The sequence below is a fragment of the Hoplias malabaricus genome, chromosome 2 (assembly GCF_029633855.1).
Source record: "Hoplias malabaricus isolate fHopMal1 chromosome 2, fHopMal1.hap1, whole genome shotgun sequence".
Taxonomy (NCBI): Eukaryota; Metazoa; Chordata; class Actinopteri; order Characiformes; family Erythrinidae; genus Hoplias; species Hoplias malabaricus.
The window spans coordinates 73911728-73980705 of record NC_089801.1 but is presented as its reverse complement, the minus strand read 5'-3'; the positions used below and the strand labels follow the sequence as shown (position 1 = coordinate 73980705).

Here is a 68978-nt window from a genome sequence, read left to right as displayed (position 1 = left end):
ACACACACACACATTCACTCACACCTATGGACACTTTTGAGGCACCAATCCACCTACCAACGTGTTTTCAGACCATGGGAGGAAACTGGGGCACACGGAGGGAACCCATGCGAACACAGGGAAAACACACCAACTCCTCACAGACCGTCACCTGGAGGGGGATTGAACCCACAGCCTCCAGGTCTCTGGAGCTGTGTGACCGTGACACTGACTGTGCTGCTCCACCTCTCACAGCAGAGGTGCTGCACCGATGGATCTGTGTCTCCTGCTGCCCCGTCTCTGGGATCAGAGGGTCCACGTAGGGAGAGCAGTGTCTTCCACAGCTACATCCCTGAAGCATAGGACCTGCTTAGAGAGAGATTTCTCTCTCACAGCTCCATTTCTGGGAGCAGAATAACCGCGTTCAACATCTCCCTGAGTAGCTTCACTGTCCCAAACATGCCTCAAGACCAACACCATTGTTCCTGTGCCATAGAAGTCAGCAATGTTCAGCCCTAATGACTACTCACCCGTTGCACTCACTCCCATCATCATGAAGTGCTTTGAAAGGCTAGTCATGAGGAACCCTGCAATTTGCATTTCACCCAACCGCTCCACAGATGATGTTATCACCATAAACCTTTAACTCTCTCTCACTCACCTGAAGAAGAAAGACACATACATCAGAACGCTGTTCATAGATTTCAGCTGAGCATTCAACACCATTGTCCCACAGAACTTTATTGGAAAGCTAAGCATGCTGGGTCTTAACATCTCCATCTGCACCTGGATCTTGGGCTTGCTGAGTGGGAAGCCACAGTCAGTCTGTATTGGGATAATTACCCCAGGGCTATGATCTGAGTCTTCTGCTGTTCACCCAACTGACTCATGACTGTGCAGTAAAACACAGTTTGAATAACATTATAAAGTTCCCCCATGCCGTACTGGAGTCTTATCAGCACTGTCAGGTGAGTCAGCATACAGAGAGGAGGTGCACTGGCTGACAGAATTGCGCAAAGTCAACAACCTTCCCCTGAATGTGAACAAGACCAAAGAAATGGTTGTTGACTTCAGGAGAGCACAAAAAAAACACTCTCCGCTCAATATCGAAGGGTTCTCAATGAAGATCATCAAGATCCACTTAGCAGAGTACCTCACCTGGACCCTGAACACCAGCTCTACAGCCAGAAGTGTCTCTACTTCCTCTACAAACTGAGAAAAGCCCATCTATTTCCACCCATCCTCGCAATCTTCTAGACGCACCATAGGGAGAATCCTTAGCATCTGCATCACAGTCTAGTTCGGAACTGCACCATCTCTGACCGCAAGACCCTTCAGTGTATACTGAGGACAGCTGAGAGGATCAATTGGAGTCTCTCTCCCCTCCATCACGGACCGCTGCATCTGCAAAATGACAAGCATTGTGGACGACCCCACCCCACCCCTCACACAAGCTGATCTGTCACGAAAATGGTACACTGCAACAGCTACATCCCACAAGCCATTAGACTCCTCAACTCTAAAATCTGAAATGACAGAGTACTTCATACACACACGCACACACATTCATCAACCACTTACCTCAGATAACTTGATAAGCTCATTTGCGCTTACCTACTACCTCACACTTTGACCATGGACTCTTGCACATATAACTTGCGTATTAGTTGCACATTACCTCATGTACTCTATTACTGTTCTCTGGCTGTTACCATGAAGACTGATCTTCTACAGATTATATAGAATGCACACTTTGTCTGTACTGGGTTGTACTGCCTGTGTTTGCACTTGTACTGTGTTGCACTTGTGTTTCTGTCTGTACTTGTGTTTTGAGTTGCACCATGGTCCTGGAGGAGTGTTATCTCATTTCTCTGTGTATTTGTATATAGCTGACATGACAATAAAGCCTCTGGAATCTTGACTATATATATATATATATGCAATAAATGCATCAGCCATGAATCTGAAGTGCTCTGTGCATGAGACACCGTCTGGTGTACTCTCTGTTGTGTGTCCGAAAAACATCTGATGTCCTGGGCCTGATGTTATGTAGTTCTCTTGGGATAGCCCTTATTGAATATCTTGCAGAAGTCCTTCTGCTCAAATGCACTCTACATCTAACAGCTGCAGGATGGGAGTGGATTAGAAGGCACAGATTGCCCAATGTTATTAAAATATTATTGTTCTTATATTTTGACTATACAATGAGAGCAATTAATTATTTTTATGTCTGATGTAAAAGGAATGCTTAATGAGTTTGGTAAATAAAGAAAATATATAAATGTAAATAATAATAATAATAATAATTTTATTCTTTAAAATACAAAAAGAAACTGCAGATCTCAATGCATTTTACTGCATTAATAATACTGCCATCACAGATGTATAAATAATCTTTGCCAAGGACACTGACACAACACCATACCATGACAGCCTGATAACAGTGTGTATGGTCTTTAATGTCTTTGTTCCACAGACCAATGCACGTTTCTTCCAAAGAAGATCTGGAATACTGATTTGTCTGAGCACAAAACACATTTCCAGTGTGATTGTCCATCCCAGATGCCTCCAATTCCAGAGATATCAATGCCGCCTGTGGACATGGTCAGAGAGGACATAACCCCTCTTTTAACCCTTGGGCTATGGCTGGTCTCGGGCCCAATATTTAGTTTTCATAAAAGCAGTGCACAATGCAATAACTAATATAACCAGATCACACAAGCCATAGTAAATACCAAAACATAGCTATAGCACAGAAATAGCAGTCAACAGGACATTTAATGCAGAATAAATATAAATTCAGGAAGAAAACCCACGTCTACAGTCTGTCATATTATTTTATAATACACCTAGCAACAGGACTGAACACTGCTGTTCAAACATACAAAATAATAAAAAGCTTAACATTCATTTACAAGTCATTACTTCTACTTTTCTGGAAAAAAATCTCTAATACTGTCCCTAAAATCCAGATTTCTCCAAATGGAATTCTAGATAGACATCAGAGTCAAGTGTCTCACAATTTCTTGGTGCTTAGCAGCCAACCATTGAGAGTTTTTGGAAAAAGACTGCTCTCCACTGGCGTTCATGAGTGGCAGAGTGGAGTATAGAGCAGTGTCCACATTGGGGAAAACATAATGAAGATTTCTTTGTCTAATACATGTGTAGTGTTCAATTGCAGTAGGATCCATTCCTTCTATACACAAAGCACTGCTGTCTCCTGATGCCATGATAACAAGAGTTGTATTAGACATAGGCCTTCTGCTTGGTAGGAGCTATGTTAAGGTTCTAGTCATGTCCACTTCCCAATAAACCCAGGGTTGCTCACACCTTTAACAATAGGAGCGTTAACCTATACCTAGAAAAACTGAGTTCCAGTCATCTGACCGCTCTGACCAGTGCCACATCGGCTTTAACTAATTAAAGTGTTGATGGGTGGTCAAATGACTGCTTAGTGTTTAACACTAGAAAGGCTGAATTTTTCAGAACCTGAGGACAAGGCTCCTCCCGCTTGTAGCAAATAATATGCTTTTTTTTTATTGCAGTACACATTTACACGTTTACACACACACACACACACATACACACACACACACACACACACACACACACACACATATATATATATATATATATATATATATATATATATATATATATATATATATATATATATATATATATATATATATATATATATATCAGAGGTAGATAGAAAGATATAGATGTAATTAAATGTATTTCAATCTGTTAGAAAAAATGTGAGGCATGCTGAAATATATGTTTAATGAAAAATACTGGACAAGCAATGAGACAAAAAAAATTGTAATAATAATGATCTAACAAACCACAAAATCTTAGATACTGAAAATTAGTATGTAGCATATTTAGCTTAGCTTGAAGCCACAGTGAATCAATAAACAATAACAAAAACATTTATGGAGAAATTGTGTATGCCATAATGTGAAAAAAATATCAAAACATAATCAAACAAATGACAACCTAGCAGCTTCGGTTGAAAAGGTTTAAAAAGTTTTTATGTGACATGTTAGTGTTTGGGGCTGTTTGTATTACAGCCACATGCAACTGTCGAGTATAATACAGACTCTGCTGTGCAGATTGTGCCAGCTTGTGCCATATATATATATATATATATATATATATATAGTCTAGACTGGTTGATTATTGATTGATTTCCCCGCCCTTTTTCCCTTTCTTATTGAACTCTGCACAGAGCTTATCTCCTGCCATTCACGTACCGTACATTTACACTTGTAGGTGTGTTTTTATGAGCCTGCCTGTACAGACCGCGGTCTGTAGCACACATATTTTGCATAAGGCATGTACGAAGTCCACCAAGAGCAGAAGAGACTTTGCACATGACCTTGCAGATTAACTTTGGTGCCATTTCCTACTGGAAAAGGCCATGAAAAAAAAGCAACCTACTCCTGGAAGGAAGGCACAGTAACAAGTGCAGACACACTGCAACAGAAACCACAGCACCAAGTGCTTTGCAGTGTGGGACAAATGAAGGGACCCTAGGTGTTCCAACTGTTAGTTTAGATTATTTTCTGATTATTATTCTCTTATTTGAAATGAAAAATAAAAACTTGCAAGCAGTTCTGAGGCGGCACGGTGGCACAGCAGGTAGTGTCGCAGTCACACAGCTCCAGGGACCTGGAGGTTGTGGGTTCGATTCCTGCTCTGTGTGACTGTCTGTAAGGAGTTGGTGTGTTGTCCGCATGGGTTTCCTCTGGGTGCTTCGGTTTCCTCCCTCAATCCAAAAACACATGTTGGTAGGTAGATTGGTGACTCAAACGTGTCCGTAGGTATGTGTCTGTGTTGCCCTGTGAAGGACTGGCGCCCTCTCCAGGGTGTATTCCTGCCTTGCGCCCAATGATTCCAGGTAGGCTCTGGACCCACCGCGACCCTGACTTGGATAAGCGGTTACAGATAATGAATGAATGAAAGCAGTTCTGATGTATTTCCTTTTGCCTTTATCTTGGACTTGGTACAATATAGTAATATATTTATGAGGTAAACACTTATGAATGAGCTCCAGCTGTGTTGTATTTATGAAAGTTTTTGTAGTGTTTGGGTGCTGTTTGTATTTTAGTCTGCGTGCAAGCTTTTGTTTAATATATATAAAAAATGTAAATATAAATATTGTAAAAAGAACAATCAACTAATGAATAACAATTTTTTTGCTTCTGATGAGTCCTGGAAAGGTAGTATTTAGCATACTTAGCTTAGCTTGACGACACAGTGAATCAATAAATAAAAAAACTAATATGGAGCAAATATCTCAGCCATAATGTAAATATTGTAAAAAAAACAACAACTAGAAAACAGTCTAACAAATGACAAAATACCAGCTTCAGACGGGAGAAAGTCTATTAACATAAATTACTATTAATTAACATTAACATAAAACAATGACATGTTTTAGTGTTTGGGAGCTGTATGTATTTTAGCTATCATACACATTTATGATCAAATACAAACAAACAAAAAAAATTGACAAGCAATGAGACTATATATATATATATATATATATATATATATATATATATATATATATATATATATATATATAAAATACAATAAATATTGTGCCGACACTTTGCCCAGTTCTGCATGGCTACCTCCGACTTTCATCGGAAGCACAGATTTGTCGCTCCCCACCACATCCCCAGTTTAGCGCTCCTGCTTAGCAAAATAGGCACCAACTGCTTCACATCAGGTGTGTGGGGATCTTTGCCTTACAAAAAAAATCATAACTTTTGCACTTTTAGTGTTAAACAATCAAGCTGTTACTGACATGTAAAGATCGCTAGATGGTGCTGTTTTTCATGCCTTTCAGTTCTGTGTAGATATTCTGGGATTATGTAATTCCAAAACTTTCAAGTTAATATCTTGAATTTCATTGTTGTTTGACATATCATTATTTTACTGATCTGTATCATCTTAATTGGGCTTGATCTTAAGTCCAGTCCTCAATTTTCTCAAGGCGGCAAGCTCACACTCCCTCCTCTTCTTGTAGCACACTTTGTAAATGATTCTGTGATCTGATTGGCCACTGTAGTGGATACACACTTCATTCTGACTCTTCCGCATGAATGCAAATTCCAGCGAGTCGGATTCAGAGCTGCAGAGTGAGGGCACGTGATTAGAGTTGCCAACTGCCCCATTGTGATTTGGACAGGATGCATTTAATCCGGTATTTCTGAGGCAACACTGTTTAGTGTGGAGGACCATTCATTCATTCGTTCATTCATTCTTATCTGTAACCGCTTATCCAGTTCAGGGTTGTGGTGGGTCCAGAGTCTACCTGGAATCATTGGGAGCAAGGCAGGAATACACCCTTGAGGGGGGCGCCAGTACTTCACAGGGCAACACACACACACACACATACATTCACTCACACCTACAGACACTTTTGGAGTCGCCAATCCACCTACCAACGTGGATTTTTGGACTGTGGGAGGAAACCGGAGCACCCGGAGGAAACCCACGCAGACACGGGGAGAACACACCACACTCCTCACAGACAGTCACCCGGAGGAAACCCACGCAGACACCGAGAGAACACACCACACTCCTCACAGACAGTCACCCGGAGGAAACCCACACAGACACAGGGAGAACACACCACACTCCTCACAGACAGTCACCTGGAGGAAACCCACGCAGACACAGGGAGAACACACCACACTCCTCACAGACAGTCACCCGGAGGAAACCCACGCAGACACAGGGAGAACACACTACAATCCTCACAGACAGTCACCCGGAGTGGGAATCGAACCCACAACCTCCAGGTCCCTGGAGCTATGTGACTGTGGAGGACCAAGCCTGCCAAAATTAAAAATAAATAAATGAATAAAAGTGTAACTAAAGAAAGGGAAAAAACAGGAATATAAAGACAAAACAAAATAAATAAGTAAATAACTTAATATGGGATAAAAAACAAAAACAAATAAATACACTGTGTATTTATTTATTTATTACTCAGTATATTTATTCATGTATTATTTGCTATTTTTTATTTTTATTTGTTTGATTTACTTATTTGTTTATTTATTCTTTTTTAATTTATTAAATGTATTTATTTTTGTATTTCCTTCTCAATATATGCTAATGAAGAGGTGTGTTTTCACCTTCAGGCTTAGCAATCAAGTCCAGAACAGAGCAGTTGATTCTAATAGAAATGTCCGAGAGCACAAATGTGGGGGCAAAGTTTGGTGTCAGATCTACTCAGAGAGGCAGCTGTTCGACTTCAATGAAATGGAACAATGTATGTATACACTTGTTAATATGGTGCCACGCCATTTCATGGGTCCAATCATGTCTTCGGTCCCATGTCATACTTTCATAGACATGTTTACTGTTTGAATAAAGCTGAATGCCTTAATCAGTTGTATTATCTCAGTTCAGGAGTTCAGAAAAAAAGAAATTCATTCAAAATAAATGGTAGCAAATGTGTATTTGGCAGCGCTTATTGCACATTCACAGCTCATTGTGATCTTTGTGAGCTACCATGCGGACTGACTGTGCTGCCCCGTCTCTGGAAGAAGTGGATTCGCATAGTGAGAGCAGTGCCTGCCGTAGCTCTATCACTGGGAGCAGAAGAACCGTGGGGAGAGAACTGTTTCTCCTGCACACAGTTAGTCCCAGTCTTCCATCAAGTGCTATGGGTATATTAAAGGCCTTGGCATACTTCTTCTTTACTGCTTTGTCACATGCTGTTTATGCTCACGGAATTAGCCCAGCATCAGTGCAAGACATACAGTTGACCGACAGCATCGATCAAACAATAAGAATGTTTAGACTCTGTGATATAATTGATGGGCAGCCCCCTTATTATCATATAAGAGCAATGAAAAATGGAAATAGATGAATGCAAAAGATAAATAGTTATTGAAATAAATGATTAAATAATAAAATTAATACATGAAAAATGTATTATTATATAATAAATTATTCTCAGAATTTTTCTCAGAATTATTCCAAGAATATTCTCAGAATCCTGATTTTATTCTCTGAATCTTGTTTTTATTTTTTATTTTTTCATGGCCCCAAAACTCAGTCACACCATTTGCTTACTTTGTTATATAAAAAAAAAAATCAAGTTTCTTTCTTATTGCAAGATATTCAGTGTCAAGCAGATACACTAGGCTGAGCTTACTTGAAGTGCGCACTTTGTAACAGTACTATCTAGGAAAATCTAAGTATCAGATCGGGACTTTATATATTTGTATATCATTTATACTTGTACCTGCAATACAATGGCTACTGCTGGCTGTTTTGCCTGCTCAGAGTGTGGCATGTTTAGTTTAACCCCCTTTTCCACCTCTAGCGATAATGATAATGGTTGTGTTTGTGCTAAGTGCCAGCTAGTTAACTCTCTGGTGGATAAAGTGGACAAGCTAGAAGTGCGTATCCGGAGCTTATTATCAAGGGATAAACATAGCTGGAAAGCTAAGGCTGATGCTAACACTGAGGCCAAAGCTAGCCCACCAGTACTCCACGCTCCTCCAATTCACGTGTCAAACAGGTTTGCCCCGCTCAGTAAAGCACCCGCTGAGGAGCCTGTTAAGAGTGCTGTGGTTACAGGAGATTCTATCATTCGACACGTGAAATTAGCTACTCCTTTAGTAGCACCAACAGTAACAGTTAGCTGTTTACCGGGAGCCAGAGTGCCAGACATTAGTGGCAACCTTAGATTGTTAGCTAATAGGAGATATTCGAGGATAGTCATTCATGTAGGGGCCAATGATATTCGTCTGTGGCAGTCTGAGGTAACTAAGGGTAATATTAGAGAGGTGATTAAACTGGCCCAGACGATGTCTGATGCCATAATCTGCTCGGGTCCCATCCCAATGCAGCGCGGTGCTGAAGCGTACAGCACACTTTCGGCATTAAACTCCTGGATGTCCAAGTAGTGTTCCAAAAACCAAGTGGGCTTTATAGATAATTGGTTACATTTCTAGGGCAAGCCTGGCCTTATAGGTAGGGATGGTATCCACCCCACGCGGGAGGGTGCTGCCTTACTTTCTTGCAGCATAGCACATAGTCTTTTAGTTAGTCATCAGAATAGCGTAAACAGCTGCTGACAATCCACAGCTGGGACCAGGCCACAGACAGAAAGGCTAAACCATACGTCTTGGAATTGCCTTGAGGCGTCACCTAGGTTCTGTTGCATTGAGACTGTCTCTTTCCCCCGAATTAAATGTAGAAGTAGAAAAACAAAATCAGCCTGTTTCAACAACCTCATCAATATTAAATCATACAAATATGATAGCAGCAACATCTCAAAACTAAAATTTGGGTTACTCAACATAAGATCACTAAACTCAAAAGCAGCCATCGTAAATGATATTATAAGTGATCATAAATTTGACGTTTTCTGTCTAACTGAAACGTGGGTTAGACCAAATGAATATTCAGCACTAAATTAAGCTAGCCCTCTAGACTATAATTATGTGCATAGCACAAGATTATCAGGCAAAGGAGGTGGATTATGTGTAATTTACTTACTCAAAATTTCTTAAAGAGTTCAGTGATTTCGCTGTAAACCTAGCTGTGTGCAATCAAGTTATAATTGTAGGAGATTTCAATATCCATTTTGAGAAGGCAGATGACCCACTAAAAAGGCATTTACTTCAATCCTAGACTCTATTGGTATTACTCAAAATGTAACAGGGCCTACACACTACTGTAGTCACACTTAAGACTTAGTTCTTAGAACTTGGTCTTAACATAGACATTACCGCAAACCTCAGCAATCTCCAACCATTACCTAATTTCATATGAACTATGTTTTAGCCAAAATATATGTATGTAATAAATAATAAATAATAAAACCATCTACCTTCCTACAATTTATAGAAAACCTCCCAGAACTATCAACTGTTCCACTCTGTCTGGAAGGGCAGCCTTATAGGGTATAAATATGCCCTCACTAAAGCTCGCTCAGCTTATCTGGCCTCGCTGATCTTCAATAATAAAAATAATCATAGAGTACGGTTTAGTGTGTTTTCCAGAATTACAAAAAACCATGCAGGTTCTGAATAACAAATTGCAGCAACTCTCACCAGTAAAGTCTTTATGGACTTTTTAAATAATAAAATTTAAAATATTATACAACAAACTCAACCCACGATATTAAATCCGACCTGGCTGCCACCCGATGTGGCTAATATAAAACATAATGTAATCATAAAAGAAAGACTTGAAAACTTTTACCCACTCTCGCAGTTAGAACTAGAGAAGATTATCACCTCCACAAACTACCAGCTATTATCAATCCTCTTTTAACTATAGTAAACTCATCCCTTATCCTGGGCTATGTAGCCAAATCTCTTAAACTAGCAGTTATTAAACCCCTGGTCAAGAAACCAAACCTTGGAAGTGTCTCTCTAAAGCCAAGGTGGTAAGAGGATCACCAATTCCACCATGGTTGCGAAGAAAGATAGTGCAGCAATACCAGAATGGTGTTACCCAGCGTAAAATAGCAAAGGCTTTTAAGTTATCATCATCAACCGTGCATAACATCATCAAAGGATTCAGAGAATCTGGAACAATTTCTGTGCGTAAGGGTCAAGGCCGTAAAACTCTACTGGATGCTCGTGATCTCCGGGCCCTTAAACGTCACTGCACCTCAAACAGGAATGCCACTGTCAAGCAAATAACAGAATGGGCTCAGGAATACTTCCAGAAAGCATTGTCAGTGAACTCAATTCACCGTGCCATCCGCCGTTGCCAGCTGAAACTCTACAGTGCAAAGAGGAAGCCATTTCTAAGCAAGCTCCACAAGCTCAGACGTTTGCACTGGGCCAGGGGTCTTTTAAAATAGAGTGTGGCAAAATGGAAGACTGTTCTGTGGTCAGATGAGTCACGATTTGAAGTTCTTTATGGGGAACACTGGGACGCCATGTCATCCGGACCAGAGAGGACAAGGATAACCCAAGTTGTTATCAACGCTCCGTTCAGAAGCCTGCATCACTGATGGTATGGGGTTGCATGAGTGCTTGTGGCATGGGCAGCTTGCATGTCCAGAAAGGCACCATTAATGCACAGAACAATTTTTAGGTTCTAGAACAAAATATGCTCCCATCTAGACGTCATCTCTTTCAGGGAAGACCCTGCATTTTTCAACAAGATAATGCCACTCCACATTCTGCAGCAATCACAACATCATGGCTACGTAGGAGAAGGATCCGGGTACTGAAATGGCCAGCCTGCAGTCCAGATCTTTCACCTATAGAGAACATTTGGCTCATCATAAAGAGGAAGGTGCGACAAAGAAGGCCTAAGACGATTGAACAGTTAGAGGCCTGTATTAGACATGAATGGGAGAGCATTCATTCATTCATTCATTCATTCATTCATTATCTGTAACCGCTTATCCAATTCAGGGTCGTGGTGGGTCCAGAGCCTACCTAGAATCATTGGGCACAAGGCAGGAATACACCCTGGAGTATGGCTTGTCCCAACTTTTTGGGGATTTGTTGATGCCATGAAATTTTGAAACAACATATTTTTCCCTTAAAATGATACATTCTCTCAGTTTAAACTTTTGATCTGTGATTTGTGTTCTATTCTGAATAAAATATTAGATGTTGACACCTCCACATCAATGCATTCAGTTTTTATTCACAGTTTGTTTAGTGTCCCAACTTTTTTCGAATCCAGTTTGTAAGTTGAGTTTGTGTGGTTGTAGCTTTTGAAGTTAGATCTTGTTTTAAATGAAATAACTGGTCCCCTTAGCCAGATTTGCTGGAACGAAGTGAAGATAGTAATGCCTTTACACTAAAAGCTTTTGAATAATTGAAATGCATGCTTTTAGTTTCTGCAGCGTTGAAGCGGCTTATGTTTCCTTTGATATTTAAACTGGTCTGTAAATAATCATCCATTGAACTGTGGACCCAAAGCATCTGAAACAGAGTCTTCACGTATCCAGATTAGTTTTCCAAAATTAAAACAAAGCTATAAAATGTATAGGATATTACTAGAACTTGTTTCGCAGTGAATAATCTTAGTAGCATTATCTGATGATCTGAAAAAAAAAAACTGTTAATAGTCTTGTTAAGAAAGGGTTCTCATAAGAAAACTTGGCTCATTTGTAGTTTAACAGTCAACAAACTAGCATTATTTCTAACTAAATTGTACCCTTCTTCAATTATTACATTTTTATATTAAATTATTATATAATATTAATTATACATTTCTCATTCTAATCAACAGTTATATATCAGCTAATGGATAACCTGCTGCCTGTCTCAGCATGTTCTCTGAAAATCACAATAGACAATAGTGTATTCATAATAAATATTCACCCAACTCACCAATCCTCAAGTCCCACAATAGTCAAAGGACTGAGTAAATATAGGTTAGCGCTATTCCAAGACAAATAACAGTAGTTTCACATATATATATATATTTTGCATTTTAACAAAACAGACATTCTTCCCTCCTTATAAATGCATTCTTGCCTAGCAACTATTTTGAAATCATGCACAAATCAGTTTTTTCCTCAAAATATATACATTTATTTATTGTCTACCCTTTTCAGACCATATTTAAACTTTGAAAAGTTTTAGTAAGTTTAAAAAGTTACAGTAATAGCTGAAGTCTTAGCTAGTTAAGAATAGACAGCAGCTAACACAATAAATTCATAGAAGAATACAACACATTTTAATATTTTGAGCTCACGTGTACATATTTATAATATAAATATGTTCCTCATGTGGGCTTGAAGATCACACACATCAACAGTGGATACTGGACTACATATACTTAGAGTTAATTCATGGAGATGTAATGGGGCATATGAAATCAGTCATACATTCACTGTCTGTAACCGCTTATCCAGTTCAGGTTTGGGGTGGGTACAAGGTGGGAACACACCCTGGAGGGGGCGCCAGTCCTTCACAGGGTGACACACATTCACTCACACCTATAGACATGTTTGAGTCGCCAATACACCTACCAACGTGTGTTTTTGGACCGTGCTATGATGATGCTAGGAAGTGCTAGGATTCACATACCTCCTTCTAATGTACACCCCATTGTTAGAATAGATTTTGCATCTTTGCTTCAGCTCTTTCCCAGTTTAGAGCTCTCCTTACTGTCCAGGCTGCCTTGGTCTTCCGCCTGAGACTCTTCTGTTGTGATTAGAGGTACCCCTAGGTCTGGTTTAGTTGTCTTTCAGCAATGTGAACAGTAGACTGGAACCAGTAAAATGGAAGTGTTCACAGTCCTTTGACTATCTCATTTGGTGAAACCTATTTGACAGTCAGCCCTGTCATTCATTGACAATGAATGAATGAATGATTATCTACTACTACACCAGAGGCCACTTCAGCAGAAGGGGCAGTGAAGTAGTATCTGGTGCAAGAGCATGTGAGTCTATGTATCACTTGCACATATAATGAAGGTTTGCCTGCCACCGCTCTAATTAGACTTCACTTCTTAACTTTAATTAGGGGCTTGTGGCCTAAATATGTAAGCTCTTCATCATCTAAAAACAGCTTGCAAACAGCATATGAAGTTTTGAAGCCTCACTAAAAGACCAAAAACAAAGTAAATCACTTCACAGGCATCATTTGAAAGACTAGAGCACATTCACATCATGTACAGCTGGTGGGTCACTTTTTTTTTCTAACCTCTTTAGATCTAGCCTTGTTTATATTAGTCAGTTGCTTTTACCATTTGTCTAATTCACAATGTCTGCTACCTTCACAGTTTTTTACGTTGCTAACTGTTGTATTAGTTTTTGTCTCTATTGGCCATTGGTAATAATGGAGACTGCTTAGGAATGTCCTCTTCGGCAGTGAATCAACTGGATCACCAGTTAGCAAAGCTGGTTCAGGTATTGTTGGAGGAGTAAAAAAACTCCAGCAGCAGAAGAAATCTCTACCCCAGCCCTACAATCGCAGTGCATTCCAGGGGTTGTTGTCTCCACTCCCACACTAGAGTGGGGCTGGGAATGTCAGCTTAGCTGGCGAAAGCCGATGTATTAGATGGAGCTGTTCGTGTCACATTGTCAGATTCAACAGCCATCCCAGCACAGCTTAACAGATACTGCAGGACAACAAAGTACTGTGAGAATCTGTCATTTTAAATTAACATTAAAAATCCAATCCAGAGAGTATGGCAGTCATCTTGTTTTGAAACATTTACATATTTGATAATTATTGTATGTCAAGGAAGTGCAGATGTTTTGACACCGAGACCATGAGAAATGAATGTAAAAATTCCATCCATCAAAAAACTAGGTTTAGAAAAAAAAATTGGGTTTTGCATATTATGCAAAGTAGCAAGGAAATCGTAGTGGATATAATTTAGTGGTTCTATTGATCTGTTTTGTTTGTCAGGAATATGTAAAACATAAAAATACTTTATAACCAAATGAGTACCAGATACAGGGAAAACATTAAAAAGTTTTTACTTTAACTGAAGCGTCACCCCCTTGAGGCCAACCAAGCTCATTTCTTGCATCTCAGTAGCGGGAGGGACTAAAACTGGTTACAGTTTGGTCTGTGCCTGTCAAAAGTTTCAATTTTTTTTTCAGGAGCAAGGGAGACAGGAAGACTGTCAAGTGTGCCTAACTATGCCTAGTGCCTTTTTTCAAATATACTGTCTATCCATACACTTCTATTTTCTTGCAGTAATCATTTATTTTAGGTAGAACTCAAAATATCCAAAGAGCATTTTATTTTCATTGCTGTCTCGTGTCCTTATTTTCACTGCTCATGCATGAACAAAATCATGCACAGATCATGGCTCATGTCTGACTTGTTCATGTTTGTAGTTTGAATGTTAGATCCTCTTTTGTAAGTCACTTTGGATAAAAGCATCTGCCAAATGCATAAATGTAAATGTAAATGACTATTGTCATGACCCCTAAGTTGAATATGGTGTCATCACCCAGTCAGCATTCTCATGTAATTGTTTCAAATTCTTGAGGCAGTCAGCCATATCACATTTTACAACATATGTCAGTAAGTTTTGCTGCTATAACAAAAACCCTGTGAAGCATTGTTGGTGTGATCCCAAAGCAAATTCTGAAATGAAAACCTGCTATTTTTAATTAGTCTTTTCAGGAAGTGCAATATTGTACTTCCGCGCCTTGAACCAGCACCAAAGAACGTATGGATAAACTTAACTGTTGGTAATATGAATGTGGACTTTTTAATTCCCATAATATATTTTTCAAAAAGTAATAAGGACACATTTTGGGAAAAAAAATCTGAATCTTATAGTAGTCCTGAAATGACATTTTCTCTAGGAAAATTAGGGAATGTTTACCCAGTAACACAGACAGATCATTCAACAAGCTGCTGTAGTTTTGAGGGGCTTATGGTAGTTCTAGGTCATATCTAGTTAGAAAAGAAAAGGGATCTCTGAAATTACACTCACAAAACTTTTTAAAGCTAAAGCATGGCCACAGAATTGTGGAGACATTTTTAATAGTTAACCTCTATTTGAAATTCTGTTTTATATTCAAGTTGTGATAAGAGATCATCAATGTGCAGGGGCTTGTTGATACTTTTTTTTTATTATGCATTTTAACTATGTGGCCAAGATGTAAAAAGTGATGTGTGTATTACTATAAAAATCTTTAGTAGAAAGGGTTAAATATGTTGAATTGAGAATAGGCTAAAACGGGTTCTTGTGAACAGGGTCATTAGAGGTGAGACTGGATCAAGGCCAAATACACTAATTTGTATACATTATGAATGGTAGCAACATGAAATATTTTGTGATGCTTTATTTACACTATTTTTTCTTCAGGGAATAAGAGAAACATTCATTCATTTATTTATTGTCAGCTTATCCAGTTCAGGGTCATGGTGGGTCCAGAGCCTACCCGGAATCACTGGGCGCAAGGTGGGTAACACACACGGGAGGGGGCACCAGTCCTTTGCAGGGCGACACACTCACACATTCAAACCTATGCACACTTTTGAGTAGCGAATCCACCTACCAACATGTGTTTTTCAGAATATAGTATTAGTATTTCTGATATTTTGGTTATTCAGTCCTGCAATAGGAAATATAACCATGTTAGATCTCAGCATAGCTTTGGATAAATTATTAGCATTTGTGTTGAAGTTAAGATGAGATTAAACACAATTGATTTTGGTTATTTTTAGGATAAGGTTAAGGTTAAGGTCAGTGTATTAGGTTTATGGATAGAATTGAGCGGAGGTTTTGAGTTAAAGTTGAAGCTAGGGTTTGACTAAGGGCTTGATTTAGATTTAGATTTTAGAATTGCATCTATCTTATAGAGCCATAAACAAACAAGGGGTTTTGGGTATCCAGCTTGTAAAAAACAAGGAATCAACACCATAAACCTGAAAAGCCCATCCTGTTAAACTGTGGTGGCAGGTGGGAGGCTGAACTGCAGATAAGGGATAACTGCATATTTATATATCAACACATGAATAGGAAGGCAAAGGTGTAGAACTGTATCTAAGCCACTTTTAAGATATTAGCGTATATGTTTTTGTTTTGGGGGGGAACGGTGGCACAGCCGGTAATATCACAGTCACACAGCTCCAGGGACCTGGAGGTTGTGGGTTCAAGTCCCACTCGGGTGACTGTCTGTGAGGAGTTTGGTGTGTTCACCCAATGTCAGCGTGAGTTTCCTACGGGTTTCCTCCCACGGTCCAAAAACACACATTGGTAGATGGACTGGCGACTCAAACGTGTCCGTAGGTGTGAGTGAATGTGTGTGATGGTGTCACCCTGTGAAGGACTGGCGCCCCCTCCAGGGTGTGTTCCTGCCTTGAGCCCAATGATTTCGGGTAAGCCCTAGATCAACCTGAACCAGATAAGCGGGTACAGACAATCAACAAATGTTTTTGTTTTTTAATAATTCTAAAGATGTAATTTTGAGGAACAGATGACTTTTTAGGGGTGTAATTGAATATTTGAGCAGGACTTTAATTATGGTCACAAATACGTTAATTAGTTAGGAAACAAGTAAAACATAATTTATAAGTTTACACTTGGATCAGATTCCAGAGATTTTGTTCATTTTTGCTCACATAAATCATTCTGTATTCTAGACTGCACTGACAAGCCTGTGTGAGCTTAAATAAAGACCTAGATGCTGTCATTTACAGCTGAAAAATTAAAATGGAATTTATTCAAGCAAAACAAAAATGAACAGAGTTACATCAATTTACAGTAAAGTTAAACAAGATAAATGGCAAACTAATTTAATATGATCAACATAAGACTAAGCTATTTAAACTTTTAAAACAGTCAAATTTAAAGGATAATAAGTAAAAAATAAAATAAATTATTACTAATAATTAAGATAAAATAAAACAATATATGATAAAATAAAATGAATTGGAGAAAAAATACTGCTAGTAAAATATTAATATATTTAAGTAAAAAATATATAAAAAGACAACCACAACTAAAATATTTACAAGATGTCTGAAGGAGGGCGGCACAGTGGCGCAGCAGGTAGGTGACACAGTCACACCACTCCAGGGACTTGGAGGTTGTGGGTTTGATTCCCGCTCTGGGTGACTGTCTGTGAGGAGTGTGGTGTGTTCTCCCTGTGTCAGTGTGGGTTTCCTCTGGGTGACTGTCTGTGAGGAGTGGGTGTGTTCTCCCTGTGTCCACGTGGGTTTCCTCCGGGTGGCTGTCTGTGAGGAGTTGGAGTGTTCTCCCCGTGTCCGCGTGGGTTTCCTCCGGGTGCTCAGGTTTCCTCCCACAGTCCAAAAACACACGCTGGTAGGTGGATTGGCGACTCGACAGTGTGTGTGAGTGAATGTGTGTGTGTCTGTGTTGCCCTGTGAAGGACTGGTGCCCCCTCCAGGGTGTATTCCTGCCTTGCGCCCAATGATTCCAGGTAGGCTCTGGACCCACCGCGACCCTGAACTGGATAAGGGTTACAGATAATGAATGAATGAATGAAAGATGTCTGAAGGTGGCTAGAGACTTAAAGTTTAAAAAGTGTAAGTTACACCAGCACAGTAAATTCCAGCTTGTCGGTGCACTGTAGCCAAAAGATTTTCCCAGTTATGTAAAAACTCTCAGTACCTGACATGTGATCCAGTCACTGGATCATGTCTGCAAGTTACTGTGATTTATAGAATTAGTATATAGATAGAAATATAAGTTGATAAATGGATAGAGAGTGCTTTATAAATAAAAAGGTTGTGTGTTCCTCATCCTGCTGTTAGTGAAAAAATGAGTGCAGTAAGGGTAAATCATGAACAGTGCAGTAATGAACCACAGAGCAGAGTGATGGGTTGAGTCTAGTGGTTTGAGGGCATGCTTTTTTTACTTTTAACCATTAACACAGGCTACTGGTAGCAATTTCAAATTATGTTATTCAGGCTTGCAGCAAATATTCTTTGCTATATATATCTGGTCTGCTTCTAATAACTGAGGCTGTCGAGCATTGTAACAAATAAGATCCCCTACCTACTTTGAAAAAACTCTGAAACTTCCATAGCTCTTAACAACGCTAAATTTCTGCCCACCTACTGCTCTACATGATAAACACTAGTCAGCTGCACAAGCTGGCTTGTGTTGTTCTATGAGGTCCAAACTGGCCCCAATTTCCCAGAATCGAGTGTTGTTTTACCCAGCAGGCCATGCATTTGGTCTCCCAGTTGGGAGAGGAGGCCTGTGGTGCAAGGGGAGCAGGGAGGGTCAGCCCACTGAGGAGGCGTGACATTCCACATGCACCTCACTTCTCTGTCTGTGTTTGTTCAGATGGAGCCTGTCATGACTTTTCCTGGGCTGCTAAACAGCTTGAGTCATGTCATAAGTGCAGAGAGATTAAATTTGTCTCACAATAGAATTGTAACACATCGATCATTTTAGAATACCCACTTATAATATAAATTCCTATGTGATTTTCGTCAGGATTAATCTCTTGTCCAAGTAAAAATCATTTGAACATATAGTCTGAAGAATAGATCATTCATAGGCATAATGGCTGTGTAGAGGTCTTTTATCTTCTCACATAATGTACAAATGTGGTCATTTAAACTTTAAATCCATCATTTTTACCATATGATGTATGGTTGATATCCATAATTTTATTATATATATATATATATATATACACATCATATCTCCTAACAGTGAAATGAGATGTTTACCTTTCCTATACAACTTCAGCACAGATGTCCTTATGTCCATGTCTGTCTTTCGTTCTCCAGATTCTGCTCTGTACATATGTCACATATTACCATTTGTTTCAATCACAGTTTGATCATGTAGGTGTCAAGATGACATGCAAAAGTGGTGTCAGGTGACGTTTTTCAGTCCAGTGGGAAAATCTTTTTTGAAGAGTACGCCACTACCATCACTCTATTGCTCAGTTTATGAGATTAAACTCAGTACCTACACTGATAATTAGGGTGTGTGTCTGACACCTGCTACACGCATACATACACAGAAACAAAAGACTACTGCCCTGTCCACTTCTCCTGGCTTTAGTTCTTTCAATTAAATATTCTTGCACCTAATATTCCTTTGATATATTTGAGAATAACTTCCATCTCCTTTCATGTTAGGTCCAATCTTCAGAATCAAATTTAAAATGGAGATATTACACCCTCTGCTGGTTAACATGTAGACCAGTTAAAAAAATAATGGTAGCTCAATTTCAAAATTACATTATTTGTTTTTAATTATTAGTAAATAAAATTTTGGAACCAATGTTTTTAAACTGACTACAAGTGATTTTAAAGATCTCATCTCTTATAAATCTTCACCCAGACAATCCACTGGCTACAACTCAACCAAAAAGGCCAACAAGTCTTTTATCTTCTCACATAATGTACAAATGTGGTCATTTAAACTTTAAATCCATCATTTTTACCATATGATGTATGGTTGATATCCATAATTTTATTATATATATATATATATATATACACATCATATCTCCTAACAGTGAAATGAGATGTTTACCTTTCCTATACAACTTCAGCACAGATGTCCTTATGTCCATGTCTGTCTTTCGTTCTCCAGATTCTGCTCTGTACTCCAGTCCATATATGAGATTTCTATTTTTCGGTTGTTGTATTGTAGCCTAATCCTCTTTAGTAAGATTGTGTAAATAAGTTCACCATATATATCTCGCCTGGGTAGGATTGGCCGCCCTTGTTTTGGATGTTGGCATAAAAGGCAGTGTTGATGTCACACAGTTCCAGGGTCCTGGGATTGTCAATTTAATACCTGTTTCCTTGTGGTGCCCCGGGTTCCCTTTAAAATCCAAACACTGGTTGGTATGTGGATTGGCTGTTCAGAAAATGTGGTCATAGTGTGTGTGTGTGTGTGTGTGTGTGCGCGAGATGGACTGGCTCAATGACCAAGGTGTGTTCTTGCCTTGCACCCAGGAATTGCGAGTAGGCTCCAAACAGGATGGAGCAGTTACAGAGAATGCATGATCAATCAGGTGCTTTATTCTAGAAACAACGCATCCTGTTGCATATAGGGCTGTAATTATAAGAAAACTGAGATTCAGGCATCTCAACCTGTCACACCTGTCACATATTACCATTTGTTTCAATCACAGTTTGATCATGTAGGTGTCAAGATGACATGCAAAAGTGGTGTCAGGTGACGTTTTTCAGTCCAGTGGGAAAATCTTTTTTGAAGAGTACGCCACTACCATCACTCTATTGCTCAGTTTATGAGATTAAACTCAGTACCTACACTGATAATTAGGGTGTGTGTCTGACACCTGCTACACGCATACATACACAGAAACAAAAGACTACTGCCCTGTCCACTTCTCCTGGCTTTAGTTCTTTCAATTAAATATTCTTGCACCTAATATTCCTTTGATATATTTGAGAATAACTTCCATCTCCTTTCATGTTAGGTCCAATCTTCAGAATCAAATTTAAAATGGAGATATTACACCCTCTGCTGGTTAACATGTAGACCAGTTAAAAAAATAATGGTAGCTCAATTTCAAAATTACATTATTTGTTTTTAATTATTAGTAAATAAAATTTTGGAACCAATGTTTTTAAACTGACTACAAGTGATTTTAAAGATCTCATCTCTTATAAATCTTCACCCAGACAATCCACTGGCTACAACTCAACCAAAAAGGCCAACAAGATTTTATAGTGGGATGAAATGAGTTCCAGACGTTCTGTGTGGTATGTGGAATGGCAAATCAAGCTTTTAGAGTGATATAACTGCTTAAAGATATGTGTCATTTGCCACGGATGCTTCTCACCATAAGTGGGACTGAGAGCAGCACCTTACCATGGTGCTGTGGGCAAACCATCTGGACAGAATAAGGGGACAACTTGAAGCCTGCTTGGTGAGGTGGTCCACAGAATCCAGGTAGGTCATTGAGATGTGGTGGTCCATGGGACTAGTTTGGGAAGTATGCAAAGTAAGTCCAATATTTCCTCAAGGCAAGTTAAAATGAGGCTCAGTAGTGTGTGTGTGTGGCCGCCGCATGACTGTATGACCTCTCTACAACACCTTGGCATGCTCCTGATGAGGCGGCCAGAGGCCTAGCATTGTCATGCATCAGAAGCAACCCAGGGCCCACCGCACCAGCATATGGTCTCACAATGGCTCTGAGGATCTCATCCTGGTACCTAATGGCAGTCAAGGTACCTCTGACTAGCACATGGAGGCCCTCCAAAGAAATGCCTCCCCACACCATTACAGACCCACTGCCAAACCAGTCATGCTGGAGGATGTTGCAGGCAGCAGAACGTTCTCCATGGCATCTCCAGGCTCTCACATCTGCCACATGTGCTCAGTGTGAACCTGTTCTCATCCGTGAAGAGCACAGGGCACCAATGGTGAATCTGCCAATCTTGGTGTTCACTAGCAAATGCCAATCACCCTGCACAGTTTTGGGCTGTAAAAGCACAAGCCCCACTTGTGAACGTCGCGCCCTCATGTCTGTTTCTGACAGTTGGCGCAGAAACATGAATATTAGTGGCCTGCTGGGTTCTCCCGTTGCCTGCTCCCTTTGTACAACAGCAGGTGAAATTGGTTCACAATCAGTGTGGCTTCCTAACTGGACAGGTTGATTTCACAAAAGTGTGATTGACTTGGGGTTGCACCGTGTTGTTTAAGTGTTCCCTTTGTGTTTTTGAGCAGTGTATAAGCATTAGATTAAATCCCCTTATTAAAGAAATATGATTATTAGGGTGATAATTGTTTTATACTTGTTTATATTTAATTCGCCGTATGCAGTTTTGGAAACCTCAAGTAAATAATAACAGTAAACTAAGATTATGTAATTCACGGGAAAAAATGGGAGCATGCACAGAGCTGTAGAGTAGCACATTTCGACAAGGTATCACTAGCATATGTTGACCAGACGTACTCTTTTACCCGGACATGTCCTCTTATTTACACTTAAAAAATGTCCGGGCGGAATTTCACAAACGTCCGGGATTTTGTTTTTCTAGAGCTTACATAGAATTTGGAGAAGCGTTTGGTTTACAAACTAGTCCCGCCCTCCCCTACTCCGTTTGGTTCGCTTGAGTGAGAAGGGGGCGTGGTGAAGTAGCCTAGAATCTTCGGATTGGACGGTCTGACTGTAGAGCTACCGTTATTGGTCGATCACCTTCTCTGTAAACATTTAATTGGTCAGTCTGCACGTCAGTAGTCCCCTCCCCCCTCCCGTTAAGTTCACCGCTAAGTTAGCTTTTTGAGCTAAAGGCTAAAAACACAGCTACAGACTAGTCTTATACTTCCTTTGACGTTTCCTTTAAAATAAGAGTCCTTATTTTAAATAGAAATCGGGACAAAATCTATGAATTTTTACTCAATTAATTCGTTTAATACACTTCTTTCATAGAGAGGCTAGGCCACATTATTTAAACTAAACCTTCGTTCTGATGTGGTCTAGTAACTGCTCACTGATACCGGACTACACTGCGTGGCGTAAGAATGATTTATTTTGTTTATACGTCTTATGCATTTGTGTATGTTAGCAAACATATTTCATTTTGACCTCCGTTTTATAAAAGCGTTTAGTCGTGTTAGCCCGTCACTGCGATTAACAGTGGTTTATTGCTTTAGTAACTGTTGGTGTGACCGGTGTTTACCAAAGTGTTTGTTGTGTTTTGGAAGTTATTTTTTACGCTAGGTTATTCGTACATTCGCCCTCCCCTCGGAGCCTATTTTAAGGCTAGACGTTTTCAAGAGAACATACGGGAAGCGTGTCAGTGGGATTATTGTTGAAGGGAACAGACAACAAACATCGAACATGATTAACTGGAAGGTAAGGAATTAATTTCCATACACAGTGCACCAATGAGAAAGTTAATATTTAAAAGTTTTCGATTAAGTTACGTGCTTTAAAATGTTTCTTTCCGAATGATACACGCCTCATATGTGTATATATTAGAGTATTTCTATCTGTTTTGTAGTTTGTTTGCTTTTTATTATTCTTGGTAACATTTCTTATGGCTGAGATTTCATATAAATTCTATTATGTCATTCATATTATTGCACACACAAAAAAAAGGTTACTTTGGTTATAGCTACAAATGTTACTGGTAAATTTGTAAGTATATTTCCACGTTTTTATTTAAAGGTTTTGGCTTTCAAGATTTTTAAATGTAGTGTGGCTAAATATCAAGGAAAACACACTACTACTGCTGCATAACAGCTGCTCAAAGCTCTTGTTGGGGGTTCCCTGCCCCCTCCTCAGGTTTTAGACTCAGCTGTTCTGGACATTTCCAGAGATGTTCCAAGAGTCATTGGGAATGAATATGGTGTTTTCTGAGGTTATAAACTCTCTAATGAATTTGGCTTCTAACTTGAATTATACAGAGACTGCACTATTAATGTTGGTTTTAGGTAAATGTTTTTTTTTACTGAAACATAGGCAGATAACTGCCCAGAAAAACTGCTGTGACAACGGTGTGAGAATCTTGTTCATACTTTTTAGGCTTTGGACAATGTTCCGTTACTCTTCTACATTCTGGCAGCTAAGACCCTGCTTTTGTGTCTTGCCTTTGCTGGAGCCAAACTCTATCAGCAGAAAAAAGCAGCATCAGCTCTAAAACAGCAAATGGAGATGAAAAGGAAGCTTGCTCAGGAAACACAGAAACTTATTGACAGCAAGAAAGATGACTGAATGACTGGATGCACGAGGGAAAATTGTCCCTTGTAGGCACACTTTGGTAAGCTCACTCCTCTTATGAAATTAAATCCACTTGAGTGTTATCAAGATACATTCTCATTTCACAACCGTTATCTGACATGAAGTTGTCTTTTATGCAGAGATGTACACCACTGTGCATCCAATAAATGTAAATCAAACAAGTTTTTGTATATACACTGTATTGCCAAAAGTATTGACTCAAAAGTGTCCGTAGGTGTGAGTGTGTGTTGCCCTGTGAAGGACTGGCGCCCCCTCCAGGGTGTATTCCTGCCTTGAGCCCAATGATTCCAGGTAGGCTCTGGACCCACCGTGACCCTGAATTGGATAAGGGTTACAGATAATGAATGAATGAATGAATGAATGAATGCCAAAAGTATTTACTCACCCAACCATGTAATTGAATTCAGGTGTTTCAATCACTTCCGTGGCCACAGGTGTATAAATCCAAGCACCTAGGCATTCCCAACCAGACTGCTTCTACAAACATTAAGCGGATGCTGAGGCACAGTAACTTTCTGCAGAGTCGATCACGATAGACCTTCAGACTTTGTGGCCTTCAGATTACCTCAATATTAGTGCTTAAAGCAGGGGTGTCCAAACTTTTTTCACTGAGGGCCACATGCATAAAAATATAGGTGGGGCTGGGCCACTTACTAGAAATTAGATATGCAGCCTTAACTTTAGTGTATTAAAGTTAGAAAAATCAATTAAAAGTGGTCAGATATTTTATATTGTTGAATATAATTAAAGACAACTTTCCATAAATGGATCTTTATTGATTTATTAAAAAAAAAACATTGGTAGCTTTTTCTCAGAACAGCAGCCTCCGATTTCCTCTTAGAAGATTTACAGTACAGAGAAAAAAACAATAAAGGGGAAAATAGGACGGGTAAATTTTTTAAGCTTGTTATTAACATTCGTTTGAAACGGTTATCAACATTGACAAACTGAACTGGACTTAATAACAGGAGTGCATATAATTTTAGTAAATTATTTTGGTGAGCTGCGCTAGGTATTTAAATCGGGCCATCCAGCTGCGGTGCTGATCCGATGCCACTTGTGCCAAAAATCCAGACAGATGTAACTTGATCAAGTAGCACATCTGCATCAGATGAGATCAGCTGACTTTGTACTCTGTGTTAAGAAAAACACATATAAGAAAGTGGTGCGCAAAAGCAGGGTAGTGACAGAATTGATGTGCATTATTGATATTTGAAGCATGTGTACTTGCACATGCGTTAACTCACGGGTACTGTGGAATATTTTACTCACCTAAAGTGGGAATGACATTGCACTCAGTGGAAGCGGTGCTGCTGCGCTTTGGACCAAAAGATGGCTGGCAGGTCAGGAGTAAACTTAGTGGTTGAGAGGCAAAGGACATTATGGAGATGGCTGTCGGTCATTTTGGTTCTCAATCTGCTTTTGTTCAGTGCTAACAGCGAAAATGTTTGCTCACATATGTATGTTGCGCCAAATAGACTGATCTTTTTTTTTTTTCGCGTGTGTAAATAAAGGTGGAAGGGAACCAAACATCGAACCCCTCTGTGTTATTTCAAGTCTACCCTACATCGTCTTAGGCCTCTCGCCCGACTCTACCCATAGAGAACACCTCCCACCATTACACCTTGCGATGGTAAAGGGGTGAGCTTTATCACAAGGGTCTATAAAGACATAGATGAGCGAGTTTGGTGTGGGAACGGGCCTGCACAGAGTCCTAAAAACCTTTGGGGAGAAATAGAACAGAAACTGTAAACCAGGTCTTCTTGTCCAACACCAGTGTCTGATCTCACAAAGGTGCTTTTGGAAGAATGGTCAAAACTTCCCATAAACACGCTCCTAAACCTTGTGAGAAAACCTTTCCAAAAGAGTTGAAGCTGTTGTAGCTGCAAAGGGCAGGCCAACATCATATCAAACCCAATGGATTAAGAATGGGATTTCATTCATTCATATGCGTGCAAAGCTAGGTGAGCAAACACAATTTGGCAATATAGTGTATTTCTGGGCTGTATGAGCTGAAATTATTTTGATAATCATAGAAGCAGTCATTTTGCCATCAGAAAAGAGTAAACCGCATTTATAAAAGTGATTAATTAACATTATATATTTTCAAAAATGTGAATACAGTCCACACAGTGGGTCTGCTAAATGAAGGGCCATGTTTAAAATAAGTTTAGTGAAGAATCTCTGATGTATCCAACCACTAGTGGTCAGTGCAATGATTTTCTAATAAGAATATTTGGTGTAAATTACTGATTACTCCTTTAAGCAGTTGTTTTAATACACATTAGAATGCCTGTGGCATTGTTCACTAATTGTTACCTTTTTGTTTTCCACAGAGGTCTTATTGCCAAGGTGTATTCTCACACGGAAACAATGGGGCCATATTGGAAGAGGAGTGGAATGTACAATTTAGTTGAACTGAGCTAATCCCTGTGGACTTTTTTTCAGTCTTATTTAAATAAATATTTAATGTAAAAAAATGTTTCTAGACAGTTGAGGTATTCTGTTATAAACAATAAAAACAAGATTCTGTAATTTGTTAATTTTCTGGAAGAAAATTGTCTAACAGTTCAAAAAATATTCTCAATATTTCTCAATAACAGGATTTCAAAAAAATGGCACAACTTACAGCACATAAGGTAGTAAAAAATTCAGAAAATCCTGAAAAATATGTGTATGGAAAGATCAGAAACTGTTATCGAATGTGAAACCATAATGTTAGTGAAATGAATATAGCCACATGTGCTCAGGAGTTCTGATAATGGATGTTATTTAACACAATTTGCAGCTTCATCAAGGAACGCAACCGGAAATATTAATACACTAGAAGATTGCTATACATCAAGTCTATGCAGAAACATTGCCAGTAATTTTACTTGCCAACATCCCCCCCCCCCCCACTATATTTTTTCACACTCCTGTTTGAATAACTCCTGATACATACTGATTGGCAATAATGCATAATTTAGTTCCTTTTAACTACAGTATTCAGCTCTACTTACCGCATAGGTGTATTTTAGTTTTACAAATAGGTTGTAGTCCTATTGCTCTGCACACATCGTTAGCTCACTTTCAACTTGTTTTTTAAATGGTCAGGATGCTCAACGCACAATACCATTGGGCAGGTATTATTTGGGTGGAAGACTGCAGTGACACTGATGTGGTTATACGTTAACGTGTGTTGCTTTGGTAGAAGTGGATCAGACAGTGCTGCTGGAGTTTTAAAACACCTCTACATCACTACTGGACTCTGGCAATGACCATGCAACCATAGGAAGGAGGATGCTAATGACAGGAACAGTTTGGCCTTCTATTTATTTACACTCAAAAGCATGAAATCCAACACCAAATAAACAGATTCTGGTGAGCAAACAAAAAACAAACCTCTTCTTTTTATCACTGACACTTTTTGGGTCTTTGCAAGGAGTTTCTCATTGAGAGTACACAACAGACAATTAAGGCTAAACTTGTTCCTTTTCCACCAACCAAAAGATCCAGAGAACACAGAGTCCTTTGGGCAATGTCCTGTGAGCAATGAACGGGCAGGAAGAGAACACAAACTGCAGGTACAGATGAGCTACTGTCTCTGTCTTCAAATCTACATGGTGTACCAGTAAAGCAGGTGTGTGTATTACAGTAGGTTTAGGTTTAGTGTTTAAAAAGCATTCATTAGCACTGCCAAATCTGATCTTCTCATATACTACTGTTTACAACATAACAAATACAAATGAATGTGTGGATTTACATATCACTGAAATTTGAAAGCACAAATTAAAATTGAGCTGGTATCCACACCTGTGAATTTAGTTGAGTGTTATTCAAGGAAATATTTATGGTCAACTATTATTTATATGACCAGGCCTAGTTTAACAAAATTGGCATAGGACATTTCAGTAGATTGACCAAGCTGTATAAGGGGTATTTAATAAAACACTTTTACCATAGGATGTCATTGCGAAGCATACATGTCTGGGTCAGTGTTCTTTTTTCAAAGCCCTTGAAGTAGAACTCCAATAAAGAGATTTCACCCATTACAGAAAATCTACATACAGGTGCTGGTCATAAAATTAGAATATCATGAAAAAGTTGATTTATTTCAGTAATTCAATTCAAAAAGTGAAACTGATATTTCACTTATAGTTACGTATATTATACACATTCATTGTACACAGACTGGTATATTACTAGTGTCTATTTCTTTTAATTTGATGATTATAACAGACAACTAATGAAAACCTCAAATTCAGTTTCTTAGAAAATTTAAATATTGTGAAATGGTTCAATATTGAAGACACCTGGTGTCACCCTCAGCTAATTAACTCAAAACACCTGCAAAGGCCTTTATTTACTAAATTGTGCTTGCTGAGATTAAGCCAGAAACGCAGCCGATTATCGCTGTTTTTGCCCCAATGCCCAGCTACATCGTTAGGGACCATCGCACAATTACTAGAAAAAACGTATAGCGTTTAATGTTAATATCCAAATAATAATCTCTTTCCTTATAGTACCTAATGCTGTCACATCAACTTACAAATGTACACAGTTTTATTTCTTACATACTAAGGCTAGTTTTGGTGAATTATTATCATTATTATTATTATTAAATTATTTTTTATTTATTATTATTATTATATTTATGAATTCAATAACCAAGTAAATCTGTTAAACTCTCAAGTTATGGGACCAAATGTGGACTCAAAACAACTTACAAAAGTACAGATATTTATGCTTCACACATTACAAAGCTTATTTTTGGTGAAAAGTTTAGTAATTTATTTTACAATTATTAAAATATTCAAATAAATCGATTAATCTCTCACGTTATTAATCTTAGACCTAATTATGTCAAACCAACTTACAAAAGATTAATAGATTAATATGGTTATTTTAATCATTATAAAAGTAATGACTTAACTTTTCACCAAAATAAGCCTTGTAATGTGTGAAGAATAAATATCTGTATTGTTCTGTGTTGGTTTGACATCATTAGGTCCAATAATGTGAGAGATTATTAGATCTATTTAGTTATTTTAATCATTATAAAATTAATGACTTATTTTTTCACCAAAATAAGCCTTGTAATGTATGAAGAATAAATATCTGTACATTTGTAAGTTGATATGACATCATTAGGCACTAGGTTTTTCTAGTAATTGTGCGACGGTCCCTAATGCTGGAGGAATCCGCGGAAGGAAGGTAAACGTGTAGTTTTTCCACGGTATGGAAGTTGTGTTCGTATTTCGCCATCTAGCGGCGACAGAATGCAACTAGTGCAGCATTTAAGGTGAAAGAGAAAATCCAGAAGAATCGATTGCTCATCCTTGGTGTCAATAATAACAGTGAAAACAGTGAGTTCTATTCAAGAGCAATTATATTCAGATGCATAATTTCAGTGCAAATAAAAAGTCAGTGCTACAAGCTGGTAGCACTAAAACGTGGTAATATTTCAAAGTCTGATGAGACAGATTTGCTTCCATACGTAGGTGTTACTAATCCAGTAATGGCTCAGTGTAGCTTACATTTAACCATCATCCATCCATTATCTGTAACTGCATATCCAGTTCAATGTGGCTCCAGAACCTACCTGGAATCATTAGGCGCAAGGCGGGAATACACCCTAGAGTCCTTCACAGGGCAACACACACTCACCTATGCCAATCCACCTACCAACTGTGGGAGGAAACCCACGCAGACACGGGGAGAACACACCACACTCCTCACAGACAGTCACCCGTAGCGGGAATCGAACCCACAACCTCCAGGTCCCTAGAACTGTGACACTACCTGCTCCGCCTACCACCCGCGGCTTTTTAAATAATTAGAGTATTTAATTAAAATGTGTTTTATTTTAGTTCGTTCATTTAAAACAAATGTAATTCTATGAAGATTATGGCGATCTTGTAACCGTTAAAATATTTTAATATAAAATGTCGCTCTTAATACACGTCACAACTTCCAATGTGCGACACCCGCCATTGTGCGGTTTCTTGAACTTTTTGACATCTGACTGCACGGCGCCAGTAAAAGGATGAAAGCACGCAGAGAGAGGACAGCATTTTTTTTATTGCCAGTGAGTGGCTAATTTATAAGTTCGGCGTTTTTTTCCATTACTACAAGGACTCAAATAGACATTGAGTATTTTACTTAACCGTCAACCCAACGTCTTTTTTTCAGAGTTAAAAATGTTTTTGGTTTTTTTTAATACCTAGGGGGTATTACACTTCAAGCAGAGGCATCCATTTCAGTGGCATGTAGTTTGTTAAATGAGATGTGAATGGGGTCTCATGATTAACAATGTTTAAAATAATAATAATAAAAAAAACACTTAACCTTTAGTTAGCTAGCAAACAATTCACATAACACCTTATGGGCTGGCATTGGTTTGGTCAGTACTGTTTTATTAACAGTAGGCTTATGTTCCCTCTAACTCATTCCTGCTGCCTAGATTAAATCATTCAAGATAAATCCTGAAGAGAATTCAACAGATATGGAATACATTCAAATACAACAAATACTGTATATACCGTACAGTAATTCTGCTGAAATCACAGGAACAACTGCAAAATGTTTTTTGTCATCTGACAGTGTATGACAAATCTAAATTCTACGGAGAGTAAAAGACAATGAAGCAATGCAGATGGCACAGTTGATACGCTGTGACAAATACTTAATAATGATAGGTGCGCCACATTATAAGGCTCTATTCTTAAAGTGCATAATATTTAGAGGAAATTGTGAAAATTTTAGCAACATTTACAACATTTTTGCAGAAGACGAGTCAATATAGACAGAGGCAACAAGCTATACACAGATAATGACAAGTCGGTGGCCTACATTACACTGTCAATGACAATGTACAGTCAACATCCAGAGGAAAACATGTTCTATAAGCTATACAAAATGTTTTCCCTCAACAGAAAACTGAAAAACACACACAAAAAAAAAAACACACCCAAAAAAATTAAAACCACAAACAAATGTAACCACCCAGTCCACTCTCATATGTCAGTTTCTCATATTAAGTAAACCCAAGGAACATAAATTATATTTAAAAAAAAATAAAATAAATAAAACAAAACAAAAACAAACAAAAAAAATCTCTAAAAAGATTTAGAAAAATAATCTTAATCTCGTTTTACAAGGTCAAGTTCAAAACAGTTTGAATTCAAACCCATTTAAAATGATGATGATGGGTAAATCCCGATCAGGAAAAAGGCGCTTGTTGCACCTTGACAGGAGGCAAGACATACTGTATATGCCTGTGCCTCCTGGAGGTTGCCAGTAAGGCCATCTAGACAACAAGTCCTTGACGTCTATGTTCACTCCTGGACAGAGGGAGAATAATCTGGGCGCCTAGTCTGGATGATTTTGGGGCGGGCCCGCTTTCCTCCCTCTGTTTCCTCTTCACCCCCAGAGCTGTCATCCTCACACACATGGACTATCACACTGGGGGTGGTGGTAGTTCCACTGTGTAATTCATATTGTTCTCCTGAAATAAATAAATATGTCAACTTTTGTATAAACATAGTGGAAAGACTGATTTACAGACGGACCAGTGTTAAGTTGTTTTAAACATATGATTTGTTATAATTTCTAATTTAATGTGGTATGAAAGAACACATTATTGTGACTCATTTTCAAAAAGTGCGAAAGCCTAAAACAACTGCAGTCAACATTTACATGAAATTAATAATTAAAAACAGTAGGCTGTTGAGACATCTTACAGGTTAAGTACAGTACTGTGCTATAGATTTCTTTGAAAACTTGAAAAATTCCCCAAAATTTATTAAAAGGTAGATGAATTATAGTAAATAAAGATATTCATTCATTCATTATCTGTAAGCGCTTATCCAGTTCAGAGTCACGGTGGGTCCAGAGCCTACCTGGAATCATTGGGCACAAGGCGGGAATACAACCTGGAGGGGGCGCCACTCCTTCACAGGGCAACACACACACACGTTCACTCACACCTACGGACACTTTTGAGTCGCCAATCCACCTACAAACTGGACTGTGGGAGGAAACCGGAGCACCCGGAGGAAACCCACGCGGACACAGGGAGAACACACCAACTCCTCACAGACAGTCACCCGGAGCGGGAATCGAACCCACAACCTCCAGGTCCTTGGAGCTGCCCCCGTTGTACAATTATTCAGTGTCTAACTGTTGTTTTGCGTATTTTGTTATCCCACCTTCCCCACTGATCATCAATGGACCCCCAGAGAACAGGTATGATTTGGGTGGTGGATTGTTATCAGTGCTGCAGTGACACTGATCAGTGGATCAGACACAGCAGTGCTGCTGGAGTTTTTAAATACTGTCCACTCACTGCCCACTCTGTTAGAAAGTCAGAGACCATAGCTCATCTGTCACTGCACAGCGTGTTGTCCTCTAGTGTTTCATGAGTGAACACAACAGGCTGTCGGCGGAATATTTTTGCCTCGTGGGCTATTCTCAGTGCAGCGGCGATACCGAGGGGTTTACAAACTCCAGCAGCACTGCTGTGTCTGATCCACTTGTCCCAGCATGACACCGAATAAAACATCACCATCTAAATCATACCATTTCTGTAGGGGAAACCCACGCAGACACAGGGAGAACACACCACACTCCTCACAGACAGTCACCCGGAGGAAACCCACGCAGACACAGGGAGAACACACCACACTCCTCACAGACAGTCACCCGGAGGAAACCCATGCAGACACAGGGAGAACACACCACACTCCTCACAGACAGTCACCCGGAGGAAAAACAAACAGACACAGGGAGAACACACCACACTCCTCACAGACAGTCACCCGGAGGAAACCCACACAGACACAGGGAGAACACACCACACTCCTCACAGACAGTCACCTGGAGCGGGAATCGAACCCACAACCTCCAGGTCCCTGGAGCTGTGTGACTGCGACACTACCTGCTGCACCACCGTACCGCCCTAAATAAAGATAGTTGCTAAATAATTAAAATAGTTATCCTTTAGTCACAAAAAAGGTTTTGGTTTCATATTTAGTTGATGGGGCAATATTTCAGAATTAACAATGTAATTATTATTTAACATGTAATGAGTCGTTCGTTTTGATCCGTATTATAGCAATAGACTCTTGTGGTACAACTCAACAGTTGAAGATGATGCATCTGAATATTAGCAACCCATAATTTGCATAAAAATTAAGCAGAGAATTATTGTTAGCTATCATTAGCATTTCAGTCAGTTTTTGATGACTGGATATTTTTTGTTGACAAACCACTACAAACCTAGCAGTGCCACTGTCAAGACTTAAATGACCTGGGAGTGTGTGTCTAATGCTGTTGAAGTGAAAACGGTCCAAGGTTAAGCAGTTATTCACAGGCTTGCACGAGAATGGAGTTCTTCTTTTATTCCTATTTGATTATGTGATACTAAACATGCGTACAAAGAAGCAAATCTAGCATAAATCACATCCACATTCAATTTAGAAGGCTCTAAACACATATCCTGCAGGTCAATGCAGTGTTCTTTAGTTTCTATGGGATATGGGAGCAGAAGACATGGGTTCTGTGTCTCACTCAAAAGAACTGTTTTCTACTACAGTCCATGTCCATGAAGGCTGAAATGGGGAGGTAAAATCAGATAATGTTTGGGGAGGAGTTCAATGTGTGTCACAGTGTTAACTGTGGTGGGTCTTCTGCTCCCATATACCATGGAAGCTAAAGAATGCTGCACTGATAAATACATGACAAAATATATATATATATATATATATATATATATATATATATATATATATATATATATATATATATATATATATATATATACATACATATATATATTTTGTTTGTGTTTTACCTGGTCCAAGTTTGGAGACAGCACACAGCAGGTCATAATTAATGACCGGCATAGCATCCTGACTTTGCTCCCAGCCAACTGGAGGAGAGGCAGGTGGGGAGATGAGGAACTGTTTTTCTGGCTTTGGGGGCTCTAGTCGAGGACTGCCTATATGCACAGACTGATAAAAGAGGGAAAAAAATAAGATGGGAATGTACCAAAAACAGGAAAAAGAAAAAGAAATAGGAGACAGAAATAAACAAATTATGAACTGAGCTATCTAAGCTCTGCCCATGATTGGGCCATTGTAATTACATGTGACATAAGAACCCTACAGCCTTTGTTTAAAGTATTACCATTTAAAGTGAAAAAAAATATATGATTTAAAAACATGGTCAATGGTAAACATGGCTTAGTGAGGAAAAAATAGGCTTTATAACAAAATTCCAAAATAGGGAAACTTTATTTAAGTGAAACCACATGTGAAAAACTGTATTGAGGTCAGCTCATGTGTATGCCCTAAACGATCCACTCTCAGATGTGCTGCATGACTGGCTACATGTCCATGTGCAAATCAGGTTTGAATATCTGCTGTAGCTACACCACTATAATTTTCACGACAAAAACCATTAATGTGACCAGATGTTGCTCGCATGCACATAAAATGTATTTGTAACACAACATGCTAACACTTTTAACCAGAGCAAAACCTGGTCAAACACAAACGCTGTGCCCTATTCACTCTATAGTGCATTATATTGGGGTTCCACCATTTTGTAGTAGTGTCCGAAAACAGTGGACTATATTCAGTGCACTCAAACAATCCCACAATGCACAACTCATGTACTCTAGCTGACACTAGTGGATAGCAGATATCCATAATGCACTGTGCTGTTAGGTAAAAAAAACATTCACTACCCTCCTGAATTAGTTCCCTATAATAGTGCACTGTATAATGAGTAATATGGAGAATAGAATATAGGGAGCCATTTCGGACACATCTAAAATAAACGCTGAAGAATGTATCATATTTGATAGCCTGAAACCCAAGCCCTCCGATGAAAATGTAAGTGAAGTATTTACAACTTCATTAAAATCTTCAAGTATGTATCTCCAAGACTGGAAATACACCTAAAAATAGGCACTCTTTCCTATGCTCATACCTTATTTACTGTGCTTAACACACAAACCACTCTATTTACTTTGGGACCCATTTCTGTTTTTTGTTCATATTAAGTAAAATTAATTATATGGAGGACAAAGGGGATGGCATGTGTATAAATAAATAAATGCACAAACAAATAATGTGATATATAAATAATATAAGCTTTTCCTGTTGTGAAAAGCATGTGGGAGATGGGAGCAGGATTTGTGTACATCCTTATGCACGATTTGATACATGTAAACACCTAAAAGCATGAACATAGATTTAACCATGTTTAATACAGCCACTGTGCTGCTGAGACAGAACAGAAGCACAGCAAAGCATGTCTGTGCTGTGATGTCCCCATTCGGTTAGTTTTACCGTTCAGACACGAGAACCACTGGGTTATTTATTAGTGTGCCAAATTGAAAAGTGAGGTGAGGTTAGGACAGCCCACTGAATTAACATATAGACGCAGTGGAAATACACAAGTAAATATTTTTAGAATTTAAATAATACAGATATAAATAAATGAAGAAATGCAGAAATAAATTCAAGACATTTAAATAAGTATGCCCTTTTTCATTCTTTTGCTGATACCACTTATCCAATTCTGTGTCTTGTTCTGTCTTCTGTTCTCAGATGTCCAATTCATTTAAACAAACAGTTCAAAACATATCTTCCTCATTTTCTGAGGGAGTTTTTACTTGCCACTGTTGCATCTGCTTCCACACTGGGGCTAGGACCCAGAATTCTGTAAAGCTGACTTTTGAGGACACAGGTTGTAAAAAGTGCTCTAAACATAATCCTAAATTGAACTGTTTAACACTATTTTGAAACAACAGCTTTACAACATCCAGTCAAATCTTGATAGATATGCCCCATCCCAGTCCTGTTTAACTTTTAAGTCAGGGATTAATCAAGGAAATAAAATGTATTTCATATTCTGTATTATAAAGTCTTTTGGCTAAATTGAGTTGTACCATGAAAAAATCTAGAATACTGAGTCAATATTTCTTTTAAGGCATCTGTTTTGTTGTCTATGGCCAAACACTCTTATGAGTCAAACTGCTATATGTAACACATAGTATCATGGTTTCTGTGTCAGAGCAAGAAAAAGTGAAAAATTTTCACTAACTGCATTCTGCCAGGACAAACCTTATATTTCCTTTTCTGTCTTCAAAGTTTGGACATATTGTGAAAATACAAACTCCCATTTACATTAATTCATTCATTATCTGTAAGCGCTTATCCAGTTCAGGGTCGCGGTGGGTCCGGTGCATACCCGGAATCATAGGGTGCAAGGCGGTAACCAGTCCTTCACAGGGCATAACACTCACACCTACGGACACCTTTGAGTCGCCACTACCAACGCGTATTTTTGGACCATGGGAGGAAACCGGAGCACCCGGAGGAAACCCACACGGAAACAGGGAGAACACACCACAATCCTCACAGACAGTCGCCCAGAGCAGGACTTGAACCCACAACCTCCAGGTCCCTGGAGCTGTGTGACGGCGACACTACCTGCTGCGCCACCGTGCCGCCTTCCCATTTACATTTTTTTTAAATATCATGATGAGTGGACAAATAGAAATGGCACAAAATAAATCTAACTTCCTTTCAAAAGTCTTTTTCCTGTGAAGTGACCATTTTAGGGCTTTTTTGACATCTTCATGGGAAAATTATTTGTAGTTTATGATATCTTCTTTAGCCTAAAGATTTAAAATATTGGAGAAGAACAGTGCAAGTGGAATTTGTTTTAGGAGTAAACAGGTTATTTTTAAATCTTCATATTTCTTTAGGGCACAGCAGGTAGTGTCGCTGTCACACAGCTCCAGGGACCTGGACCCGCTCCGGTGACTGTCTGTGAGGTGTTCTCCCTGTGTCTATGTGGGTTTGCTCTGGGTGCTCTGTGTGTTGCCCTCTGAAGGACTGACGCCCATTCCAGGGTGTATTTCTGCCTTGTGCCCACTGTTTCCAGGTAGGTTCCAGACCCACCACAACCCTGAACTGGGTAAGCGGTTACAGACAATGAATGAATTAATTAATTAGTTAAAATTTCTTTTGATTTTTGCAGGGAGATGATAGAAAACAATGCTGGCAATGTACTGTAGGTTTTTGTACCATAATTAAAGCTCAATTCTTCTACACTAGTTTAATACTCAACACATAAAAACAGTTCTAAAAATTTCTAATTGTGGACTACATTTTCTTCTCAAAACAATATAAAAATATTGTTACCTGAGCAAAATAAAGACGCATCTCTTTGCCATTAAAATCACTCTTGTGAAGTTTTATTCTGGCCTCAGCAGCAGAAAGAGCATCAGTGAAGTTGATGCGGACACGCCGGAAGCTTTTGAAGAACTGGAAAGATGCTCCAGCATCAAACTGGCGAAACAGTGCTTCAAACTGGTCCTGAAAAACAGAACAAGAGACATAAATAAGCCTGTTATATTTGCAGTAATATTTCTATTATTGTTCCAAAATATTGTTCTGTACTTCAGTATACTTTAAAATTAGTGTTTTGAAATCTAAAAATGTGTCCCATTACATAATAATTCTTCAAACATTCCTGGTCACAAATCTCTTGTAAATAAGACTACTTCAGCAAAAGTGTATATATATAAGCAATTGGTCAACTAAGATGTGTCTTCTTTTGTGGTGAGGTAAGTATTTGATCATATATTCATAAAAAATCAAAAACATGGCCCCCTTAGTTAAACATCAGAATCAAAACATAATAAAAGCATTGTTGCCTTTATTTTCATGAGCAGTCTCTGGGTGGCTGAAAACCACAGTTGTAGCCACCAGACAGATAGGTTTGCACTTTGTTATCTTTAAATGCATGACTGAAAACAAACTCTGGTTTTTCAGTGCAAATAATGGAAGATATTATTTCTAGCAGTGAAGTTCTATCAGACTGTTCTTTCTCCGTTTTATCATCTGACCTTTGTTACTTTGTGAAGATACTGTCACAAACCTGCTTTCCAGTTCAATATTCAGTATGTGTTCTGTTCCAAACTGACTCCTCCACTTCAAATATAAACAAACACACACCTAACTGCTTCTGCATACAATGCAGTTCATATATTGATCAGCACCCATCTCCCACCTTCCTTCCCCTTTCTTTCAGCCTAATATTCCAGCATTAAAAAGAAGCAACAAATTGTATAACACAGGCTTCTGGGTGGATTCTGTGTATCCAGTTTTTCTACATGCAGTACACAGTAGTCCATATGTATATTTAAATCCCATTTCCAAAAAAATAAAAAAGCTGGTATGTTTTCTAAAATGCAATAAAATCAATCTATGTTGTTTTTTCTTTTTAATTCACTGATGAAAATACATTTTGAAAAAATTAATTCCTGTAACACACATAAAAAAAAGTTGGGACAGATGCTTGTTTACCACTGTGTTACTGCACCTTTCAATTTAAAACACGCATTGTAATAATTTCAGAACTGAGTATTCTTATTGTTGCAGTTGAATTTATGCCCATTCTTTCTTGAAACCAGACTTCAGGGGGCTATATCACAAAGAAATTTTTCTCAGTTAGCCAGCTAACTTAAGCCCAAAGTCAAGACTGTCCAATATGAGCATTTGCTGAGGGTGATAGCTATTGGACAGTCCTCAAATTTGGGCTTAAGTTAGCTGGCTGAGAAAACCTGCTTTGTGGAATATCCATATTACTGCTACTTTCAAAGACATTGAATTCACCTGTGCAGTGTGCACTGACAGATGTTGGCTACTGGAATTCTGTTAGTTCTTTCCTGAAAACAGTCTGAAGCATGGACCCCTCTGACAACAGCACATTTCTATTGTCGTTTCATTGAGATGAGCTTAAGCCCATGGAACTCAGCAGCTTTACAGTTTTAGTTTAGCCTTCTATTCTTTCATGTTATTTGTCATTTAAAATGGCTATCCTCTATAGAATAGTAAAACCTGGCTGTACCTGAGTATTTAGTTTTTAGGACTGTATGTTTCTTGGAATAAGTGCTATTTGATTTATATTTACAGCATACAACTTAAAACATAAAACTGCTACATACAAAAACCTGAACATCCTTGCCAGTAACATCATTCAAAACTTAAAGCAATTTAAAGTTTTGGTTTAATATTTTTAAACATTTTCTCAGTGTGTGCAATCAATAGTGTACATTCATTTACACGATCTAAAACAAAAGAACAAAACAAAACAATACAAAAACCCTACCCTAATCTACTGAAGTAGGACATGCATATGCTGCCAATCACAAAGCTACACACATACTGGGGAAATTTAACCATTAATAATTATTCTCAAACAGATCTATGGCACATTCATTTAAAACAGACACCTGATGCACAATTATAAATCCTGGATTAGTGTTATACTGCAATTTTTTTAATAAATAGAGCCATGATAAATACATCAGTCATTTTTTGTTTAGTGCCTAAAGCAACACGTCCTGTTTCAATTTACAACATATTTAATTTACTTACACTAATGGACACTTCTTAATAGCCAATTCTCCTACCAGCGTGTGTTTCGATACTGAACTCACCAAACTCCTCACAGACAGTGACTCCAAATGGGATTTGAACCCACAACCCCAGGCCCATGGAGCTGTGACAGAAACACTTCATAGTTTTAATGCTACTTAATAAATTGAATTAATGTTCTCCATTTCAGGGGAAGGGGTTTGTCTTTGGTACAGAGAACCCAGTTCACTGTGACACATTTCCACTGTCTTTCAGACCATCTGAGATGACCTTGAGACTAGAGAATATAGCAGCATATAGGAATAACATTTATGGAAGAATTTCTCCTTACATAATACTATTTCAGGTTGCATTTCATGATGCAACATAGACCCACAAGCCCATCTCGCAATACCGTCAAAGGTTTATCATGTCTGAAGCTTCAAAGTATATGGTAATTTAACAGTGGTGTTTGTTCTTGCTCTACATGAACTGAGATTTCACTGGTTTTCCTAAATCTTTCATAGTCTTATTTAAAATATGAGGTAAAGGACTTCATTATTTGCAAACTTGCACTGATTAATATATATTGTTTTAACAGTTTTACATACTTTGGAAATGTCTGGCAAAACTCTAACCAAACATCAAATTTGTCTGCCAGAATTTTGAAAATCATTCAAATGTACTTTCACCAATAAAAAAACAAACAAACAAAAAATGTTCAAGAGACTTACAAAATGATAGATTATATTTTTCACTGTTTGGATTTTACAACAATCCAAACATTTGTATAAATGGGCTTGTACATCTAAGCATCTTTTAAGGCATTATAGGATTATTGCTTCAGAGATGGGTTTTCCTGGGCTATATGATTACAGGAGTGAGACTATATATTCACAATGCTGTTAAAAGACAACTTTACAAATATCCAGGTCCAAGCCCCCTTTGAACAAGCTGAGGGTGCTGAGCGGTACGCTAAAAGTACAAACAGTGTAAAGATATCTTTAAAACTTAAACAGTGGTTTCAAAATCCAATTTGGTTCCCTAAAGGCACATTCTTTTCTTTTCCATATGGAGCGAATATTTGTCATTTTTCATTACATGAAGTCCTGTTGATGAAATGATGTTCCCTAACTAAAAGGTACAGAACACATACCCTTAAAAAGGTACCACCCCCGTGACATTTTCTGAGTTAAATATCAAGAATGAAAGCAGATGCCTATCATATTCCACAAACATGCCCTAGACTTGTGTTTCTACAAGAGTCAAGACACAACAAATGCTAGAAATATTCAAATTTGTAAGCAGGCCTACAGGTGTGAAGTTAAATAACCATTTCCTCAATAATCCGCGATATAGCGGCCATAAACCCCCTTGAAAAAACCCTCGAAGTAGCGAATCCACGAAAGATGAACCACGAAGTAGCGAGGGATTACTGTACATGAAAACATAAGTAAACATAAAATATTTATTTTCATTTTTTATGCAGCTCTGTCATATTTGTTAGCAAAGAACGGCATAGTTGTTGATCTTCATGAGATTTCAACATAATGGAATGTATGGATTTAGTTTTTAAAGTTTAACGTCAATACTGAATCTCAGGTTTATCTTTTAAGATTAACATGTAATGAATAAATGTATAAAGATAATATTATGTTTATTCCACAGTGCAACACTTTTCACCAGATATCCATGAATGCTAAGAGTAAACCAAAGTAATGGAAAAACTTAAATCCATGACTACTGAAAAGGCTGTTATGTACACAAAGAAAATGCACTGCTTGCTTTTCCGTGTTGTAGTGGAAAATGACAAAAATCCATAGTGCTTCGAAAACCACTATGATAGAAAAAAAATTGCTTTCAAAGTGTATTAAATTAAATTGTGCAGTGGGCAAACCAACCAACATCTGTTTTTTGACTATTATCTTTAGAATATTACTTTTTTCGAATAATGGTACGAAAGTGCACATGGCTATAACATTATATGAAAATCACACCCTAAATATAAATATTTTGGTGCCTATTGCATGAGGAGTGTGTACATGGCTTCAATGTTTATCTGTGATAAACATAAAACATGCTCTTTTTTAATTTTTTTATTATTATTTAGGCAACAGCACTACCTGTCTACTTGTTTGTAGCAGTGTCTAATAATCAAATATTTCTAATAGTAGCTTCTAATTATCAATCATTTTGACAAGTAACCCTAATATGTCTAAACTACACTGTGCCAAATTTGGTGGGTCAAAAACTATGACCCATTATATTGTTTATAATACAAAATGTGTAAAATAAAAACTAACTAGAAAGTTCATGAATGTAGCTGGCTTGTAAGTTGGCTTGAAAGGCTTGCTAATGATAATTTAAATTAGAGCAAATATTGTAATACTTCATATCTGTATATACTTTTAGCACTACATTCAATTCATATTCATACATTCCTTCAGTTTATATAGAAAACATGTAGAAACAACACATTTAAATGTAAATTCTTTACCATAACCATACCTTGAATACATGTATGTATCATTAACGAACAGTGAACATCATGTTACAGAGCTGTTTTGTCACAGAGCTTTATGTATACTTTCACAGGCAGAGATTTACACCAAATCATAAAGAGTTTAATTTGGGTTTAATGCAGTGTGGCATATGAAATGAATAAATACATTATGTTCTAGTTGTATTTATTTTTGTATATGGGCGTACTGGTCAAGCTGTTCTAGTAAATCTTCTGATAAAACATACTGGGATGCATTTTCGTGCACTATTCAATGCCCTGAACTATCCTGATATGTTTTCGCTCATAACCTGGGCATCCTACCTACCTATGTTTGAATGCTCCTAGTGTCCAATGACAGATGATGATTCATTGCATAAAGAGGCTGTAGAGCTAATGTCTGCTGGACAGTTAGGCGCTAGTGATTAGGCACTTTTTGATACGTTATACAGAGAGCTGATGGTAACCCTGGAGCACTTTTTAACGTTACCTTTAGATGTATTGCATTGAAGACCTCCTCGGGGACTTTGCAGGCGATGAGAGCGTTGGGCTGCTCGTTCACCTGCACCTCCGCCGTGCCCGCCGCCTCTTCGTTTCCGTTTTTGGGCTGCTGCATGGCTGATGAAGGCTCGGAACAGCTCTGAAACACACTATTAAGCAAAGAGCCGGGTTTAGGGCGGAGAGCTGCGTTCATACCGCTAACAGCGCTTTCAGCTCTCCGCCTGCATCGGAGCCTCCGCCGTACTGCTGCTGTCGAGTGACAACAAAGCAGTCTTTTCTCTATTTACTTCATTAATTAATATTATAACATGCACAGACAGACTGAAAAAAAACCTCTGAAAAACTCTATAGCGGCGTGGTTGCCCTTGCTGTAGGTGTTATTTCGTTTTTACTCTATTTCAGTTAAATTGCCCAGTGTTCTCAAAATTAAAAAGAACAAAGCCCATTTGGACCGTTTTTTTAAACAGGAAATGACGCCAAATACGCTGAAAAGAAAACAGCTGATATGACGTTCTGTTTCCGCTGACGTCAGTGCACTCAGCTCTCGCCTGTTATTGTCGGGTTGTTATATTATACAATTTTGTAAATTAGTGAAACAAATAATCATCTCATTATTTCTCAGTCATATGTCTGTGCATGATTGCGATTTTGTTACAGTGGCAATGTGTATACATTATATTTCAACGGAATTTATATGTGGTTGACTGGTGCCATCTTATGGAGAATATATTTGATGCAATGCAGCAGGCAAGTAAACTGTTTTGCTGCGATCATTACCTTTCATAAAGGACTTCGCTGAAGTTGGCTTCTTATTCAAACTGTGCTTTTGCATATTAATTTGGTTACTGGGAATGAATGGCAAATGAAAAATGCATATAAAAGGAAAATCAAGAACAGGATGGCACGGTGGTGCAGCAGGTAGTGTCGCAGTCACACAGCTCCAGGGACCTGTAGGTTGTGGGTTCGATTCCTGCTCTGGTTGACTGTCTGTGAGGAGTTGGTGTGTTCTCCCCGTGTCAGCGTGGGTTTCCTCCCACAGTCCAAAAGCACTTTATGAAAGGAATTTAGAGTGGGTAAATTCGCACTTGAATCATTTGAAAAAGCCAAAATAAGTTCATATTACCCACCTATGGAGCAGGAATATAGCAAAACATTTTTGTGGGGTGTCTTTGATGTTTTACTGCCAGGAGCAAAAAGAGAGGAAGCCTAGTATGTCTGACAAAGTGTTGTTTTTAAACTTTTTTTTACTGGTGCTACATCAGCACATTAGACTTCCACTGCACAATCAGACTGGAGAGCTACTAAATTGAGGAAACCTCCTGAATTTTATAAAAATTTTGATTACATTTGTTAATGTTTACAAAACTCAAAAAATCAGGGTTGTATTGTATGGTTGTCTGCTGTCATATAGCATATCCCTTACATATTACACATATTTTATCAAAATGTATAATTATGTAATCAAGAGTTAAACAGATGTATTACAAACCAGGCATATAATACCCTCTCCTGAGGACAGCAAATAATGCCAACCATACTTTACTGCAGACTAATACAAGACTTGGTTGAACTGTAAACATGACTGACACATGGAGTCCTTATTTGTTTGAAATTAGCTAAGACTTAGAAATTAAAGGTGTATAGGTATCTCATGTATTTTCTTTTTAATAATTCCAGAGAAATTTTCCAGAGAAGATTTTGCAGCTGTTTTAAAATGATTGGCCATACATGAAATGCAGTAAACACACATACTTTCATTTGTTGTGAATAGTAATGATTTTTTGTGTGAATAAAAACTACACCAAATACTATGGCTATATGTGTAGTGCTAGTAAATTTTAAATGTATTTATTTATTTTAAATGCTATACAACACACACACACACACACACACACTGTATATATGAATGAATATGTATTTATGAATGTATTTTATGAGGGCAAGCAGAATGCATTGCAAGCCAGTTAGGTGGAAGGCGTGTCCTGCTCTTTAAACCGATCAGTCTTGGTCAGCCTGGCTCCCAGTGGAGCGGATTTAAGAGAGCCAGCAAGTCATGTGGGGATCAGGATCCGAAGTTCATCATAATCCTCTGGAAAAAGAAAAAGGGGGGTGGGGTAGGTAGACACAGAGAGTGTAAGCCCTTGTTTGTGCAGCAGAGGCACAAGACATAGGCTGGAGAGGTAGTTGCATAGTGCGGTACAGGCCTGAAACTTTAGTTACAAAGACTGCACTCTCTAAACATACGCTAGGATTTCTCTGCTTACGTTATGGCCCAGGTCAAAAGTGACATGGGTGTTGACTCTGAAATTCCTAACAACACATTCATCCAGTCAAGTGAGAAACCTTCTACAAACCTAGACCAAGAAAATAACGAGGAGCAAGAAGAGGAAGAGATTGAGCTTGCAGAGGAAGTGGATGAGGATATTTGCATGGCAGGTGAGGATGGCACAATAAAAAAACAGAAACATAGCAGTGCACTGCCTCCACCTGGTCAGCAAGAGGAATCCCTGATGATAGGGCATGACGGAGCATGTGGAAAAATGGATGCAGGGAGCCTAAGTGATGAAGAAAAGGCAAAGGAAGAGCAGAAACCTGCTGACAACATTTTGGAATTGCAAACTCAAGAAGAGACACCAGTTTTTCCGACTATAGAGCAACAACATCAAGAAACAGAAACAAGAATTACACAAAAACAAAGTGAGAAGGATTCTAAAATTCTAAATGAAAATGACCAAAATGGTTCACTGAAGATGGAGGAGAGACTAGAAATTCAGGAGCAGTCTCAAGGGAAGGAAATGGAACAGTTGTCCATATCTTCGGAGGTAGGAGAAGTGGAGTGTAAACATCTAGAAGAAAAGACAAAGGCAAATTCTGAAGAAATAACAAAGAAAAATGACGACAGTTTAAATGAAACTGAAGTATATTGGACCAAGCCCATTTCTGACGACGTACAAGAGGATGAAGTTGAGCAGTCGGAGGAAAGTGAGAGTTTTCCTGTAAATTATGTGAAAAATATGAGTGAAGAAGTGGTTATAGAGGACCAGCCAACTGTTTCTCTCTGTAATAATGCAAGAGAAGAGGGTGATAATGGGTTCCCACAAGCAGAGAAACCCATTAAAAAATGTTTGAACACCAATGCTGAAGAGGAAGTATTAAAGTTCCAAGAGGAGCAACCAAATTTGGCCAAGAACGGTGAGGTCAAACATATTACAAAGAAGCCATTCCAAGACTCTGGAAAGAATGCAGTTGAAGCTAATAATGATGCAAAGATTACAGAAGAGCCACTCAACCTTACTTCAACCAGTGATGAAGTAGAAAAAAATGAGGCTAACGTGGAACCTGATGTTGAGCAACCTTTAATCAGTAATCTTGAAAAAGAAAAGCAAGCTGAAGAGAATAAAACTGAGACAAAAGGGGTTGTATGTGATGACATTATACCTGAAGTGTCTTTAAGAGAACAAGATGACAGCCAAGCAGCTCAAAAATCCATTCAAACTGTGATTGCAAGTACTGCTGAGAGTAAAAAACATGAAATAGCAGCAAAGGAGGAGATTTGTATGAACAGAACAACTGAACAGCAGAACAGCATAAATGCCGTGGAAATAGAGGACCCAAGTAATGAAGAAAGACAACCACAACTGGTGGATGAAAAGATGTGTGATGATACAAGTTTAGAATTAGCTGAAGAATGCGAGGAAATAGTAAAGGAAGGTGCATCATTAATTGGGGATAAACAAGAAGAAAAACAAGGAGAAAAGGAGGAGGTAGGTTCTGAAAAAGAACATGAAAAGGATGGAGTTTGTGAAGTAAATAGGGAGAAAGCTAATACAAAAAATATGGAGAATCAGATAGTGGCAGACAATGTGACAGAGATCAGTGCACTAAAACAGGTCAGTGAGGATGGAGTGTCTAAAGAAGTAGAGCAACCTGAGAAGGGAGTGGATAAGAAAATAGAACAGCCAGGAGCAGGAAAAGTCAGGAAGAATGAACCAGACATTGTGGTGGATAGGGGGAGCAAAAAGCTAGTGCTAGAACAGCTGATGAAAGTGATTGAAAGCAAGCAGAAGGCAGCAGAGGGAGAGGGCACTAAAAAAGAACAGCCAAGTCTAGTCATTGGAGTGGTGCCAAAAGCTTTAGAGGAGGCAGAGAAACAGGGGCTAGAGCCGCCCAAGGCTGTCACTGAGGATGAGCCAAAGAAGAGAGGGAGAGAGGGAGGGCGTAAAGTGGCTATACCCGCTTGGTTGATTGCCAGCGAAAACTCAGAGGTAAAAGAGCTACCTAAAATCAGTGGTAGTCGCCTCAGCAACTTTAGCACGGAATTTGAAAGAGAAATTCGTGTCAAGGCCAAAGATCAAGAAGTCATAGTGGAGAATGGTGCCCCTGGACGTGAAGTGGTGACAAAAACTGCTCAGTTGAACAAGTTACCCCCAAATGAGATGGCAGAGGAAGTTGTGGAGCCTCCAAAGATTAGTTCAGTTGGACGGACGGAGGAGAAGATTGGCGGTACAGATTTTTCTGAATGGGAGATCTCTCTCTATGTAAAGGTACACTTCTTTTAAATTACAATTGAAATGTAAGCTCTCCCTTTTAATGGAGAATACTATTGGATGCTAATATACACTGTATGACACTAATGTTTTCATTCAAGTGTAAATACCAAAGTGCATGTGAGTTAATTGCAATTGGGTCAGTTACATCTTGATTTGACCCCTTACACAGTATTAGTTGCTGGAAACTTAAATAAACTAGCCATTAGCCATTAGCCTAAATTAGGCCCAGTTCTTGTTTTGATGGACAGCACAAACCTCAAAATTAAACCTGACCTCTAATCAGTGCTGATCCAATACTCTGAAAAATGATGATACTTGCATAAAACTCAAGTTTTAAATGTATTTTGACTTCATAGTATTTGCCCTCCTAGCAAAGGGGAAATATACATATATAGTCACAGAACTTGATTTTATAATAGTACACACTTACAATAAGACACACGTTTTTTTTTACTGGTTAATTCATTACTTTCCCTTATATGCTGTTGTTTATAATTAATTCTTACCGTGCACTTTATCATAGACCTTAGCACCATATCTACTATTACTACTATCTGCATTTGCTGCTGACAGCATGTGTGCAAAATTACTACTTAAAATTGTTCTGGAGGCAGAAATTCCTACAAATTATGAAACAGAACAAAGTGTAGAGTAATAAAAAAGTAAATTATATTGTGCATATATATTTATAGATTTACCAATCCATTTTAACCAATCACAGTCATCTCTGCCTGTTGGCTGGTAACAAGTTACATTCCTTATGCTTCAAACACAACACTGCCTGCAGAATCATTTTCAATAGTAATTTTGCACATGTTCCTGATGACACGGTGAATCATCACATCATCAATTAGACACAATCTGAGCTAAAATATTTAAACTAAAGTAGTGTGGCTGTATTCCAATACCATTATTAATCCTAAATATACATTTAAAAAATTCCTTATAATCATGATTTCAGTGATGTTTAAAAGGCTGGCTCATAAACAAAGATTCAGTTGTAGCAGAATTTAATTTTAGGTAGGACAGTGATCATTTGACTTTACTGAAAATAACAGCAATAATAAAAAGTACATATGCTGTTATGTTCACCTCTCAAAAGTGTTGGGAGAAAGTTATTTCCTAGCTTTAGCATTTCTTTTAACTGGTAGATGGTTTCAACTAATAGGCTCGGTTATGAAGAAAAATATAGGTAAGTTTTAAGGGGGGTATTTTAAACCAAATTTACACAATTTAACACAGTTCAAGAACGATAGGTTTTAGCACATTTTCTTTTAAATGAGAATGAGCCACATCTCACTTCAAAGTGAGAGCCCTGAAGAGAGAAGTGAATGAGCACTAGCTCTGGTTTTAGCCATTTTAACTTAGCTCTCTTACTTTTCTCTTCACATATTTAATTCATTAATTCATTCATTGTCTGTCACTACTTATCCAGTTCAGGGTCACGGTGGGTCTGAAGCCTACCCAGAATCAATGGGCGCAAGGCAGGAACACACCCTGGAGGGGGCGGCAGTCCTTCAGAGGGTGCCATATTTAATCAGTATGCATATTTCCTTGTTCTTCTCATGTTTCTTTTGCTCTGTTTAACATTGGACATTCACCTAAACATGGTTCCAACACAGTGACTGGAGATAATCAGAAAAGGATGTACATAAATTTGTACATATATTTAGCTAAAATGAAGTGAGGTAAGAATGAGATTACTGTGGTTTCAGGAAGAATATTAGTTAGGTTATCTATGCTAACACCCAGGGTCAAAACTAAATGAAGGGTATTATTAGAATGTTAGGGCCACATTAGATTTTGGTTAAAGTTGACCATTTCTAGGACTGGATGAAAATGACATTTTTATTTTTAAAAGTAGCTTACCTACATTCTTTAAAATAAAAAATAAATTAATACTTTAGCACTTCCCAGTGCAAAAAAATGGAATGGTGAGAGTAAAACTGAACTCTTTTGTTTTTAAAATAATTGTTAATGAAAAAAAAAACAAAAGAGGTAAATATATACAACTCTTTCTGATTAATGTATAAGACCTGATAGCTGTGTATGTAATCATAACCTACAAGGATGGTTTCATATAATGTGGAATATTCAAGTGGTCTAATCCAAGTTTTAGTGAGATATAAAGCAATTTTCTGATCATTCATATTTTCATTTAACAGATTTAAGTGGTTTTATATTATTATATAATAATATAAGTTGTCTTAGAGAATTCATTCATTCATTCAGTGTCTGTAACCGCTTATCCAGTTCAGGGTTGCGGTGGGTCCGGAGCCTACCTGGAATCACAGGGTGCAAGGCAGGAACACACTCTGGAGGGGGTGCCCGGAAACCTGAATATGATAGTTTAATATTAATAAAAACTTGTATTAATCTTGTTAGGACATTGCTTGCTGCTTGCTTTATTATGAGTTTATATTTATATCTGGACTTGGCTCAGATATTTCAGCAGCAGTTTATTCTTCTCTGTCCACTAACTAGCAGACAGAAATGTGAAATGATGCATGAAAGTTGAGTGGCACCACTCATTGGTGGTAACCACCATAAAAACTAGGCATTGGGAGTTGGCCAGAGCAAATTACATCATTGGACATTGTCCGTGGCAATTTAACCACCTATATAATAACCTCACATGAATATCATTGACACCTACATGATTTACTACCCTAATTATTTATTCTTAGCTAACAAAAGTTGTAGCCAATTTCAGATGTATTACAATAGTATCTCCTATGACCACATTATTTGTTTTACAGTGGGTGTTTCATTAAGTGGGCCAAACTCGTTTAACCAGTGAGCTGAGGAGATTCCTGCTCAGGTGGAATGGCTTTAGCACGAGCTTTACCAAGCTAGCAAAATTGTATCAGCCCACACTCAGGCCAAATCACGCATGCCGGAACAAAAACACTCGACCCGATGCAGGCACGCAAAGTCGGCATTGTCTCAGCCGTGATGTACGGCCGCAGAGTGGGCCGATAGTTCTGGCCCGAGTCTCCCCCTCCACACACACACACACACCCTCCCTCCCCTCAGAAAAGTATAGAATCAGGTTCATGGAGAAATTCCTGCTTTATTAAATAACAACTTACACTCTCAGAATAAAGGTACAATATTGGTCACTGGTATAACAGTGTTTTAAAGTCCAGTTCTGTTCCTAAAGGTACATTGCATTCTCTTTTCCAGAAGGAGAAATATATGTTTGTAATCATGTCATATAACGAGAAAACATCATTTGCAAAGTCAATAAACAGTACATAAAATCAATATAGAAAATACATTTTTAACTGGCATTTGAAATTGGCAGTGTCATGATTTCCTAAATCTAATTTATATTTAAATGCTCTTTTTCAAAGAAACACAATTGGTTTTAGACCCTAAGAACTGCTCTGTTCTCTTCAATATATTTTCTTTAAAAATCTTTAATGAAAAACTGTAAATTGCTTATGCATATGCAGAACATCAAATGTAAAAGATTTCCACGTTAAATAGTTATACAAACGATTATGTTACAACTAACGCTAAAGATCTCATCTAAATAACTTAAATTAACCTCCTGTCTGCTTTTCTCCCTGCCCACCTGCATTTCTCACTGCCCCACTAGTTTTCTTACTGCAGTCCACCTTTACATAATTACATAAGAAAATGAATTAGTTCATGTTCATAGTTAATTTTGAAAAATTTAACTAACTTCACAGCTCCAAAAATAAACTACTTCACATGAATGTCAAATGCCACTGCACAATGGGAGCACCCTGTATAGCCTGCCATTTTGGAGTTCTGATGCAGTTGGTAAGACATTACATTTAGACATTCAGCTTGCACATATTTGTTGCCTCCAACACATCAGTTTCAAAAGCAGTTTTCTTACTGCCTGATACACACCTCGACAATAGCTGTTGTAGCAAGATAATCAAGTTTATTCACTTCACATATTATTTACTATACTATGTCAACTTTGTGGTCTTAATGTTGCTGATCACTCAGCTTTTTTAAATGTTTCTATTTACATGTATTTAAAAAACTAAGGCTTAGGCCAAGCCTATTTATAACACCACATAAATCAAGCGAAATATTTATATTTCATGTAATAGCTTTATGTGAAGAAGCTTGTTCCTGTCAACAGTGAATTGTCCTGAATATGTATATTTTTTAAACATTTCACACCAAACAACACTAAATAAATATTTGCAACCATTTAAATATGCAGACAATGAACATTAAGTTGGAAACTCAGTTGTAAGAGAAGATAATATAGACTTGATGGTTCCCTTTAATATAACCGTAATACACATCCCATGCTTTAAACATAGTTTGTCGTCAAGAAAACACTATAGGAAATTTAATTTTCACCCAGTTGGGGTTCCTTCCTCTTGCTGGAAAATGTGAGAGCTAAATTCTTTTGAAATGAAGGTGGCTGTGCAGTAGGGTTTTAAGCCTAATAAAAATGTACTAATAAACTTCTCCTTAGGTCACTGCAAATAAGTTCTCAAAACAAAGGCTTCCATTGTGTAAGGTTATTTATTTAGTTTCTTTGTTTAGATATTTACCTGTTTATTTTAGCTTTTAGACAGAGCTAACAGTGAGGCCTTTTTAACTCATTAGGACCTAAGGTTCATAGTACTATAAAAAAGAAATAAACAAAAAACACATTAAATTAGCGTAAATTATCATGTGTAATGAATCAATTAGGGTTAAATAAATTGAAAATTGTATTAACTATAGCTTTTTACATCTATACAGTTTAAATTGAAATGATTTTCAAGTATTGATGTCATACAGTGTTGTTGGAAAATGTCCAGAAGTGTAGAAGATTAGTCTCTCTATTGCAGAGCATTCCTACAAAATAATCTCATTAAGATATTTTCTGGTCTTGACCAGTTATGGAATGGAATGGCTGATTTTGGGGGTGGAAGTCGGGCCTTAAACTTTACATAATCGCTACTGCTGACCAAGTTCTAAGTGCCAGTTTTGTTGATTTGTTGTTTGTGATTTGATTTGATTTGATTGTGGCTCTTAAAATATTCAGCAATATTCAGGTGTATCTAGATAAACAATGTAGGCATTAATTCATCACTCTGTAAGTGTTAACATTGAGGATTATGTTGTGAGATTAAATGAGCTTGACACTGACATTGCAGACAGTCCACTGAGATTTTCAGCCTCTTATGTCTTAAATTTTTAAGCAGCTGATCCGTGATGATCCTTTTTTACTTTTCAGTAAACAGTATACAGTAAAGTACCATTACAAATTCAAGCATGCTATCATATCTTAGTGTCCAGAATTCTGAGGCAAAATACTCTGTATTACCCCCATGTGGTGACCTGTAGTTTGACAGAGAAATGCTGATTTATTCCCATCCCCAGCTGCTTGCTGCACATGCTGACATAAAGGGCTGGTTTCCCATAGACTGATAAAGATTAGTCCTGGTCTATATTCTACTTTCAAATGGTGTGTAGTCCACGACTAGGTTTAATCCCTGTCTGGAAGACCAACCTGAAGGTATGGCTTTTTATATTCACTGCAGCTAGACATCCATTTCCTCTGCCTCATTTGATCATAAACCTTCATATTCACCTCAGTATACAAATAAATTTTGACATGACTCAGTATTTTAAGGAATATTACATTCACACATCTCATATAAGAGATTGATTTAAAAAAAAAAAAAAGATTGAAAGGCCTTTTAATGAAATAAATGTAATCCTTTGTAATCCAATGATTTTGAAAGCACCACTGCAGGAACCCGGAAATATTTCAAAAGAACATGCTTTAGTAAATGAGAGAAAATCAACTGGGTTGTCCGGCCAAAAATTTTCACAGCAGTTCACTCATACAGTGCCCTGAAGTACATACAAGGCATTGCAAGGCAAAATTTAAAAAAAAAACACTGGATTCTCCAAAAGACCTAAAAAAATTAGTGGTTAATTTTATTAAGCATTATTTTAATAAATAAGATGAAGATAATCTTAAAAATGTACAACATAAACTAAATAATATTAATTATTGTTGTACTTGAAAGGAAGTGAAAAGAAGTGAAAAGTGCAATGTATTAGAAAAAATGTTGCAGTGTACAATGCATTCTGAGAAAGCCAGCAATGGAAGGACGTGTAGTATCAACACTAATATATCAAAATATTATTTATATAATGTATTATAATTAAGTATAAATAATACATATCATGATAATTATATTGGAATATTATTTTGTTGAAGTCTATGTAAAAAGATTTTATTTTAAGTAATTTTGGAGCATTTATATTGGTCCATTCTTCTTGAAATTTTCGCAGAATGTGAAGGACAGCTGTGTTCCGATGATGTGGTAAACTAAAAATCCACAAAAATACAGATACATGTTTCATTGGACAGCAATAATATATTATCCTTTGTCAGTCTTTATGTAAGGCTATCTTTTTCAGAACAAAGAGGTTTCTGAAAAAAAATACTTCACTGTACTGTAGCTCATGAACAAGCCAGCTATTGATATTTGTGTGCTATAACAAAGGCCAAGTGTTTTATATTAAATGCCAAGTCCCGGCATGCAGCTGTATCTGACAGCGTATTTCAGTGTGCTTCACATTGTCAGAGAGCATTAGAACATAAGGGGAGACTCTGATACAAAGGCAAATAATAATAAAATATGAAAATTATCATTTGGATGTAGATCTTTAATAGTATAATAGGGAGGATCTGGGAGTGTTCTGTAAAAGTTCAGTTCTACTAAAAAAGAAGAGTAGTGAAGAACAAAACAACTTTACGTTTGTTTTCTTTTTTTTTTTTTTTTGAACAATGGCTTGGTTTGATAGCGAAGCTAAAAGGTTTCAATTTCCTATTATTGAGCTCTTTGTGAAGGTAAGATATCCTGAATATGATGTTGCTATATAAAAGCTGTCTGTGTTACATGGCTGGAATGTTTTTGCTCTAGTTTTTTTTTTAGTTTTTTTTGCCACACCACAATGACTTTAACACAATTACAATTATTATAACACATTTCAAGTAAAACAAATGATCAGTTTCCCATTGTACTCATCTTCATACTTCTCTCAAAATGCTATATATTTCACAAGACTTAAATCTATAAAACTAATATCTTACATTTATATGGAATTTTAAAAAAGCTGATTTTATTAAGCCTATTTTGATTAAAGGGATGATTTCAAAAAGAAAAAGACAGAGAAAGAAATTCATCTGACCATAAATGACATATTATTAATGTATTTCTGTATGCACATTTATTTAAATTCAGTGAATATATCTTGGCTACCCACCAAGAGAGAAAAGCAAGCTGTACTATATAGAACACCCATACTCGGATTGCTGAAGTAGTAGCCGGGATCAAACCATATAATAACCATATACCATATAGTCTCCATATAATAGGGCCAATGTTTTGAATTCTGGGCCATTAAAGAACCCCAAAATGCTTCATTTCCAACTGACTATATATATATATATATATATATATATATATATATATATATATATATATTTATTTATTTTTTTTTATTTTTTATTTTTGCAGGCAGGAAGTGATGGGGAAAGTATAGGAAACTGTCCTTTCTCTCAAAGACTTTTTATGATTCTTTGGCTAAAAGGAGTCATCTTCAATGTCACAACTGTGGATCTCAAGAGGTAATTTAATTTTTTACAAAAAACTGCTTCATTGCTTAGAATGAACTCTCTGACCTGCCGTTAATGCAATAAAGTAATAATAATAATAAAAATAATGAATAAATAAATAAATAAATATGACCAAATGTTCTTGTGAGTTATGCAGTGTCTTTGTTAAATGGTATATACCTCTTGCAGGAAACCAGCTGACCTGCAGGACCTGGCCCCTGGCACCAATCCTCCTTTCATGACATTTAATGGTGAAGTACTGGTAGATGTTAACAAAATTGAGGAATTTCTTGAGGAAAAACTTGTGCCTCCAAGGTAATAAAACAAATATTATGTTTTCCATTCATCCAATCTTGCAGTCGTCATGAAAATGAATTCTACTTAACTGTCCCATCTAATGGTTATCTGATTTACCTTATATCTTTTCCTCCAAAGGTACACAAGGTTGGCTGTCAAGCACCCAGAGTCAAACACAGCAGGAATAGATGTATTTGCAAAGTTCTCTGCCTATATTAAGAACTCACGCAAAGAAGCAAATGATGGTAAACACACCCAAACACACACACACACACACACACACACACAAAATTATATACATATATGAATATTTTAAACATCATTTTTAAATGTAAGCCAATATACATAAATGTGCTAAAGTTACAAACTATATTTGATTTCTTTTTAAGCTTACTTATTTGTTTAATTCACTTTTCACCATGAAAAAATGTGGAAACAAACATATGTAACAAATGTTAAAACTATGCATAAAATAACATCAGGTTTACATTTTTCTTATTTCTTTATGTATTCCCTTTGAATATGAATAACATCTTGGCCATTCTGATAGAAAATTCAATAATGTATTAATGACCTCAGAATTTTGCATAGTACTGAATTCATTTAAAATGTTTTAGCATAAAATTTTTCATTACCTTTATATTTGTTATATGTATTAGGCTTGGAGAAGGCTCTGCTGAAATCTCTGAAAAAACTGGATGAATACTTGCAGTCTCCATTGCCTGAAGAGATTGATGACAACAGCACAGATGACCCAGGTCCATCCACACGTAGCTTCCTTGACGGACAGGAATTGACTCTGGCTGATTGTAACTTACTTCCAAAACTGCATATCCTCAAGGTAATTGTATTCTCTGCTATTATACCTAAACAGTATAAAATTACAATAGCCAACATATTATTAAAAAGCAAATATGTATAGGATAATACTCTATTAATGCTTAATGCTACATTATTTGTATAAATGATTGTACAAGTGATTTCAAATCAAACCAAACAATTTAAGGTTTACATGTCTCTTCTCATAGGGGTCTGGCCTTGTATAACTGGATAGAAATACCAAGAAGCTTTGCAAATTTGCCACCTAATCGACAGACTTTCCAATAGGGACTTCCTATAATATGGGCAGTAAGGTTAATGAACATAGTTCACAGCATTTTACTTTAGCTTCATAAGATTTAAACCTCAGTATTTTCCCAAAATGTATTCAAAATGAATATTCCCACAAATATAGTTAGTTTAGATTACCAGATTAACTTATAATAAATTATAATATTTACAGTTAATATGTAATATATAAAAAATGAAGTACCCCTGGTACTTGAATATGTTAATTTATTCAATATAGAATTGTATCTACATAAAAATATACATTTAAACCTGAACACAGGATACATGCTCTTATGCAAACAATTATGGTTGGCATACTGTAATACAGAAATTATTGTAATATAACGAAATAGAGTACACCAGTGAAGCTAATTATGTGATGGCCAATTATGTAAATAAGGCCTGGCTTTTCAAGAAATTTGATTAATTTTTGTTTTTGTCAGTTTGTTTGAAACCATCATGGGTCCACAAGTCTAATATTCACCTGAAATTTTAATCCTGATAGTAAACCTTCACAAATATGGAAACAGGAACAACAATATGGGTATATTTTAATAAATAAAATAAACACAGCTGCAGAAGTTATTACAAAGTATCAGATGTTTCACAACACAAGTATCCAAAAGTGCAGCATATTCTTTAATCAAATGAAGAAAATTATAATATGTATTTTGTTTTTATTTTTTATTTTTCCACTGATATGGCCAAATGTTACTACAGAACTAACAAAGTTCATATTACCAAATGGTCTATAAAAAGACCATTTAACAAACAAAATACAGAGAATCAAATCTCATTAATGCAGTGTGTACTGAATTTTACTGCTGAAGGTCATTTTGATTAATGTACTTGCCAACCAGTTAGGTTTCAGGACATGTGACATCTTGAGGCTAGAATCTAAAGAAAAACAAAATAATACTTGCTTTGTGGTGGTCTTACGGAGGTCCAGAAAATCAGGGTGAAAGGAGGCTACGTCTGCAGAACAACAGGTGGACTAAAGTCTGTAATCACAGTACTTCAATGTGTACCTTTATGTTATGTGAAGCAGATACGTAAACAATGAATGGATAAGCAAGAATGGTATTTTAAGATTGTGGCTAATGTGTGTGTGTTTTTTTTGTTTTGTTTTCCCCCCGTTTTTTCCTGCTGTTCAATAACTATATTATTTTACTTTGTCACAGATTGTTGCAAAGAAGTATCGAGGTTTTGAGATTCCCTGTGACATGACGGGGATCTGGCGATACCTGAACTCTGCCTATCAGAGAGAAGAGTTTATCAACACCTGCCCTGCAGAGAGAGAAATTGAGTTTGCCTATCTGGATGTTGCCAAAAAGATCAAGTAAACCTGGCAAAAAACACACATACACTCTTAAAAATTAAGGTGCCAAACAAGCTTCTTGAGGTGATGTCATAGAAGGACGACATTTGGTTGTCCAAAGAAATAGAAATATAGCAAAACATCTTAGGCTGGCATGGTGGTGCAACAGATTGTGTTGCTGTCACACAGCTCCAGGGTTTGATAGTTGTGGGTTTGAGCCCCGCTCCAGGTGACTGTCTGTGAAGGGATGTGTTCTCCCAGTGTCTGTGTGGGATTTCTCTGGCTGCTCTGGTTTACACCCACAATCCAAAAACACACATTTGTAGGTGGATTGGCTACTCAAAAGTCCATAGGTGTAAATGTATGAGTGTGTGGTACTCTGCGATGGACTGGTGCCCCATAGGGTGTATCACCGCCTTGTGCCCAATGATTCTGGTCAGGCTCCAGACAACTGGGACCCCGAACTGAATAAGCAGTTACAGACAATAAATGAATGAATGTATCATCTCATGTACACATTTATAAGTTTTTTCAATCAAGATTTCTCCTTAACATTAGTCATCAATGTCACCTGATAGTTAGATAGACTGTAACATCTGAAATTTCAGGCAAGCACATACATCATTTAATATATAATCCATTCAAACTGCCACTAACGTTACTCCACTGCAATGGAGTACACTAACTGCCCAGATTTGGCAACCAGATTTTGACTGCTGCACCACTCAAGATCACCCATAAAATTATTCTGTTGTATTTTTTTTCAATGTCAAATGTAAGATGCAAAAAACCTTAACTCCTGGTCAAAAGATATGTTTCATTGATAGTCTAAGTGAACAGTTGTTAACAGTTTTCAGTAGGGGATGTGTACTGATAATCACTTGTACTAAACATGTAATTTAACCCAGTTCCCCCACACATTTGCATCCATCTGTATCTGTGAATCATCAATCATCAATGCCACTCTTAGTTTTTTTGTTTTGTTTTTTTAATGCTGAATGTCATAATAAACACACACACATGCACACATATTGAAACAAATTGTTACACTTCCGGTATTACCTGTGGATGATTATTTGGTTTTCATTGAAAGTAAATGTTCTTCACTGATTTTTCCAAGACCTGAATTCAAAAATTCAAGAATAATCCAATAATTACTTAGAAACCTTTTATTTTAAGAGTGTACGGGTGCTCTTTAGACTAAGAACGTTGTATTTCTGAGCTTTATGTGTATGTTTGGTGAGTGAGTGAAAAGGAGTGAGAGTGTGCACTCACTGGTGGAGCTGCATTGTTAAAATATTATATTGATTGCATGATCTGGACACTGCAAAGAGTAAATAGCAGCAAATGAAATTGGATATTTTCTCCAGATTCAGTAATATAAATCAAGTTTAGTTAAATTTTACATTTTTATTTCTGAATAGTTTTGAATAGTCTTATAATATTTTACTCATCATTCATAGGGGGAAATTGAAAATGTATTGTCTAGTTTTGAGTTGTTTATGCTTAAAAAATTGTCAGTTAATTGTAAGACACTTTCTGTAAGCATTCTATGTAAAAGTAAACATGCAGATTCTTTCCTCAATCAATGTCAGGACTAGAAAATTAGATCTGGCACTGGTATTATCATCTACCACACTAGAACTGGTAAAGTGTTATTCATCTGTTTTGTTTTCAACATACCAACTCTTAAAATATGATGCCTTGATTTATCTGCAAATTTATTTTGTAATTAATAACACAGGCAGTATACTAATTAAATTAAGAATAAATGTAGTAGGATTTACATATAAAGTAGACAGTCATTTTCTATAAATGTTTGATACTTAACAAAATTTACATTAGCTTTTAACTTTTCTTTATTATTCTTTTATATTAAAGTGTTATTTTAGATATTTATGAGATTTCCTTTATACCATTTTTGTTGTTGTTGTTGTTAAATCTGACGGTAAAAACACTGCAAAATTCTTCTTCCCACCGACTTAATAAATCTTGTAATTTTATTTATAGCTATTATGAAGCTCTGAAATTGATTAAATTTAATAAAAATGTTTTAGAAATGTGTTGTGCATATAACGTCTCATTTTATTGACTTGGTTAATGTGAGAGTTTGACTTTTGCATACAATTTCTTTTCAATTTCAGTTTAATTACTTTTTGATGCTTTTGTAAAACAAAAGCCGAAAATAGTGGGGTAGACAGTACAAAGAAGAAAAGGTCGGCAGACATGTTGGATCCGAATTGCTCATCATTCTTTTAGTTATCTTGCTGAATTAGTTTTTTTCCTGACTGGCTCTCCCATTTACTAAGAGAACCTTGTTAACAGGTTGCCAGGGTAACAGTGTTAGCAATCCTCTGAACAATCAAATCACTTTTAAAGCCATAATATCAACCGCTTGGCTTTATGGGTTACTAAATATACTTTGTCACCACAGAGACCCCTGTTAAGAGAATTTAGACTAGAACCTGAGCAAACATTTGGAAAATATAAAGAGGACTGGAAAAGAAAAAAACGTAATCATGCTGAAGAGCAAACCCAGTGTCAACAACACTTGACCTCTGTGAACCCTTGATATAACAAAATTCCTTTTATCACTTCACAAAGATCACCCAGAAAGGAATGTACAAAAATAAAATTCTCTTTATTATCGGGGCTTTTGTTTTGCGTGCTTGTAAAAGTTTTATTGGATGTCATACAGCGGTCACTTGTAGCTGGATAGGGAGGTTTAAAGGTATTTGTGCAATAGGAATACACACGTCATGGGAGGTCAAAGGATAAGTCATGTTACACATTTTTCAATGAGAGGTGCATAAGCATAGAATTACATCAGACATTTGCAAGAACAGTAATTGTAGGGTCAAAATATGTGGAAACATTGTGAAGTCTAATTTTGTGAGCAATATTTCCAGAAGCAAACTGTAAAAAAGAAAAGCAGTCATTAATGAACAATGGCTTTTAAATTGTATAGCACTAATTAGACAATTACAATTACAGGTGTACAATTTCAGACATGTTACACAGGTAGGGTAATGTACCATTAGGACATGTGTCCAAGAAATTTTACTGGTAAAGGGAAATGTGGTTGCTTGAGTCAGTAATCAAACACTAGTCTACCACAGCAGTTGTGTTAAACACAATATTATGTCAACTGCTAATAATTTGTTGTACATGCTAAAATTATAAACTAAGTTGAGTATTTTCTCTCACCTCTTTTATTAGTTTTCTTGGTAGTTGTTGGAAAGGATTTTTTGAAAGCCTTCCCATTCGCAATCTTGAAATCAGCCTGGTCAGTGCTGGGTCTTGGGGAGGTGCTAGTCCTGGCCACGTATGACATTGTAGTTGATTTTAAACTCCCTTCTGTCACTACCTGTTAAGGACCCATTAAAACGTCAGAATTATTGCAGGGTGATATTGAAACATTTGCATTTCATGACATTGTTTGAGATGTATCATCAATTTGAACATACCATTTTACCCTTCTTTCCTAAATTTCGTCCACTGCCATTACCTTAAAGGAATACAAAAAACAGAATTATGCTATTTTGAACTTACAAGCCACAAGAAAAAACTTACAAGCCACTGGATATTCAATTCTGTCAAATTAACTCTGACTTCTTACTTCTCGGTATGATAGTAAGGCGGCTGCTCAGAGTGCTGTTCATGGACCTGTGGAGCTCCTCAAGAACACTCAAAATCTTCATTATCTGTTTTCTTCTATCTGGACTGTTGGTTGACAAGCTCATCTTTGTGTTTTTGGTCACTGGCAAACTCCTAGTTTGTTTGTTTGAATCAGTAGTCACTGTGATTAGCTTCAGTCTCTTGTAAAAAGAGTTTCCTTTGGTTGTGGCATGCTCCTTTGCTTCATGGTCATCTATTACTGGGTCTTTCTTAAGGTATCTATCAAACCTGTTAGTTGCTGGCATGATTTTCTTTTCATTAGAATTGACTGTCACTGAAGCAATTTTCAGTTGTCTGCCTAGACTCTTAGTTGCCCCCAAGACTTTGTCCACATAACTTGGACTACTTGTTGTTTTGTCTAATCTATGTGAAGTTAGTACTGTCTCTCTGTCTCCATTAGGAGATTTTGTCACAGCTGCTGTCCTTATTAGCTTAGCAAGACTCCCAGTTGTTGTCATCAGGTGGATATCTGAAGTATTTGTCCACTGATCTGGCAGTTTTTGAATACCTTTGGGATAAAATGACACAATGTGAATTAAATTATTCCAATTATATTCACAGCATTTAGCAAACACAATTGTCCAGAGTTAATTACATATGTAGGGTAGTCTAGTGTTAGGTGTCTATATGCCCAAGTGCTCATATAGGCACAGCATGGTGTTCCTGCCCAAGCCTGGATTTGAACCCATCTAGTGTGTGGCAGGTTGTGGTGTTTTTCACCATGCTACATTAACTGCAGTTATTTATGCATTACTCAGTACTTGGAGCATGCCAATATGTTCCAAAAACCTTAGAAAGTCCTTTTCTGTTTCTCGACACTAGAGGTAGACAGAGACAAATTGCTTGTACACACTCATAAGAATAAATGTATGTACATGCTTATTGACAGTGGCCAGAAAAATGTCAGGCAGTTGCTAGGGGACTTGGCATTGCTTGGTGGCATCATGGGCAAGCTTGTGGTCAAGACAACAGAATATCCAGACCTGTTCTTACTGAAAATGCCATCATTTATTGTGCCTAGGAGAGCACCGTTTACAGAAACTAATGTGGAATACATTGAGCTGTATTTCCTTGTATCACATTTATTTATTTAAATTTGTTTAAAAACTTAAATTAGTGTTTGAAATATAATATATATATATATATATATTTAATTTCATGGGGAATAATCAATAGAATAGTTAATCTTAATTCTAAGATTTGTTTCTTCCAAAACTTCCAAAAGACATTGTCATGTCCTTATTAATCACTTAAACATTATATCAATTAGCTGATTTCTAACTAGAAGTCTGATTTTCTATTCTGGAATGACAGGTTTATGACCACAGCACATCTAATACAGTGGACGTCTATCCAGAAATCACAGTATATGTGAAAAAAAATTATAACATTTATTCCGGACCAAGATTTAACAATGTTTCCAACTTACCTGTATTTAATGGTAAATTATGAAGGTCTCGTTCCTTGGCGGTCCCTCGTGCAGCATTAATAGCTGGAGCTAAAATCAACAGTATTACTGCTGTCGTTATTTTCAGCATCATTCTCTTCTGCATGCGTTGACTAGGTGTGGTAGAAGGTCTACCTTTTCTGCGTCGGATCCTTTAATTTCCTACCAGATAGCAAAAGCTGTGCGTAATGTAGATTGTTAATCAGCCTTAAGTTTTGATGTGCTAGTTCTAAATACACACACTTTTCACACTTGTTACCCTGATGCACCCCTAATATAAGAAGGCTTGTCAAGTGTGTGTGTTCTATTACATCAGCTTGGATACCTCTATCTTCAAGCAAGCTTCGTCACAGACTTTAAACTAGCCAGAGCATGGGTGTGGGGTTTACACCCACCTCAACATCACCCAATCCGTCTGTACTCCCCTCCCATCATGGCTGGGCATCGGTCTGACATTTAGGACTGTGTTTGGTTTTGGGGCTCTCCTTTGTCAAAAAGGCAGCAGGCAACGGGCCCTTCTGCGTCAGAGGCCCTTTCTCTTCAGCTCCTAAGCAAATACATTAAGAAACACCTTATCACTGCTTATACAGCAGGGCGCCTGGCCACAGAGTCCTCCATCTTCAAACAAGCAGTCAAATCCAAAGTATGTGTGATGCTTCCAACCAAATGGATCTATATGTCCATTTATCCACCCATCCATCCATTTGATAACATTAGCACTGACTCAAAGGCATGATTATTAAAGGTCATTGTACACTAACTTCACCTAGAACCTGGCACACCAAAACTGAAGCAACACTGAAGCCACACAAATTCATTCATTAATTGTGTGTAACCATCCATCCATCCATCCATCCATTATCTGTAACCGCTTATCCAATTCAGTGTCACGGTGGGTCCAGAGCCTACCTGGAATCACCGGGCACAAGAGAGGAACACACCCTGAAGGGGGAACCAGTCCTTCACTCACACATTCAGTCACAGACTCACACCTACGGACACTTTTGAGTCACCAATCCACCTACCAACGTGTTTTTTGACTGTGGGAGGAAACCGGAGCACCCGAAGGAAACCCACACAGACAAAGGGAGAACACACCAAACTCCTCACAGACTGTGACCCAGAGCAGGGCTCAATTGTAATGAAGTAAATGTAATTTGTTACTCTACTTAAACACTTTTTTCATGTACAAACCGGATTCCAAAAAAGTTGGAACACTAAACAAATTGTGAATAATTGTGAACATCTAATATTTTATTCAGAATAGAACACAAATCACAGATCAAAAGTTTAAACTGAGTGAATGTATCATTTTAAGGGAAAAATATGCTGTTTCAACATTTCATGGCGTCAACAAATCCCAAAAAAGTTGGGACAAGGCCATTTTTACCACTGTGTGGCATCCCCCCTTCTTCTTACAACACTCAACAGACGTCTGGGGACAGAGGAGACCAGTTTCTCAAGTTTAGAAATAGGAATGCTCTCCCATTCATGTCTAATACAGGCCTCTAACTGTTCAATCATCTTGGGCCTTCTTTGTCGCACCTTCCTCTTTATGATGCACCAAATGTTCTCTATAGGAGAAAGATCTGGACTGCAGGCTGGCCATTTCAGTACCCGGATCCTTCTCCTACGTAGCCATGATGTTGTGATTGCTGCAGAATGTGGTCTGGCATTATCTTGTTGAAAAATGCAGGGTCTCCCCTGAAAGAGATGACGTCTTGATGGGAGCATATGTTGTTCTAGAACCTGAACATAGTTCTCTGCATTGATGATGTCTTTCCAGACATGCAAGCTGCCCATGCCACAAGCACTCATGCAACCCCATACCATCAGTGATGCAGGCTTCTGAACGGAGCGTTGATAACAACTTGGGTTATCCTTGTCCTCACTGGTTCGAATGACATGGCGTCCCAGTGTTCCTTAAAGAACTTCAAATCGTGACTCATCTGACCACAGAACAGTCTTCCATTTTGCCACACTTAATTTTAAAAGACCCCTGGCCCAGTGCAAACGTCTGAGCTTGTGGAGCTTGCTTAGAAATGGCTCCCTCTTTGCACTGTAGAGTTTCAGCTGGCAAAGGCGAATGTCACGGTAGATTGTGTTCACTGACAATGCGTTCTGGAAGTATTCCTGAGCCCATTCTGTTATTTCCTTGACAGTGGCATTCCTGTTTGAGGTGCAGTGAGGTTTAAGGACCCTGAGATCACGAGCATCCAGTAGAGTTTTAAGGCTTTGACCCTTAAAACTTAAAAATTTTCTGAATCTTTTGATGATGTTATGCACGGTTGATGATGATAACTTAAAAGTCTTTGTTATTTTACGCTGGGTAACACCATTCTGGTATTGCTGCATCTTTCTGCGCAACAATGGTGGAATTGGTGATCCTCTTACCATCTTGGCTTCAGAGAGACACTGACACTCTGAGAAGCTCTTTTTATACCCAATCATGTTGTCAATTGACCTAATTAGTGTTAATTTGTCTTCCAGCTGTCCGTTATATGCTCAAATTCCCTTTTCCAGCCACTTATTGCTACTTGTCCCAACTTTTTTGGGATTTGTTGACACTGTGAAATTTTGAATCAACATATTTTTCCTTTAAATTGTTACATTTACTCAGATTAAACTTTTGATCTGTCATCTATGTTCTATTACGAATAAAACATTGACATTTGCCATCTCCACATCATTGCATTCAGTTTTTATTCACAATTTGTTTAGTGTCCCAACTTTTTTGGAATCCGGTTTGTGTCTGTACTTTACTGAAGTATTTTAATTTTGGGTGACTTTTTATTTTAACTCCACTACATTTCAAAAATATTACTTTTAACTCCACTACATTATGAAAATCTGTCAGTTGGAGATTTATTTAACGCAATAAATGAAGAGAGGTCAAAACCAGAAGAAATATTCCAAAACCCAAAAATCAGTACAGAGAGATAAACATGTCCAAAAGACAAAAACAAATGTTAGGGAAAATGTCAGACAAACAAAACCATAGCCTGTTTAAGGTATCTCAGAATGGCAGAAATCACTCAAATTATACTCTACATCTATGTAGACAAAACAGAGAGCTTAAAGGAACACTATCATCATCTTCTTTATTTCTGCTTGACCATTTCAGGGTCGTGGTGACTATGTAATATTTTTGCCTTAAAATTACAGCTTCAATATCTTTGTGCTGCTTCACTGTCATTGCTACTCTTGGCTCAGCATGGCAGAAACTGCACTATGTAACTTTTGGAAGAGAGTAGGAAACCACCCCTTCCCTTCCTGCTAATTTCAGTACAGTGCTGTAAAAGTTAACTGCACTGGGAGGTGCCCCAGGAACAAAAAAACTAAATCTTGCCTAGTCTTCCTAAATAAGTAAAAACACAAGTGTTCCATGCCATTGTGAAAGTTTATACTTGTAATCTGCTTCTGCGTCACTCTGCAATTACACCGCCAAACCACTAGGGCTGAATTTTAACTTCTTCAACCTTATGTAGTACACAATGTAGTGGTGTAGTTGTATTAGTTTTACAAATCTTTAAAGTGCACTATTTAGGGATTGTAGTGTAGAGGTGTTAATATTTCTGGATTTCTTAACTTTCTTAACAATTTGTACCAACTGTTCATCTGCAGATCAATTACAGTTGTTGTACAGTTGTTACAGTGGTCTGCATAGACACGACAAGTTACCTTTCTGCATTCTGTTGCTTTTAAGTGTATTCTGTTAGTTTGTAGGGGCAGCACCTTGGGTTTATGTAATAGTAACAAAAATTATAATAGGACATTAGAGCCATAAAACTTCATGGTACTTTCGATACTTAAGTTCATTTGAAGGTAAATACTTTTGTAATTTTACTCAATTGGAGATCTAAAATGAGAACATTTACTGGAGTAATATTTTACCTTGAGTAACTGTACTTTTACACAAGTACATGGTTTGTGTACATTGTCCATTGGTTGTCAAATAGAATGGATGTAGATGTAGTTTTAAATTTTTTTTAAATATATTCTATAAAATAATACAACACCACATTTGCTTGTGTGTCTCATCTGTTCCTTGATTTGATTCACCTCCCTGCGTATCTGTCTGTTTCTTCCATGTGCTTCATGTTCTCATTTGGTTTGTCTGTTTTAGCTTTCTGTCTAGGTTTGTCTGTTTAGTTCTCCTTGTCCAGGTATCTGTTTAGCTCTTCCTGTCTAGGTCTCTGTTTAGCTCTCTGTGTGCAGGTTAGTCTGTTTAGCTTTCTCAGTCCAGGTTTATCTGTATCTCAGTTTAGTTCTCCATGTATTGTCCTTCTGTCGAAGTCTCTCTGCCTCTCTCTTTCTTTTTTTAAGTATCCTGTATAGTTATCTTAGTTGGTCTCTGTATTGTTCTCTGGTGTTGTAAATAGAAAGTCACTGTTTTGGCATGTGCGTCCACCTCCGTCCGTCCGCCCCGGTCCTGACACAAAGATGGGCAGAGGTTCACCAATCCATGAAAAACTGATTCTAAAAATTGTGAAATTGGAATATTCAACTATCTAAAGTACATAATATCATAAAAAAAATTCTGAGAATCCAGATAAATCTGTGCAAAATAAAAGGCTGACAGTCAATATTGGATGTTCATGATTCTGTACTGCAAATCACATCTTAGGCTTAGGAACACGTCCAGAGATAATTGTCAGTAAACACAGTTCACTGTACAGTTCGCAACATCATTCAGAAATGCTGCTGTCTTCTCTGGGCCAAAGCTCATTTAGAATGGACTGAGGCAAAATGAAAAACTGTTATGTGGTCAGATGAATCAAATTATGAAAGACACAAGAGGAGATGGACCATCCAGGTTGTTCAAAGTTCAAATGTCTGTATCTCTAATGGTATGGGTTTACACTAGTGCCTATGGCATTGGCAGCTAACACATCTAGAAAGGCACTATCAATTATGAATGGTCATAAATAGTCAATCATCAGCAGACTTTTTTAAGCACTAATTTTTTTCATTTTATTATAGACTACAAAGACATATTTGTAGGCATTCAGCTGACACTCAGTAAAATGTAAAAGACAAAGTTTAGTCATCTAGTTATCATCATTAGACTATCATCACATTCAGTGTAATTTCTGTAGTTGTACTGCAAACTAGGGATGCATAAATACCATTTTATTCCAACCGAGTACAAGTATATGTATTTTTGTACTTGTTGATGTCAATACTTAATTAGAATTAAGCAATCAGGAGCATTGTGTACTAGTGTGGTTATTAATTAAAACATACTTGTTTAATGAAAAAAAATGTTTTGTTAATTTCTGGAACTATCCAAAGTTTTAATTAGCATTTTCCCACATTACACCACCAATAATTGAATTTCCCTCTGGGATCAATAAAGTATCTATCTATCTATAAATTAGTAACATGAGCAACAAGCTCTGGATATGCAGTTGCACAGTGTTATGCAGCTTTGGTAAGACAGTTTTCATTATACAGTAACAGCTGGGAATTTCATATTTGGGCTCTAAAACATCAAGAAGGTGCAGAAATCCTTGGTTGTTGATGAACATAAATGGTTGATCATCAAGAACAACATACTGGGTAAGAGACAGAGCTGGGAAATATGGCTAAAAATGTTATCAAGATAAGGTTTTCTATATTTATTAATCTTGATATTTATCACAATTAAAAATTTGGACGTCCTTCTAAAAATGTATACTTGATACACCAAATCACCACAACTGCATTTAAGCAGTTTATATATTGGTAATTTCTAGTAAGTAGTCCATACAGCCAACAGATATCAATTCAGTGTTACTATGTATGAAATATAAAGTGATTTTACTGTATAGTTTATTAAGTAAATGACAATCAAAGTCCCCATAATTGTCCATTGTTTTTGAACATGAATCAAGGTCACTGCTTTATAAAATGGTCATTTTTAATAAGAAGTCTATACAACCATCAGGTTTACCACACTATGTATGTATGAAATATGAAGTGATTTTACTGTATAGTTTCTTAAGTAAATGACTTTCAAAGTCCCCATAATCCATTGTTTTTAATGATGACTCAAGTTTACTGCTTTATAAAATGGTCATTTTTAATAAGTAGTCTATACAACCATCAGATATCAGTACAGTCTTTACCACACTATGTACCTATGAAATATGAAGTAAATTTACTGTATAGTTTTTGAGTAAATAGCATTCAAATTTCCCATAATTTTCCATTGTCTATAATAATTATTCAGGTTCCATGCCCCATAAAATAGTTATTTTGAATAAGTAGTCCACACAACCAACAGATATCAGTTCTGTGTTTGCCATACTATGTACTTGTGAAATATGAAGTGATTTTACTGTATAGTTTTTTCAGTAAATGACATTCAAAGTCCCCATAATTTTCCATTGTTTTTAATGATGGCTCAAATTTACTGGTTT

General features: G+C 37.4%; 4 protein-coding genes and 1 pseudogene across 5 annotated transcripts; 3 read left to right on the top strand and 2 right to left on the bottom strand.

The window, feature by feature from the left end:
- The first annotated feature begins 8267 nt into the window (after positions 1 to 8267).
- On the top strand, positions 8268 to 9095 carry LOC136678013 (uncharacterized; annotated as a pseudogene).
- Positions 9096 to 22653: 13558 nt separating this feature from the next.
- LOC136687269 (small integral membrane protein 11-like) lies at positions 22654 to 27479 on the top strand. Of its 2 annotated transcripts, XM_066661607.1 has the most exons (4): positions 22654 to 22902; positions 23092 to 23242; positions 23915 to 24149; positions 26467 to 27478. In XM_066661607.1, the coding sequence occupies exons 2-3, from the start codon at positions 23228 to 23230 to the stop codon at positions 24101 to 24103; spliced, it is 204 nt and encodes a 67-aa protein (XP_066517704.1). In that variant the 5' UTR covers positions 22654 to 22902; positions 23092 to 23227; the 3' UTR covers positions 24104 to 24149; positions 26467 to 27478. The 2 variants fall into 2 exon arrangements, with proteins under 2 accessions (XP_066517704.1, XP_066517705.1); XM_066661608.1 differs by lacking the exon at positions 22654 to 22902 and having other exon boundaries at positions 22916 to 23242; positions 26467 to 27479.
- A 2618-nt stretch (positions 27480 to 30097) lies between these two features.
- rcan1b (regulator of calcineurin 1b) lies at positions 30098 to 42994 on the bottom strand. Its single transcript, XM_066660141.1, has 4 exons — positions 42543 to 42994; positions 37333 to 37506; positions 33966 to 34125; positions 30098 to 31619 (listed from the first exon to the last, which is right to left on the bottom strand). The coding sequence occupies exons 1-4, from the start codon at positions 42744 to 42746 to the stop codon at positions 31450 to 31452; spliced, it is 708 nt and encodes a 235-aa protein (XP_066516238.1). The 5' UTR covers positions 42747 to 42994; the 3' UTR covers positions 30098 to 31449.
- An 11686-nt stretch (positions 42995 to 54680) lies between these two features.
- LOC136686227 (chloride intracellular channel protein 4) lies at positions 54681 to 59245 on the top strand. The gene is made up of 5 exons (XM_066659853.1): positions 54681 to 54736; positions 54914 to 55039; positions 55160 to 55266; positions 55681 to 55862; positions 57313 to 59245. Exons 1-5 carry the CDS (start codon positions 54681 to 54683, stop codon positions 57472 to 57474), a joined length of 633 nt encoding a protein of 210 aa, XP_066515950.1. The 3' UTR covers positions 57475 to 59245.
- A 1088-nt stretch (positions 59246 to 60333) lies between these two features.
- Positions 60334 to 61192, bottom strand: urp2 (urotensin II-related peptide). The gene is made up of 4 exons (XM_066655756.1): positions 61069 to 61192; positions 60917 to 60957; positions 60657 to 60816; positions 60334 to 60365 (listed from the first exon to the last, which is right to left on the bottom strand). Exons 1-4 carry the CDS (start codon positions 61190 to 61192, stop codon positions 60334 to 60336), a joined length of 357 nt encoding a protein of 118 aa, XP_066511853.1.
- Positions 61193 to 68978: the final 7786 nt, after the last annotated feature.

Excerpts from the sequence above, each read along its gene's own strand:
- urp2 (XM_066655756.1), bottom strand. The coding sequence starts at position 61,192 with ATGAGCTTGTCAACCAACAGTCCAGATAGAAGAAAACAGATAATGAAG. Across the intron at positions 60,958-61,068 it reads CCTTACTATCATACCGAGAA|GTAATGGCAGTGGACGAAAT; the intron begins GTAAGAAGTCAG and ends TATTCCTTTAAG. Across the intron at positions 60,366-60,656 it reads CAAGAAAACTAATAAAAGAG|TTTGCTTCTGGAAATATTGC; the intron begins GTGAGAGAAAAT and ends TCTTTTTTACAG.
- LOC136686227 (XM_066659853.1), top strand. The coding sequence starts at position 54,681 with ATGATTCTTTGGCTAAAAGGAGTCATCTTCAATGTCACAACTGTGGAT. Across the intron at positions 54,737-54,913 it reads ACAACTGTGGATCTCAAGAG|GAAACCAGCTGACCTGCAGG; the intron begins GTAATTTAATTT and ends TACCTCTTGCAG. Across the intron at positions 55,863-57,312 it reads CAAAACTGCATATCCTCAAG|ATTGTTGCAAAGAAGTATCG; the intron begins GTAATTGTATTC and ends ACTTTGTCACAG.
- rcan1b (XM_066660141.1), bottom strand. The coding sequence starts at position 42,746 with ATGAACGCAGCTCTCCGCCCTAAACCCGGCTCTTTGCTTAATAGTGTG. Across the intron at positions 37,507-42,542 it reads TCAATGCAATACATCTAAAG|GACCAGTTTGAAGCACTGTT; the intron begins GTAACGTTAAAA and ends TCTGTTTTTCAG. Across the intron at positions 31,620-33,965 it reads TGTCTCCAAACTTGGACCAG|GAGAACAATATGAATTACAC; the intron begins GTAAAACACAAA and ends TATTTATTTCAG.